At 43.3% G+C, this 72,089-nt stretch overlaps 1 protein-coding gene across 1 annotated transcript; it reads left to right on the top strand.

The window, feature by feature from the left end:
• Positions 1-43,314: 43,314 nt before the first annotated feature.
• On the top strand, positions 43,315-70,725 carry SLC7A1 (solute carrier family 7 member 1). Its single transcript, XM_069969876.1, has 12 exons — positions 43,315-43,626; positions 61,562-61,937; positions 63,305-63,463; positions 64,234-64,405; positions 65,968-66,095; positions 66,211-66,433; positions 66,876-67,015; positions 67,816-67,918; positions 68,047-68,255; positions 68,487-68,653; positions 69,158-69,266; positions 69,502-70,725. Exons 2-12 carry the CDS (start codon positions 61,568-61,570, stop codon positions 69,660-69,662), a joined length of 1,941 nt encoding a protein of 646 aa, XP_069825977.1. The 5' UTR covers positions 43,315-43,626; positions 61,562-61,567; the 3' UTR covers positions 69,663-70,725.
• Positions 70,726-72,089: the final 1,364 nt, after the last annotated feature.

Genomic DNA, 72,089 nt, shown 5'->3' with positions numbered 1-72,089 from the left:
AGTGTTGCTTCCTAAGTGAACAGTTTTGATTTCACAAAAGTTTGATTTACTTGGTAATATTCTGTTGTTTATTGGTCCGTTTACACAGAGCGATAATTTGCCCAATCGATCGTTTAACATTTAAAAAATCGTTATTGTGATCGTTTTAAGATCAATTAAGCCCAGAGTCGTATTAACACTTGCTGCTGCCCTAGACACTAAACCTGAAGACGCCCCATCTTCACGCACCGATTGGCCATACCAGGCCTGACCAATACCACCATACCCCCCACCCCCCTGGAAAAGACACCAGATTTACTGGCAAGTCTGAACAGGTGGTGGGTGACTAAAAAAAAAAAAAAAATTTCTTTCCCCCTGCTCCCTGGTGCTGCCCCCCTGCAAGGTGCTGCCCTAGGCACCGAACCACGGGTGCCTAGTGGTAAGTACGGCCCTGATTAAGCCCATCTCACACATAAGGTGAAAGACTGTTTAGACTAAGCGATCTGCAAATTTTCAGCGAACGACCAACGAAAATTTGAGAACATGTTGAAAGATCACGATGAATGATTTCCTGCTTGTCGCTCGATCGTTCGCTGTGTTTAAAGGGGTAGTGCGGCGCTAAACAATTATTCACTAAATAACACACATTATAAAGTTATACAACTTTGTAATGTATGTTATGTTAGTGAATGGCCCCCTTCCCCCCCACCCACGCAAGACCCGGAAGTGTAGTGCTCTATACTCACCTGATCCGCGTCAACCCCCGTCCGCCATCTTGCGACAATGATGTCAACTTCGGGCGGACGGGGGTCGACACGGATCAGGTAAGTATAGAGCACTACGCTTCCGGGTCTAGCGTGGGTGGGTGGGAAGGGGGCCATTCACTAACATAACATACATTACAAAGTTGTATAACTTTGTAATGTGTGTTATTTAGTTAATAATTGTTTAGCGCCGCACAACAACTCTAAACGAGCCAATTATCACACAAATCGTTATTGAGAAAATTTGAACGATAATTCTTGCAAACGCACCATTAGTGTTCCCTTAATTTTTTTGGAGCTGTGTAGTTAGTGCAAATAAAAACTCACTTGTGACACTAGATGGCGCAGTATCCTACAAAACACTTTCCCCTCATAGAGTAGATCACAAGTATAACCCCATCATCTATCTTATGTTTTCAATAGTAAGTTACAATGATCTTTGCCAGGATTCAAATCCTAGACCTTTGAAGTCTGCCAGTAGTGATCCCCACTGTCTGCTAGATCACATATAAGGCACTATACTTCTTTCTTTATATGGATTATAATTACTGGTGGTCTGTTTGGCTAAATTAGACTCTTGGGCTATGTTCACACAACGTTATACGACGGCCATTGGTTTCAGTGTCAAACAATGGTCGCTGTATTATGTGTTCCTCCGGCCAATATTGCATTATTGGCTGTAGGAACGTTATTTTTCACCCATAGAAGTCTGCTGGCTGTATGGGTATGAATGAAAATCATTAAACCTTTGACTTTCATTCACACTACAGCCAACAGGACAGCCACATGTCCATTATTTTATACTACCGCAGTAAACCACTGCCATAGTTGATGTACTTTGTGCACAACAACGGCCTTTGTTCTATTGAAATCAATAGAACTTAATGAATTTGGAAACCTACAGCCTTTGGGTTCAATGTGACCACTACAGCCATAGGTGTCCACATTCATTACACTCTGTGAACATAGCCTTGGGATAATTTTTTTACATTATTGCTGTGGAAAGTGTGATAAAGGGATTATCTTATGCAGAAATAACAATATACCTTCTCCATCTCTGAACATTCTGAGAGATTATGTTGTGGATAACATTTACCCAAAACTACAATTAAAGGCGTAGCCACCCTCTAAAAATATTAAAATAAGAGGCCCCTGTGTCATCAAATAACAAAAACCCTTACCTGTCTAGTCCCATGATAATCCAGCGCAGAAACTCATGCTGGCACCCTGGTTTCTGTTTCCAGGTGGCCAACATGTGATTGTGCAGCCAGTCAGTGGTTATGTCTAGTACGACAATGGGATCCATGATGGCAGTAAGTTTGGCACATGACCCCTGAGGTCTCTGATTGGCTGCAGCCAGCCGTATATTTTCTTCCATCTTCTCTGAAAGAGATGAGTTTACCTAATGAAATAGAGTTAGATTTTTCTGATTTCTCTTTTTTTATTTATAAAACTTTATTTTTTTACTGACTTAGTTTATCCATTAAGCTAAGCTTTGCATTTGAAAGGCTAAAATTTAGTTTTAATACTTTTAGACGTGTAAAAATTTTCACCTAGAAACATCACTAACTAAAGATGAAGAGATGGCCACCGTATTGGTGTAGTCAAACTAGTAGATTTTTATTTATTTATTTTTTTTTCATGTGCAAAGTACACCACTATGTGGCATGGCAAAGTTTTAGGTTAGCTACCCTAAATCAGTACTATAGAGCAGGGATGGGGAACCTTTAGCCCCCCAGCTGTTGTAAAACTACATGCTAAAGCTGCCATAGAGTAAGCCACGGTTACGCTTTTGGTGCATTGGAGGTTGGCAACCTGTGTTTGGAACCCAGAGATACCTTGGACTATAGAGGGCTCTGCCTTAAGGCCCTATTGCACGAAGCAATTATCGGCCGATACTGACCATTGAGGCTGAAAACGTTTTGCGTAATGGAAGACAACAATCTGACGATGACCTGGGCTTGATCACCCCGGCTCTTAACAGCTCCTCCTTGCTCACCCCTTGCTCTCCACATCGCCCCTTGTAATAGGAGCGTTTAGGGTCTTTTTCACAGGTCAATTATTGGTAATCAACGTTCCTTGGAAAGCTCATTTATCTGATAATCAACCTGTGTAAAGGGCTGACAGAATCTTTTGTGTGGCCATATATATTATCGCTATCGGCCACACATCTCTCTGTCTAAATAGGATGTGTGGCCAATAAAAATTCATTTAAATGGCCGCACAAATGATCCAGCTATTGGTCCTGCAGCTTGTGAAGGCTCTGCAAACAACCGCTGATCGGCTTTCATTTGCTACCTTGCATGTAAAGAGATCCCAACACCTTGTTAGGGTATGTTCACATCTCGTTTTTTGTCCCCACGTCGGGCTACTTGTCAGGAATCTGTGCAAAAAGGATGCTGGCGTGCGGGCGACGACCACATTGACTTAAATGAGCAGGATGTAGTCATTATGTGACTGTTCTGCTCATTTGCAGGACGTACACAGCTTTTGTGCAGGACTCAAAAGTGTGATCGACCACGCTTTTGATTTCTGCACAAAAGCCGTGTACGCCCCGCAAATGAGCAGAACAGTCACGTAATGACTACATCTTGCTCATTAAGTCAATGTGGCCGTCACATGGCCGTCGGCCGCACGCGGGGCTGCACGTCAGCATCCTTTTTGCACTGATTCCTGACGTGAAGCCCGTTGGAGGACAAAAAACGAGATGTGGACATACCCTTACATCAGTGAGTGACTATAGCAGTTCCTTGGAGCGGCCATTCTGTAGACTGACAGAAACCAGAGCTAACCAGTCCGGCCCTGCGGCAGACAACATTGTGATGCTGAACTCCTCCCTTATAGGAAATGAAACTCATTCCAATGTCAAGATAAATTTACTCAAAAATACAAAAGAATAAATGCCGGGGTAAGCGGGTCACACCAGGTCAGGAGTGGAGCCTGTGTCTTATGACAATCAGGTTCTTTTACTAAAACCGAAAGAAAAAAAATAGTGTTGCCCATAGCAATCAAACTAAGCCCCTCTTGTTGCCCATAGCAACCAACAAGAGGGGCTCAGCTTATATTACCTAAACAGGTCTGGAAAAATTCAGCTCTATGATCGGTTGCTATAAGCAACAAGGCCTAGATGGATAAATGAGGCCTGATAACTTATAAAGTTATGTCCACTCTAAGGCCCTATTCCCACATTCCATGATTAACGAAAGCTATGGAGCGTGAAGCTGTGCGGTAGAATCAAAGACCTCCGTGTATCGTTGTGATGCCATGAGTGCCGAAAGCTATCACATAGCTTCTGTGAATCACGGAACGTGGGAATAAGGCCTTAATAGAAAAGAAAATGTATTGTGAGTGCAGGTAGATGTAAGTCTGTAGAAGATAAAGTAAACTTTTCTGAGAGTGGCCATATTGGAAACACGCGTCCTTTTTTGCATTGTCTGTACAGCAGCAGTATGGTCGCTCTGTATTACAGCGGTTATGAATTTCACGAACAGAAAAGTGTCCACAGAGTAACACAGGGGGGGGCTTATCAAGCTCGAAACATGACTAGACTAGTAAAAAGTAAAATACTGCACAATCCTTGACCAAATTCTTAAAGGCGTATTCCATCTGCCTGTTTTACCCAAGGTCTGATTGTATCATCTAGTAAATGATGTCATCATGGCGCTAGACCTGACATGTGCGCTTCTGAGAGTGCCCCTATTCTGCAGATCAACTGTACAACTCCAAGGAGTGCCCCTTTAAATTTTAGACTAGTTTGACACAAATATAATATAGATCCTTAATACAGACATTATTATGGATCCTGTTACATCCATTTTAATGATCCTTTCTTCTAGGGAGGGAGAAGGAGAAGAGATGGCTCCTTTAGTCCCTTATAGGCATGGTCCGAAACTGCCGAGGTTCGGGTTCGTATGAACCCGAACGCTTGGCATCAGATTCCCGCTGTCTGCCCGCTCCGTGCAGTGGGTGGATACAGCGGGAGGACCGCCTGGAATAATAGGATACAGCCTATGGCTATGGCTGTATCCCAGTTTTCCAGGCGGTCCTCCCGCTGTATCCACCCTCTCCATGGAGAGGGCAGACAGCCAGAATCACTGCCAAGAGTTCTGGTTCGTACGAACCCGAACCGAAGTCGGTTCGGATCATCCCTAGTCCCTTAGTAACTGCAAACACACATGCTTTACAGCAGACCTCAAGGGACTTTGACCTGCTGCATGCACCTTGTTACTCAGCCAGGATTGTCAGAATAGATTGCCTGTTAGTTTTACACTGACAGACAAAGCACACTGCAATACACAAATATTGCAGTGTATTGTAGAAGCAAGAAAATTATTGACTGTCCCTTAATTTAAAAAGAAAAAAAATACAAAATGATTTATTATATGGAACAATGTGAATCTATAACAATCCGAATTATAATACTAACTTTTTTCTATCCTGCTTGTTAAACTCCAGGATAGCTGCCTGCTTGCATAAAGCAGCATAAAAACTGCTTGATAATTCTGATCAAATAAAAAATAAGCGGCTGAAGTTGGCAGTGCACACAAGCAGCGCCATGCAACATAATTGGCTCCAGGAGAACAGCTGCAGCAGGGGGAGCAAGACAGGTATATGTGTGAACCCAGCTGAGCACATTCTTAGAAAAACATACAAGTTGGAATAGCTTTTAAAGGGGTTATCCAGTGCTACAAAAACATGGCCACTTTTCCCTCTCTCTTGTCTTCAGTTCAGGTGTGGTTTCAATTAAGCTCCATTTACTTCAATGGAACTGAGTTTGAAACCCCACCCAATCTGGAGACAAGAGAGGGGGAAAAGTGGCCATGTTTTTGTAGCGCTGGATAACCCCTTTAAAGCGTAACTGTCATGTTTTTTTTATTGCAGAAATCAGTAGTATAAGCGATCAGCCAAAAAAGCCTCTTTCTGTACTCAAGAAGCAATCTCCCAGCCTCCCCCCCCCCCCCCCCCCCGACTTCTTATCTGTGCATTATCAGGCAAACACGTCTTCATTACAGAGAAGCCAGTGAAGACGGGTTCTGCTCTCTCCATTGTTAGCCTATGAAGGGGGGAGGGGCTGAGGGAGATGAGGGAGCAGGAAGAGGTGACATGAAGGTCAGCTGTTTGTAGACTCTCTGGGCACCTAAAACGCTAAATTCAGGTGTCAGAAAGGTCAGTGCTTATCTATGAACTTACTGAGAGAAGATTGCAGGGTGTTGTGCTGTGCAGGACTGCTCCGTGCTCAGTCACTCATAACAGCCCCTCCCCTCTCCATAGCCACATAATGGAGACAGAAATCCTGCTTCATCTGATGTGAGGGGGGAGGCTGGGAGATTGCTTTTTCAGTACAGAAGGAAACTCTTTTAGTACATAAAACCTATTACAGAGTTTCTTAAAATCGCTTGTACTGTTGATATTTAATGTTTTCAAAATAATTACGCTTTAAATAAGTAGAACCCTAGTAACATAGAAGACCACTTGGTCATCTAGTCTGCCATTTTCTTTCTTATTATCTTATGATAGATATATGTTTATCCCAGGCAGATTTACATTCACTTACTGTAGATTTGCATCGCATCTGCTGAAACTTTGTGCCAAACATCTACTACTCTTTCAGTAAAATAATATTTTCTTATGTTGTTGCTGATCTTTCCCCCAACTAACCTCAGATTGTGTCCCTTGTTTTTGTGTTAATTTCCTTATTAAAAAAATAAAACTAAGACTTTAAAATAAGACCCTCCAATATTTTTGTAGCCCGTTTTGTCACCTGTTCAATTCTATACAAATCTTTTTGTAGGTGAGGTCTCCAGAATTGCACACAGTATTCCACATGTGGTGTCACTAGAGCTCTACACAGCAGGGTGACAACCCCCCTCTTCCTACTGGTTATACCTCCAGCTATACAGCCCAGCATAGGATTTGCTTTCCTTTGCACCTGTCTGCTGTCAGAAATCACTACCCCTAAATCCTTCTCTTCTGAAGTCTTTGCTGAAATTCAGATAGGTGGTATCCCGACCACTACCTTCATCCAGCACCTTTTTTACATATTCAAAGTAATCAATGATATTAGTCTGACATGACTCAGCCCGCAGTAAATTTCATTTTATTTAAATCCAATCAAATTGTTGGTTCTTAGGTGATCCTAGGCCTCTGGAAACACTGGGGCTAAAACCATAAAACTGGAGCAAATTCTGTGTCCAACCATCCTGTGATTGTGAAGGCCTCCTGAAAACACTGAGCAGAAGTGTCAAATGGTCAGCGACCGCATTATGTCCATCAATAAATGTATTGTGTCCCCATTACTTATTTTAGTAATGCTGCAGTTTTTCCTCTTCTTCCTGTTAATTATATATCTAAGGAAGGTTTTATTCACGCTGCTTACCTATTATATGTGAATGGACCCTAAACAATAATTGCAGTGCCAAACACTGTTACAATAATCTAGGGATAAGTATTGTTTTCAAGCCTTGTTTCCAAACCAGTGGGGGTAGGGACAGCACCAGCATTCCTGACTGCACATAAATCGCTGTGATATCACTTGGTTGAGATAAAAATAATAGTCATTACAGAGCACATTATACAATGGAGCCTGCATGTGGTCCTCAAAATGACTTTCTGTTATTCTGTGCACAGTATGGGAGGTACAGATGTTCTCAGTTATGGCAAAGCAACCCAATGCAATGTTATTTCCATCAAGGGGCCAATCCCACACATTTCATATCTGGCCAATAGTATCATAGTACGATTTTTTATGCTGTTGAATGCATAAGTGGGAAGAGGGCTGGAAAGAGCAAAGGCCTCTCCCAAGCTGCGCTGTAAATGAGTGCCGATCAGTAATCACTTACATAACCCATTAAACAGCTGGACGATGTGGGCCAGGGCTAAGCAAACAACCTTGTTTGTGCAGCCCTTTGCTTTAGTCAGCCGTCAGCAGCACATCTTCTATTACAGGGGCAGATGTGCAGCTGACAGCTGATTATTTTTTGACAGGTCAGAAGCTAGGGATTAGCCTACAAGATCCGCCAGCTGGTCATTGACCCTATTATGCGGGGTGATATCTGCTCAATTTGGCAGATGATCTTTCCATGGGCCTCAAGAAGTCACCAAGGGTTCCTCTAAAGAAAGGGCAAATGTGGCATATCACTGGCATATCAAATCTATTCCCAGCTCTTTGGTAACTTTTAAGCTTTAATAAGATATATTGAGCTTGCCCTGATCTAAGAGAACTTGTTGCAGAATGTAACTCAATGACTCCAAAGAGAGTAAGAATTCTGTTCTTACAAACAGAAAAACACTGTATGAGAACGCCAATGTAACACAACAGGAAGTGGTTATGGACCCAGACACCTAGTGCTGCCTTACTACGGAAGTTAGGTTTGTGGTTTGCTCTGTATGGAGCTGTAAGCAAAACAAAGTTTTTAAAGAATTCTTTATGGTCATAAATCAGTTCTTATACCTGACCAGGAATGTATAGGAGAAGGGAATACAGTGGTCCCTCAAGTTACAACGGTCTTTCAACATACTTTCAACATGCTCTTTCCTGGACCATTGTAACTTGTAACCAGACTCTGCATACTACAGACAGTCAGAATATGTGACATGTGGTCAATGGCTAGATGATCTGACCAAAAAAAGTGGCCATTTCACTTGTAAAACCCCAGTATCACTGAAGTGCCTGCACTGACCAGTCGTCTAGAAGTGCCTCTCTCATATTTTGTACTGTTTTGTATCTGTGCCAGGGTGAGCCGCTCCTTTGGGCACCAGGGAACTCCGGTCCTCTACACAGAAAGTGATTTAAAACTTGCATTGGGTCTGTCTCACTGTCAGGGCCGTTTCTAGCAGCGAGCGGGCTGGGTGACCACAGCTAGGGGGCGTTGGTGCCGCCCGCCCGATCATCTGCCCCTCCGCTCGCTCCATCACCTGTCCAGATGACTGCCCGCAGCTCCCTCAAAGCTCTCCCCGGACCGCACTCAGCCACACCCGCACGCATCTTCTCCCCCTACCAGGCACAGTGACATGACGTCATTGCGCCTGCTGGAGGATCCATCCTGCTCCTCGCAGGCTGGAGGAGAAGATTAGAAGAGAGAAGGACCCTGCCGTATGCCAGGATAAGGTGAGTAGATTGTTTTTACCCTTTTTTTGTGTGTGTGTGTTTGGCAATGCGGGAGGGGGGGCAGTATTACTATAGGGGAAAACTACAGGGGGGATTAATACTATAGTGGCAGAGCACAGGGTGGGATTATTACTACAGTGGAAGGGCACAGGGTGGGATTATTACTATGGGGGCAGCACAGGGGGGATAATTACTATGAGGACAGCACAGGGGGGACAATTAGTGTGGGGACAGCACAAAGGGGAATTACTATGGGGACAGAGCTCAGGGGGGATTATTACTATGGGGGGAGCACAGTGGGATTATTACTATGGGGACAGCGCAAGGGGGATTATTACTATGGGGCACAGCCCAGGGGGGATTGTATCTGTGGAGCAGAGCACAGGGGGAGGAGTATTACTATGGGACAGAGCACAGGGGGCAATTATTACTATAGGGACTACACAGGGGGATTATTACTATGGGGACAGCACAGGGGATTAATACTATGAGGGTGCAGCACAGGGGGATTATTACTATGGGGAGAGCATAGGTGACATTATTACTATGGGGGAAGCACAGAAGGATTATCACTATGGGGACAGCACAAGGGGGATTATTACTATGGGGTACAGCACAGGGGGTTTATTACTATGGGGCACAGTACAGGGGGGATTATATCTGTGGGGCAGAGCACAGGGGGAGGAGTATTACTATGGGGCAGAGCACAGGGGGCAATTATTACTATGGGGACTACACAGGGGGATTATTACTATGGAGACAGCAAAGGGGGGACAATTAGTGTGGGGACAGCACAAAGGGGAATTACTATGGGGACAGAGCTCAGGGGGGAGCACAAGGGGGATTATTACTATGGGGCACAGCCCAGGGGGGATTATATCTGTGGAGCAGAGAACAGGGGGAGGAGTATTACTATGGGGCAGAGCACAGGGGGCAATTATTACTATAGGGACTACACAGGGGGATTATTACTATGGGGACAGCACAGGGGGATTATTACTATGGGGAGAGCATAGGTGAGATTATTATTATGGGGGGAGCACAGAGGGATTATCACTATGGGGACAGCACAAGGGGGATTATTACTATGGGGCACAGCACAGGGGGTTTATTACTATGGGGCACAGCACAGGGGGAATTATATCTGTGGGGCAGAGCACAGGGGAAGGAGTATTATTATGGGGCAGAGCACAGGGGGCAATTATTACTATGGGGACTACACAGGGGGGTTATTACTATGAGGCAGCACGGGGGATTAATACTATGAGGGTGCAGCACAGGGGGGTTATTACTATGGGGAGAGAACAGGTGGGATTATTACTGTGGGGATGAGCACTTGGGAGATTATTACTTTGTGGACAGCACAGGGCGAGTATTACTATGGGGTGCAGCACGGGGGAATTGTTACTATGGGGACAGCACAGGGGGATTGTTACCATGGGGACAGAGCACAGGGGGGATTATTAATATGGGGGCAGAGCACTGGGGGGATTATTAATATGGGGGCAGAGCACTGGGGGGATTATTACTATTGGGGCACTGCACAGTGAGCATTAATACTATATGGAGGCAAAGCAGGGGGCATTATTACTATGGGGGAAGAACACAGGGGGACATTATTATTATTATATGGGGGCACAGCAGGGGATCATACATAGAGGGGGCAACCCACATACCTACTGACTTTACTGCACATGACACAAAGAAGTGGAAGTTGTTGTAAAAGTGCGGAGCCTAAGATGTTTGTCTGGCAGGTTCAGAAGAGATAAATTGTTGCTGCAAGAAATCATCATGGTGGTCTGGGCTAGAAGGAGAGGAAAAGTGACGCCTCAGATCAAAGAAGACGTCACCTGTGAGTCATTGAATTACTTTTTTTTTGCCTCAAGTTAAAAAAAAGGTTGAATAACACTGCTCTATGCCATAATACACACACTGCTTCTTCATAAGAACAAAAGACCCCCTGACATCACTTGAGGGGGGGGGGGGGGGGGCGCTTTTAACAAGATTTGACCTGTAGTCTAAATGACGTAGAAACGGCCCTGCTCACTGGTCTTTTTTTGCCATAAATCTTCTATATTTCTGTGTCGACAAATCAATTTGGTCTATTGACTCCTCATTATACTTTCTTTGCTTGTTTTTCCATATTTATGTGATACGGCTTGTTGCTGGTTGATAGATACTGTTTTCTTCTGTAGTCTTTTGTAAGGGATTTATGTGGTACACTTGGAGTAATGCTTTGTAGCAATGTGCCAGAATGCTTAGAATTCTAAGAAGACTTCTATATTCCCCAGAATAGTTTTTTTTTTTCCAATTCCCTCAGCTACGACATACATTTGAGGCACATAATCGCCTGACTCCTATTCAATGAGCCAAGTCCTCTGCTCTATTGGACATGGTCGTTTTTTAAAGGGGTACTCCAGCAGGGGGGCACTTTTTCGCTGGGACCGGGGAGGAGGTAGCTGAGGGAAAAGATGTCCACTCACCTCCCCGGTTCCAGCGGCGGGTCCCGGTCCAGCAGCACTCCGGTGCCCGGTCTCCGGCCGTTTCCTGGTGTCTGATGCGGGCCCGAGACGATACGTCTCAGATCCGCTCAGCCAGTCAGTGACAGAGGCGGGATATGAGCGGACTTGAAGCGAATGCCGCCTCTGTCACTGACTGGCTGAGCGGACCTGAGACGTCACGTCTCGGGCCCGCGTCAGACACCAGGAAGCGGCCGGGCACCGGAGCGCCGCGATGCGGGACCTGCCGCTGGAACCGGGAAGGAAAGTGGACGTCTTTTCCCTCAGCCACCACCTCTCCGGTCCCAGCGAAAAAGTGCCCCCCCCCCGCTGGAGTACCCCTTTAAATGGGTGCTAAATGGGTGATTTCCTTACACTACAGATGCCTTATGGAAGCAATCCTTAAAAATTCATCAACTAATCCTAAATGTAAATGGAAGGTGGAAATTGGTCCCATCACTAAGAAGGCCATGACAGAGACCATCTAGAGGCCATTCTGTTATCGTCATTTAGTAAATTGCATAGACTGTCTCAAATTTACTTACTCCATAGAGTTTACAGAACACCCTTATTATTATGTAAAATGGACCTTAAGGCCCTATTACACTAAACGATTATTGGCTATTCAGGCCAATAATCGTTTAGTATAATAGTGCATGTTGAAAGGCAATGATCAGGTTCACAGTCTTTCAACATGCTAAAAAATCCCCATTATGTCAGCAATGGTCTGCTGCTCATTGGTGCATGTAATGGGAGATCTGAGGATCAATCGGGTAGCCCCTCATGCTCCTCCCCACTTACTGTCTGTGTGCGTAGGCGAGTGCCTACCTGACAGGTCGGTGCTTACTTCCCCTGGAAAATCGTGCCATGTAATATGGCATTTAGAGCAGATGAAGACTGTCTGCTGTAATACCCCTGGGGGCTGACCTTATACACGTCATGTGGAACTGCCTCAGTAGATACTGGAAGCGAATAGTTACGCTGATAAATTCTGTATATCGTTGTAATATTACATCTGACCCAAAGGTGTGTATTTTAGGTTAAGTGACTCAATTATCTGTGACCAAGAGCCAATGGCTAGCTGTCCTCTGACCGCTGTATCAGGGCCACAAATGTATAGCACAGCACTGGCTAGATCTGATCCTCCTACACTATCCGAATTTAATGTCAGAGCAAATGCTATATTATCTTAAACTAATACAATATAAAAATTTGAGTCCATATGGGCTCCCCTAGTTTGACACTCAGAATTTGGTAATGGCCTCCCTACTTAGACGTAGAAATGACCTGGTGAATGCAAACATCCAACAACAAGTGGAAGGTGGCGCTGGTAGACTTGGCTCTCTGAATAGCTCTTACTAGTGCCTAAATGTATTTACTGGTCAAGAATGGAGGAGGGGGAGACACTCTTTTCTGCCTCATTATTGTTGTTTACCTAATGGTCTATATGTATGTCTCTAGCAGTAATGTAGAAAGTGGGGTACAATGACATGTATTTAATAGGAAGGAATAGGTGACAACTGATGTAGTTGTGTGACTCAGAGAGATGGACATTCATTTTACAGAATGGACATTTACTACTGAAACGTATTTACTGTACAGTCTGGCTTGGTTGTGTGAGGAGTGGGTGGGAATACTGGGATTTGTATATGGTATTTCCAATGTTTAAAAAAAAATTATTTGATTAAAAAAAAAAAAAACATAGACAGTATACAGACTTTTTTCTGGTGAGTTTGTAGAATGTTTAGTCTAAGCTAAGAACTACACATCTTCTATATTTATCCAGGCACTGAATTCTCTATATACACCTGCTCTATGGAAATACATATACAAATAGAGACAGCACCTCCAGAAGCTTCAGGTGCACAGCTATGGAAGTAAAATTGGAAAAGTTAATAGAAACAACAAGCAACTACAATGTTTACCCTAGCGGGATGCCTTTAGTAAAGCTACGGGGACTTGAACTCAATTCAAGTTAAAATTAATCTCTGAAGTATGGCCAATGCCACAAGCGTATTTCATGCCATTCCCAATGCCAAAGAATGGTAGCAAACCTTCTCATACCATAGAAATAGACAGATCATGTAAATAAGGATCTGTTGAGCCCTTATGTGAAAAAGTCCTAAAACTGCAATACAAAAAAAAAATCAGTGTAAAGAGAGTGTCAAGTTTTGTGGCTTTTAATGACCCGCAGCCAACCCCCCCCAACCCCCCCAGAATGAGATCTTACTATCATGCAGCAGCTTAGGGTGTCTTGATCAAACACCTTTTTATGGTTTCTTGGTATGCCCTTCAATTCCCAAGATATGTGGGTTTAAAATTTGACAATTTAGTTAATAGTCAGATGGGCGTCAACCTACTTTTATTGATGAGAGAGAATATTAGGTAATAGGCGTGATAAAACAGTAAGGGTGTGTGAATGTTTTACATTGGGGAGTATGTATGCCTAATAGATACCCCCAGACTGTATAACCACATCCACCCATAATATTCATTCCCTTTAGAAAAAATGAAGTTCACACCTATCTGACTATTTACTGAATTGTCAGTGAAACTATAAATCTACATTTCTCAGGAATGGAAGGATGTATCAATGCATTAAGAGAGTGCTAAAAGGTGTGTGGTCAGGGCATCTTAAATAATTTAATAATAGTAATATAGTGGTGCCTTGGATTACCAGCATAATTCGTTCCACAGTCCTGTCCCCTGATGCAAGCCCCAGCCTGAAGTGGGTCTGCCATGATTTGGAAGGTGAGGGAGACCTCCTGGGTCAGAGTACAGTGCTCTTCTTGCAGAGTACAGCTCTTCTTGCAAAACGCTCTCAATCCAAGTTACTCTTAAACCAAGGTACCAGTATATCAGTGTATATATATATATATATATATATATATATATATATATATATATATATTTTTTTTTTTTTTTATTTTTTTTATTTTTTTTTTTGGGGGGGGGGGGGGTGACTACAGGTCCCCTTAATGGGAATATGTTAGCACCTGGGCCTTACCCGAGGTGCAGATAGCGTGCTGTAGCTGGCAGCCCCTTAGTGAGCATGGTACCTTTTGGTAATTTGTCTATGGAGTGGATTATGCACAATCTCAGGTTCCTACTGTAATAAAGAGTAAAAGAGGAGTTGTGCCTCAGCGTTTGTGACGCACTCTGGTGCTCCTCACCACTCCTCCCTCTTCTTCATCAATAATCAATGCTGCCTGGCCTCCTGTCTACTCAGCTGTCAGCCAGTATCTGCCAGCAGAGGACTGATCTGCAATCAGATATAGTTGAATCTCCTAGCCTGTGTTGGAGCTGTGGTCTAGGAATAAATAACATGTCTAGAGACCAGCATTAATTTGTTTTCTTTGATTTGATCACCCTGATGGAAATGAAAAATTGTTTATTTTTATTTTTTTCTCATTATTGTATCGGCTGTGATTACTATGTAGCTTACGTAGTGCTGCCTTCTATGGGATCCCGAACGGAGTGTATACATATGGTATACACTCTAGCCGCGATCCCTAGCGGCGCCGCGAGAAACTGACATGTCAGTTTTCGGTGGCCGCTATTCAGTGAATAGCACCCTCAGAAAACCCTGTCAGTGCTCACAATTGAGCGTGCAGCTCTGGCTGCTCGCTCCATTGTGAGCAGTAGGAAATTCAGATGCGGACGCTTTAGAATTCAGCGGCGGAAAAGATCATCCCGAGATGATATTTTCTGATACCGGCCATTCCGTGACCCGGCTGGCTTCTTACCACGTCTGAACATAGCCTAAAAGTGCAAAGAATTCCCAATCAGGTCCACATTAGTTTTAAAATTCAGTCTTTTTTATACAATGATGAGAAAAATTGGGCATGGGTGCAGGGTATAATGGGTGTGGCCATGGCCACAGATTTACTAACAAAAGTCATAGTGGATATCTACACCTCGGAACTAGCAAGAGTTCCCTGCGTGGTGCAAGACCTGCGCTGCACATTTAGATTTCTTACGGGGTTAATATTTAACTACTTTTAACGTTAGATGTTGTGTACTAGAAGAGTAAATGAGGGCATCTCTTTCTTTGGTATTTTGTTTTTTTTCTGCATTTTAAATCTTGGAATTTCGGCATGTGTTCAGGCAACAACACAGCCCAGAAATCAAAACAATATGCAAATCTTAAACATTATGTAATAAGATTATATAAAAAGACAATAATGTGTAGGAGGTGTACTTTTTGGTACACCCTTGAGTTTTACCATAATCGACTACTATGGTGTTGTTATTCCTGTACTTGAATTTCCTTCCTTCCCACTTGTTACTGTCCGTACATGATTTATGGTCCAGATTTCTAGATGATAGTGCTTCTTCCCAGCACACATGGGTTGCAGCTTAGATAGGTGTGTCTGCTAGTGAGTTACTCAGCTTTGTAGTGTGAGTCACTCTGATCCCAGTATGTGCGTTGGCATGTCAATAAATTCATGTTTAATAACAATTTGACTGTGGATTAGACATATCCTCATATCCTGGGGCTTCTCTGCTTACCTGTTGGCACATTGTTTGCTTGTACTGTACTTTGAATCTTTCAAATTCTTTAAAAAGGCCGTGGTACCTAAAACACAACATGGAATTTCTGAAATTTCCCATAAAATTTCCCATTCCTTCGTTACATAATCCTGGGAAAATACAAGCAGTAGAGACCAGGACATTGTGTTCCTTGTAATTTCCATCTTGTATTAAGTATACACATTTTAAGAAGTGGTAATGTAATCAGTCTTGCGATGAATAAAGTATTTGATTCCCACTGTCTGCCCGCTCCGAGGAGAAGGTGGATACAGCCCAAGACTGCCTGGAAAACATGGATACATCCCATAGGTCATAGGCTGTATCCAGGGCCGGTTTTAGACTAGATGTGGCCCTGGGCAAAGTTGAAGGTGGGGCCCCAAATGCTGAAATATTTTAGCAACAATTTAAGGTCCCCATACATGTTACTCTTTTGTTGGTGGTACCTGTTGCTCCTGGTGGTTTTGGCCATCAGCGTAAGGTGTATGGGGCTCTCTGGACAGTCCTCTGACAGATGATATCAGTGGACATAGGGGGTCGAGCTTGATGGAAAATCAATGCCCAACCTCTTTGTTCTCAGAGAGATAAGCCGCCATCAGATCTGTATGGCTATGGCTTTCCCATAGAGAACACAGGAACACTCAGATGTGCCAAATTTCTGTGTATGGGGAGGACGGGACCGGATGGGACAGATAATTGTCAGCTGAAGGATTGTTCAGCCAGCAGTTATTGGAAGTGTACGGCCACTTTTAAGGCCGTATTACACGGCCTGATATTCTGCAGAAGTGAGCGCCAATCGGGTAGAATGGAGCTCGCTTAGAGAGCCTACTACATGGCTCTTTTATGATGCAGCAAAAGCTATGGAGGAGATTTATCAAACTGGTGTAAAGAAGAATTGGCTCAGTTGCCCCTAGCAACCAATCAGATTCCACCATCTTAGAATGTGAGTAATGAATGGTGGAATCTGATTGGTTGCTAGGGGCAACGGAGCCAGTTTCACTTTACACCATGTTTGATAAATCTCCCCCTATGTGTATATATACAGTATATCATTAGTGATGTGTGTGCAATCCTTGCTGTAAACAATAAAGATATATACTACCTGATCACGTTCCCCGGTGTCCTCAGGCCTTGTCTGTGATATATACTACCTGATCATGTTCCCCAGTGTCCTCACAGAGCGATAGCGTCCTGATTCGGACTATTTTCGCTCCATGTATTAGGCCCCTTACTCAGTTCAGAAGGTTACATGCGGGGACTGCCGCTATATGCCAGGACTGCCTCTACATGTCAGGACTGCCCATACATTCTGGGACTGCCGCTACATGTCAGGACTGCCGCTACATGCCGGGACTGCCGCTACATGTCAGGACTGCCGCTACATGCCGGGACTGCCGCTACATGTCAGGACTGCCGCTACATGCCGGGACTGCCACTACATGTCAGGACTGCCCCTACATTCTGGGACTGTCGCTACATGTCAGGACTGCCCCTACATTCTGGGACTGCCGCTACATGCCAGGACTGCCCCTAAATGCCAGGACTGCCACTACATTCTGGGACTGCCGCTACCTTCTGGGACTGCCGCTACATGCCAGGACTGCCGCTAGTGGTGTAAACACAAGAACTATTTATATGAATTGCTTTAAAAAAAATAAAATAAAAAAATCACTATAATCAGGACCAAATATTACCTCCATACCGTTATTGAAGAAAACTTTACTATATATAGGCCAATATTACCACCATAAAGTGACCGCCCCATAATGACTCTATATATACACTATATACAGACCAATATTACCACCATAAAGTGACCGCCCCATAATGACTCTATATACACTATATACAGACCAATATTACTGCCATAGAGTGACCACCGCATGACTCTATATACACTATATACAGACCAATATTACCGCTATAGACTTTCCACTGTATAATGAATGACTCTTTATACACTGTATACAGACCAATATTATGTGGCGATCACTCTATGGCTGTACTTTTGGTCTGTATATAGTGTATATAGTCATTATGTGGTTGTCACTGTATGGCGGTAATATTGGTCTGTATATAGTGTCATTATGTGGCAGTCAATCTATGGCAGTAATGACTATATATACACTATATACAGACCAATATTACCAGCATACAGTGACCACCACCTAAGGACTGAATACCACCTTATTATTTTTCTCAATAAAATACACCGTATTGCCTTATATACATAGGAGCTGCAGCCAATCAGCGGCCTCAGTGGTCATCGGCAGCAATTACATAGGACTGATGAGGCCAGAGAATGGCTGCAGCTCCTATACACAGTCTATTCACTTCTACAGCAGTGCTAATACACACACACTAATATACATATATATATATATATATATATATATACATACATACACTCACACATCCATGAAAACACATTATCCATTCATCCATTATACACTTACATTCATATACATTACACACTACATGTACAGTATACTTACTCTGTCTAGCATGCTGGGTGTAGTGGTGAATCCCCCTAATGTACCATGCAGCAGGCTGTCATCCTCTCCTCCATCGTCCCGACAGCTCAAAACCAGAGGAGGAAGTCACGTGCAGTGAGAGGAGCTGGAGGGAGGGGGAGGGGGAGCTACACACACACGGAGCAGACACCAAGCAGCGTCCTGCAGCCTCTGCGTGACCCCTGATAGCAGCAGCCAGGGATCACTGCCAGACTCTGCAGGACGCTCTCCTACTGGAACTGCGGTAGGGGGCCCCTGGGGGATGGGGGCCCTGGGCATTTGCCCTGCTTGCCCCCCCCTAACGCCGGCCCTGGCTGTATCTATCCAGACGGTCCTCGGACTGTATCCACTTTCTCCACCGAGTGGGCAGACAGCGGGGTTTAAAAGTCGATCGCTCAGGTTTGTACTAATCACTTGCCATATATCATGTTAGAACGGTAAGTGAGTGCATCTCTTTCTATGGCAATTTGTATATTTATTATCAAAAATTTGGAATTTCAGTGTGTTCATCACCTTTGTAAAATAAACAATACAACACAGAAATAAGAACAATCTACAAAGCCTAAGCATTACATATGATAATTGTATGAGGAGAGAATAATGTATAGGAGGCGTGCTGTCTGGTAAACCCATGAGCTTTACCATAACCAACTACTATGGTGATGTTAGGGAATTTCCTTTCTTCCCACTTGTGACTGTCGATAGATGATTTATAAAGATGATTTGAAAGTGACAAATCCAAAGAATGAGGCAAAACATGAAATACCAGGTCAAACAGACAGGTGAAAGACGTAAATGTCAGCTTGGATGGGTTGGCACCAGGCTCTACCATAGAATAAAAATTTTAAATATATTTTTAACAATCTCCCCTTCTTCCTTCCAGACTTATGAGTAAATCTGGCAAAAAAAGAGAGCCGGACCAGCAATGCTCCTGCCTTTCGTCTGCATTACAGTGTGAACTAAATCCTAAATGTGGCAGCAGTAAGCAAGCACTTTCACTAACCAGCATGGCCAACACTTTTTTTTTTTTTTTTTTTTTTAAATTCTTTATTTTAGGAACAACAAGAGTGGAAGTACGGAGACAACACCTCCGCCCCCCGGAACAACATACAAAAATTGGAGACAAAGTAATGATAATAAGATGGGATTTTTACACCAGTGTGAACAAAATATATAGTCCCGGCCCAGAGCAGGGGGCATCACCCGGTATGTGCCGGAACGGAACGGCTCACCAAAGAAACCCATGAATTGCATTAGCTACATCCGCGCTAATGATAGTTCCAGTGACAGGAGGGGCACCTCCGACCCCCACCCCAGGTCCTCAGAAAGTTTTAACTAATTGGAGCCCCTAGGAGGGGGGGCCCCCTCCGTCTCCGCAGAGACAGAGAAGAAACAGAGAAACCACCCCGACAGGGGGGAGAAAAGTGGAAAGGATCAGTGAAGAGAGACGAACTGGGAGGTAAGGGGCAGGAAACAGACTGGGATAGTGGATAAAGGAAGGTTAAAGGGGGCAGAAGGGGGGAAGGGGAACGGGCTAGGGTGTGGGAAGGGAAGAGGCTTCGGGCCGTCGTCCCCCGCGGTATGGCCACCCCATGATGGTCCCTCGCAGGAGCGCACCCCAGACATGCTATAAGGTCCCCCTAACCCACATCCAGACCACCGTCACTCAGCAGGGACACATATTCCGGGGAGGCCTTGTATTCCATCCATGAAAACCAAGTTGCGGTAAATTTGGCATTGGTCTCCTGGAGGGAAGACGTCAAGTCCTCCATATGCATTATGTCGTTCACCTTGCCCAGCCACAGGGACAGAGGTGGAGCTGAGGTTTTTTTCCATAGTAATGGGATACAGGCTCTAGCCGCAATGACAAGGAACCGGAGCAGGGACTTCTTGTATAGATGAAGTGGAAGTGGACTATGGTGCAAGAGGAATAGCGCAGGGGATAGATCAAAGGATACCCCGGTTACTGTTCTGATGACCTGTCGGACCCTGGTCCAGAAGGGGAGTAAGGTCGGGCAGGACCAGAATATGTGTAGGTGTGTTCCCACATCAGAGCCGCATCGCCAACACAAGGGGTCCACTTCAGGCCAGATGGCATGGAGGCTGGCGGGGACCCGGTACCAGCGTGTGAGTATCTTGTACCCTGTTTCCTGGAAGTTGGATGACACCGAGGACTTGTGTACTAAGGTGAGTATTTTGTCGCGTTGGGGACCCGTCAATGTAATATTCAAATCCGCCTCCCACTTGAGGAGGTAGTCCGGTGGGGGGGAGTCAGGAGGAGAGGCTAACATAGAGTACGTCAGTGACAGAGTGTGCCTCAACGTGCCTTCTTCAAGACACAAGGTCTCGAAGGCGGTGTATGAGGTCGCAAATGTAGATGCCAGTGGAAGGGTGTGCAGAAAGTGGCGCAACTGGGCCGTACGCCAAAATCCCAGCGGTGCGGGATCTGTCAAGTCTCCCAGTGCAGTCACTGAGGTCCACTAAGCACCCGAGCGGAAAGAGGCAATCCGGAATTTACCCGCTCCCAACCATGAGCGGAAGACGGGATCCTCCAGGCTCGCGGGGAAGGCGGGGTTTCCCAGCACTGGGAAACAGACAGATCTATGTGGGAGCATCACAGAGCGGCTCAAGGGGCTCGCGCAGGCCTGTATTGTGGGACCGATAGTGGGGTGGCCACTCAGCGGGCGCACATTGGACGGGTGCAGCCACGGGAGGCAGGGGAGAGGAATGGGCGTGAACGATTGCTCCACTTTGACCCATGGTTTGCTGTCCGCATGTCTGCACCAATCCAACGCCCTAGTTAGCATTGCAGCCCGGTGGTACAGTCTGAAGTCCGGGAGCCCCACCCCTCCCTGTGATTTGGGTCTACACAGCATGGTGCGTTTCAGGCGTGCCGGTTTATCGTTCCAAATGAAGCGAATTTGCAGGGACGCTAGCGCCTTAAAGAAAGAGTTCGGGATCTTAGCAGGGACACACTGAAAAAGGTATAGCAAACGGGGGAGCAGTGACATTTTGAAAATTGCACATCTGCCGAACCACGAGAAGTAACCCCTGGTCCACACGGCACACTGAGATTGCATTTTGGAGAGCATAGGAGGGAAATTTAAAGGAAATAGTTTGCGCAAGTCTGCAGGAAGTAAGATCCCCAAGTACTTAATTGCTTCTCTCGCCCATCTGAAGCTGAATGATTCGCGGAGCGCCAGCACCGTTCTATCCGCCAATCCCACACTCATTGCCTCCGACTATAATGTGTAGTCAGAGGCATCCTCGTGAAGCACGGGGCCCGTCTTAAAAAGGAGAGGTCACTCAAGACAGAGAAGCTTTTGGCACAGCTGAAAGATTTGGAGACAGCCCATAAACAGACCCAGACTGCCGACACTACAGGACAGCTTCTTTCCAAGCGGGAGGAACTCAGGGCGCACCTCATACATAAAGCCAAGGCTACACTATCTAAATGCAAAAGGCACTACTATGAGCATGGTAATAAGCCTGGGAGAGCTCTGGCAAGGGCACTGCGGGCTCAGCAGCTTCGATCCTATATTCCGGTGGTGCAGTCGGAGTCCCGAACCCTGATACACACTCCCTCCGAAATTGCGCAAGAATTTCGGTCGTTCTATGCAAAACTATACTCCGTGGACGCGACTAACCCCGCGACCATGAGCAGCGATTTTTTGACGCGCGTTCAGAGGTACTTAGCTACCTCCGGTATGCCCCACCTAGATGAATCATTCACAGAGGCCCTGGAGAGTCCTCTCTCCGTAGGGGAGCTCTTAGCAGCCATCCAGGACACACAGACGGGGAAGGCCCCGGGCCCTGACGGGTTTTCCCTAACATACTACAAGAGGTTTCAAACTCTACTGGCCCCCCCCTTCATCAAAGCATTCAACGCAGTCTCCGGGGCGGGGGAGTTGCCCCTGGACTCCACACGGGCACACATCACAGTGATTCCGAAAGAGGGGAAGGATAGTACCCTATGTAGCAATTATCGCCCCATCTCGCTCCTCAATGTAGACTTGAAATTATTCTCTAAGATCCTCGCCACCAGATTATCTCAAGCAATGGGGACGATCATTCACCCTGACCAAGTGGGTTTCATGCCCGGTCGTGAGGCCAGGGACAACACCATGCGGGCGATTGCTCTGCTCCACAAAGCCAAATCAATTGATATGCCTTTGATGCTGCTGTCAACGGATGCGGAAAAGGCGTTCGACAGAGTCAATTGGGCCTTCATGGTGGAGTCCCTGAGATACCTGGGCCTAGGCCCAAACTTTATGAACTGGGTATCGGCACTCTACTGCAACCCGACAGCACGGGTCAGGGTGAATGGCCTACTCTCAGAGGAGTTCCCCATAAAAAATGGAACGAGGCAGGGGTGCCCGCTCTCCCCACTCATTTTCATCCTTACCCTTGAACCCCTCCTCTGCCGTATCCGAGCAAATGTGGATGTGGGGGGAATACCGGTGGGAGGCGTGGTTCATAAAACCGCCGCTTACGCAGACGACCTGCTTTTTTTCGTCTCGAACCCATCGGTGTCCCTCCCTTCCATTGTGAGGGAGTTGGCAGAGTATGCCCGCGTATCCAATTTTAAGATAAATTTTTCTAAGCATGGCCAACACTTACAGCCACCCCACCGAGGATGCATCAGAGCTATACAAATCCTGTATACGGTGTCATGTCACTTCTCATGGGGGGAGTAAAGTAATGGCACAGGCTGCCATCTACCCTAGGGCAGGTTCTGAGCTCTCACAGTTAGGAGTTACACGTGTCCTCAGGATGTGGAGGAGCCATGCTGTAGTAGGGAACGGTACCCTTCCTCTTTTGGCCTCTCCAAAATGACCCTTTGCACCTCCTGTTGTAGCTTCAGTTTCTTTCTGTTTGCCATGACCTCTTCTCTGAACCACATACGAGTACAATAATAGAAAGTGCCCTAAAATAAACTTGGAGTTTAGGATCTAATTAATTAGACTGGATGGGGGCTGGAGGAACCAGAAGGGATCAAGGAAGGACCACTTTGTACTGTGTTATTGTCATTTACAATAACTTTTGACATGTCATCAGAACTTTGTGATTCCTTGAGGTGTATTCCCACACAGCAGATTTAATGCATACATTTCTGCAATTGAAAGTCAGTTCAATTTGTCGGAATGGGGTTGTTTTATGGAACATGCATATGGATTTCTGGAATCCCTGTTCAAATAGTCGCAGAAATTTGTGCAATGAGTTTGCCGCATGTACATATATTCTTAGAGGGACCTCTGTGATGCGCAAGTACCATCACCTCCCAAAGTGACTACTTTTCTAATGATCATGGACAGGACATAATAGAAGACAGAATGCTGCACAGTCCTTACCTGACGTATCCACAACAAGCTAAGCAGCTCAGACTTTTACTATGATGCTGCTTTGCAAGAAATATTATAGACGCTTTTTCTGTTTCCGGAATTGCCTCTAGGAGTGATCTTGGTGCTTTACAGGACAAGAAGTAATAACATTCCTCTGGCCTCCCTGCCTTTCAGCAGATGGGAGACTATTTTATAGCAGCTTCATCCCGTCATCCCCCACAACTAACCAGATTCTGCAGAATTCTATAGTTTAAAGGGGAAGCGGATTAGGACAATCTCCTCTGGGGATCCCTAAAAATCTATTGTAGGCGAAAATCAAATCTGTAGGTGAGATTGAAAAGCAGGTGTTGCATTTCCCTGCAGCGCCACCTCAGGGAAAATGATTTATTACATTGTGTAATGAAATGAACAAGCTTTCTGTGTAAGGGTATTATGCACAATGAGCAATTCTCGCAGAATTCCGCATTGAACTTTCGCTAATGGATTTTGCGCAAAATTCTGCACATTTTTAGCGCTCGCGAAATTGTCATGGAATTCCACCCGAAAAATGAACTCTTATACAGTTCTATGGAATTCCACCAGCGCAATCCGCCCAAAGAATTGACATGTCGATTCTTCAAGCGAAATGCGGATCCACCGGAAAAATTCCACACGGAAATTCTGCTGTGTGCACAGACAGAGGGAAATCCCATTTTGCTCTATGGAAAGGAGCAATGTTGCATTTAAACGGACGGATTAAGGTATATATGTAAGGTATATATAGTATATAGGTATATAGGGCTCTTCTGATTGACCATCGTTGGAGATAGGGATCAGACATGATGGACCGCTTTGGTCTGGGAGAGATAAGTCGCAGCTAGAACAGTCTGCTGCATAATACTCTCCTCCCCTTATAGGTAACACTGGAATGCTAGACCTTGCCGAACACTGAAGTGGACACCGACTGGAGAGATACCCTGTTTCCCTGAAAATAAGACATCCTCCAAAAATAAGGCATAGTGGAGGATTTATAGGATAGCTTAAAATAAGGCATCCCCCTGAAAGTAAGGCACCCCCTAAACGTATGACCCCTGCCACCACCAGGGTTATGTCTGGTTATGCTGGTTTTTGATGACAACTACTGTACAGTATATAATAAATGTTCTTTTCTTGGGGGGGGGGGGGGACTTTTTTGTGAATTCTTCATGGAAAAATAAGACATCCCCTTAAAATAAGACATGGCGCATCTTTGGAGTAAAAATTAATATAAGACACTGTCTTTTTTCAGGGGAAACACGGTAACTGATGGCTACATGATTGTTTGGCTGTAGGTTATTGAAGGTGTAAGGCAAGCTTTGCCAGGTTGTTGGAACAAAGTTCCTCTTAGCTAATTGATAGTGCTCCCACCTAACACAAAATGACCAAAAACCTAATGTTCAAGGAGAAATTCCAGCACTACCCATCATAGGGTCGGGCGATTATGACCTGAATCAATATCATGGTTAATTGAACATTTAACCTCAGTTATGATTAATGAAATATTATGTAGACTGCACAGCTATTTGCATACCATGCCCTCTATTTACATGGTCCATATAGTACAATGCCCCCTTATGGCCCCCCCCACACAGTATAATATAGTGGTGCCTTGGATTATGAGCATAATTCGTTCCGGGACCGTGCTTATAATCCAAATCCACTCTTAAACCAAAGCAAATTTTCCCATAAAAAATCACTGAAATACAGACAATTGGTTCCACACCCCAAAAATAATGATTTTTTATTCTGAATAACATGTAAAACAATTAAACAAACATGTATAAACAGCTGAATATGTCATATTATAAGTTACTGTACAGTATAGCAATCAGCATGTGAAGTATAATGTATAGTAACTGCATAAACCTGAAAAACAGCAGCAGTTTGTAGATACAGGATGGAACTGCAGATCCCCATAATGCAGTAGCGTAGTACAACAGGATAGAATTACCTCCACAGTTCTGTCCCCTGATGGAAGCCCCAGCCTGATGTGGATCTGCTATGATTTGGAAGGTGAGGGAGACTTCTTGGGTCAGAGTACAGGGCTGTAGACCCCGCTATGCAGACCATGCTCCTCCCCCACTCCCCCTCCCACCCAGTACAGGGAGCTCTTACACCAAAGCAATGCTCTTAAACCAAGTCACAATTATGAAAAACTGTAAGCTCTTCTTGTAAAATGCTCTTAATCCAAGTTACTCTTAAACCAAGGTAGCACTGTACCTCTATAGTGCCCTCACACAAAGTATTATGACCCTATAGTGCCTCCTCAAATAGCATAATGCCGCTATACTGCCCCCACACACAGAAGTATAATATGCCGTATAATATGCCTGTACTGCTCACACACATAGTAGTATACACCCATGCATGCTCCACACAGTATAATGACCTATGTGTGAAAAAAGCAATACTCACCTTGTCCCATTCCCATGAAGCTCTCAAACAAATATCAAGTTTACATCGGTTATTATAACCAATTTTCTGTTTCTTTTCAGTGTCCACTGTATAGGGGAATCAGGTTTCACGTTCTCTTGGCAAAGATCAATTTAATGCATGTCTCTGTATAGTGGAAACGTCATCTGAATGTCAGCGACTGACATAAGTTGAAAATGGAAGAGGAAAGATTTTTGATTATAATGGTGATAGAAAAGGGAGCCATATGACAGCTAAGGTGGCTGAAAATAGTGCTGGACAGCTTCTTCCTATCAACGTTAATAAAGGCAGAAGGGGGGCCGCACAGGGGGTATATATATAACTGGGGGGCACACAGGGGGTATATATAACTGGGGGGTGCACAGGGGGATTATATAAAAGGGGGGTGCACAGGGGGGTATATATAAGTCAGGGAGCACACAGGGGGCTATATAGGGGCGCACGGGATATATATACTACTGGGGGGTGCACAGGGGGGTTTATATACTACTGGGGGATGCACGGGGGTATATATAACTGGGGGAGCACAGAGGGGGCTATATACTAATGGGGGCAGCACCTAGTGGTCTATAGTACTAGAAGCAGCACACAAGGGGTCTATATACTACTGGGGGCAGCACCTAGTGGTCTATATACTACTGGGGGCAGTGCACAGGGGGTCTATATACTACTGGGGGCAGCACACAGGGGTCTATACTACTGGGGGCAGCACACAGCTTTCTATACTACTGGGGGCAGCACACAGCTTTCTATACTACTGGGGGCAGCACACTGGTCTATACTAACATTGGGGCTGCACAGAGGTGCCTATATTATATAGGGACCTTACTACTATGTTGGGACGCAGAGCATACCTAATTATTAAGTGGGAGCACAGAGGGGTGTAACTACTAAATAGGGGCACAGAGGGGGGTAACTACTATATAGGGGTACATAGGGGCATAGCTACTAAATAGGAGTACAGGGGACCTTACTACTGTATGTGTTGGAGCCTAAAATGTTTCTCTGGCAGATTCTGGAGAGAAGATTCACAGCCTGGGGAAGACTTAAAGGTGGCCTAGGCTGGATGGAGTGAAAGAAAAGGTGAAAGACTCTGATCACAGAAGACGCCCCCTGTGAGTAAATACATGTAACTGTTATAGGGTCTGTAGTGATAGTGGTCATGGTGTGGCGGTATTATGTAATGGTATCATTGGTGATATCTTTACAAGGTTATAAGGTAACTACCATATGTATTGGGGCTCTTAATACAGTGTGGGGGCATTTTCAGGGCATTATACTGTGTGTGGAGCTCCGATTCTGATAACGCTGGATTGGGGGGGGGGGGGGCACTCTTGAGGGCTGTGCACTGGGCCCACCAATGTATTAAAACGGCCCTGCATATACACGCAATGATAAGTATATAAATCACTGTTTAAATACATGCAGTGTGTCCGCATGGCCTCCCAGGTGCCCTAAGCATCAATATGCATAACCTGTTTCTGCTATAAGCCCTGAATCAAACACATGCTTACCCATGGTGGCTATGGTGTCACTAACCCCGAATCACGTTTCACGTTCTTTCGCTTTCTCAAGGGGCGAAAGAACCCGAACGAGAAAGCGAAAGAATGTGAAACGTGCTTCAGGGTTAGTGACACCATAGCCACCATGGGTAAGCATGTGTTTGATTCAGGGCTTATAGCAGAAACAGGTTATGCATATTGATGCTTAGTGCACCTGGGAGGCCATGCAGACACACTGCATGTATATAAACAGTGATTTATATGCTTACCATTACGTGTATATGACAATATGAGATGTTAAATACTGTGGCTTTTAGATGTTATTCTTTACTGGATCCTTTTTGCACTATACTTTATGTTGTAGATTTTATAATCACAGGGAGATGTAGGCTGGAGGGGCTGGTAAGAGATGGTGACATCACTCAGGGGGGCGTGGCTAGAGCTCAGAGACAAGATCCAGCCAAGCCTCCTGTGATGTCAAAGGATGACGCATTGTCTACGGAGAGAGGGAGGAGTCATAAATAGAGATGAGCGAACCGAGTTCGGGTCAGAGTCAATCTGAACCTGAGCGTTCAGCATTTGATTAGCTGGGGCTGCTAAACTTGGATAAAGCTCTAAGGTTGTCTGGAAGACATGGATACAGCCAATGACTATATCCATGTTTTCCACATAGCCTTAGGGCTTTATCTAACTTCAGCAGCCACCGCTTATCAAATGCCGAAAGTTTGGGTTCGGATGGACTCGAGCATGCTCCAGGTTCACTCATCTCTAGTGGTAACCCCTTGTGATAATATGTTTAGCCGCCGATTTTAGCTGCAGATTTATATTGCTAGTAGCTAAAACGGTGTACCGACTCTTCAGGTGGTGATTGGCAGCACAATCCCCATACAGTTCTACTGCCCCAACTTAGCCCCTTTAGTAGAATCTTGTCAGTTTGGGTTTTGCTGCTGTACATTTTTTTCTATTTTTAAGTTTAAACAACTAATAAATAATTGAAACATCAACCATGTCATTCTTTGGCTATTCCAGCCATTACAGAGAGGAAATTTTGCATCATATAGTGAGAATAGAATAGTTGTAAACTTCTTGGGTCAGTAGCTTTGCCAAAAGGGTTTTAGTGCCAGAAGCCAAAGCACAATAAGGACATTCAGCATTTGCCTGCCCTCACATACACTCGACCATTCTTTCCAGTGTCCCCTCCTGACTAAATTGCCCAGAGAACATAAGCAGACCAGAATGCTGACCAATCTGCAGTGTGCTGTAGTGCAAGCCAAAAAGACCAGATTTTGTATAGGAGAACGCATGTATTCACCTATTGAACCTAATAAGTTAAAGTGTCACTGTAGTTATAACTTTAAAAAATCTAAATCAACAGTAGATGTGATATAAAGCAAGTCTGCAATTTACATTCATTATTTTTTTTGTCATTATCATGCTGTAAAATAAAGCTGAACTTACCAGAAATTCTGACTTGTGTTGGTTGAAAAAAGCGGACTAAACATAGGAATTACGGCCAGTACAGAGAGTCACGGCTCAGTGTGTCCATCAATCACATGACTGCCTTCTCTCTGTGAGCGCTCAGATGGCCTGGGATACACAGGACTTCCTGTTTTCTGACTGTTTCCTGTTTTGTTTTGTTTTTTGAGTCAGAAAACAGGAAGTGCAGTGTTTTCCATGATAACTAAAAAATAAATAATGAATGTATATTGCAAACTTGCTTTATATCGCATCTACTGTAGATTTAGATTGTGAAAGTTATAATGACAGGTACACTTTAGGGATAGTTTAAAAAAAACTAACAAAGAAAAAACTGTAATTGTCACTATAGCCCTATACAACATAATTTATAACTCCAAGCAAGTATACCTGAGAAGTAAGCATTCTGAGGAAGTCAAAATAATGTGGAGGAGTTAGTGTGGTGAAGAGGTACAACCAGACAGGTTCTAGTTTATGACAAAGCCAGACTGAATTAATTGAAGACCTTACCTTCAAATGAAACAAGAGGAATAAGTAGTACTAACAGGGCTGGCTTCAGGTTTTTATGGGCTGCGGGTGACAGCCTTAGTGGGCCCCTCATCCACACAATCACTTGAGACACCACTAACATACACAAACACATGTGATTGACACAGACACTGACTGACACTAAAAGACTGACATTGACACACTCAGACAATGACTGACTGACACTGACTGCCACTGACACACTCAGACACTGACACGCAGCACTTACAGCTCAGTGTTCTCCCTCTTCCTCTCAGTTGGGCTGAGACTGTTAGGTTAAGGATCTTTGGGTCATGTGATCAGCTCCTTCACCCTTTTCTCTCTGTGCAGGCCCTGCTCTGTCTCCTGGGCCAATCACCTTGCACTACAGTGATCGGCTGAACATTAGAACACTGGCCCGTCTCCCTCTCTGGGCCCCTAGAGGCGATGTGGGCCTGGCACTTGCTTGGGGAAGCCCTGTGCTGTCGCCTGAGTACTATACACAGTTCTTTTCCGTTTTGTTAGAGTGTAATGTACCCTATTAAAAAAACAATGTTCTGACAAAAAATCTTGCGTAAGTTCCAGGATGTCACTAGACCATTTGAGAATTTTTGTAGAACCGGCTTGTATAAGGGTTTTAGGTAAGAGTGAGGTGCCTGGTAGTTCCTCCATTTAGCCATTTGAAGGGTTAGATCCCCAAATGGAGCCCTAGAGGCAGGTTTATGGTGGGAGATACCAAAATAGTGCCAAATGTGGAGGGGGTACTGTATTTCAGGGCTGTGGAGTCGGAGTCGTGGAGTCGGAGTTGGAGCTAGTTTTGGCTGGAGTCGGAGTTGGAGCTAGCTTTGGCTGCAGTCGGAGTTGGAAAAAAATGTACCGACTCCGACTCCAGCTTTAAAAAATGTAGAATTGAATTTTGATTATAAATTTTACAAGTTTTGCTCATGAATATATATTATGAGCAACATTCTAATAGGACACTGGCCCTATTACATAAGGGGGGTCAGGGAATATATCAGTAATAGGACACTGGCCCTATTACATAAGGAGGGTCATGGAAAAGTTGTCGGTCACTATTTGGCAGTTTGTTTCTGAGCTGGAAGAGTCCATTGTGTGGGGGGAGATCTGTGCTGTTCTCTTCCTGGATGCCGGATGACTATATGAGCAGCAGTGTAATATGAAGATATCCTGTGTAATATAGAGGAGGAGGAGGAGAAGAAGACATAAGTAGTGTAGCAGTAACCTCTGTCCTCAGTGTGGTGTTTTCTCTCTGGGAGAATATTGTGTGTTTTTCTTCAGTGTTCAATGGCTGCAGCTGTGTGTATGTTTGTGCGTGCTATGGCTGCAGTAGGCTGTGTGTGTGCTATGACTGCAGCAGGCTGTGTGTGTGTGTGCTATGGCTGCAGCAAGCTGTGTGTGTGTGCACACTATGGCCGCAGCAGGCTGTGTGTGTGTGTGTGTGGGGGGGGTGCACTATGGGTGCAGCAAGCTGTGTGTGTGGGTGCGCTATGGCTGCAGCAGGCTGTGTGTGGTGTGCACTATGGCTGCAGCAAGCTGTGTGTGTGTGTGTGTGTGTGTGCTATGGCTGCAGCAAGCTGTGTGTGGTGTGCACTATGGCTGCAGCAAGCTGTGTGTGTGTGTGCTATGGCTGCAGCAGGCTGTGTGTGTGTATGCTATGGCTGCAGCAGGCTGTGTGTGTGTGCGTGCTATTGCGTGTCCCCAAAGTGACCTTCTATATCACTGTGGGACCTCTAGATCACTATGTGTGACCCCCTGTATATCACTATGTGTGGCCGCTTGTATATCACTATGGCTGACCACTATATCACAGGTATCTGGCATTGTTAGCAGTGTTTCTGTGTGTATGGTGATTAGTCAGAAACATAGAAGATTGTCAGCAGGAAAAGACCACCTGCTCCATCTAGTCTAGTTCTGAGTTGTTTAGGACATGGAGGCTGGAGACTGGCTGCATCCACTGCACACACAAGAGAAGCTGCTTTATATGTTTCCTTATTCCCTCATAATTTGCCCCAGGATCATGTAGGACATTAGGGAGAAGCTGCTGAGCCAGTATGATAAATAACTCCCCCGGTATATGACTGGCCATTTATGAAGGAGCAGGAGTCGGAGTCGGGAGTTGGAGTCGGTCCTGAGAAAATTCAGGAGTCGGAGCTGCGGCTTACTACCTCCACAGCCATGCTGTATTTGTTACGAATTTGTTAAAAAAAAAACATTATTATGTATAATTATTATTCTCTGTGAGCAAATGTATTAGAAACTTAAATGGGCACTGACAGCTGTAGCGAAATGTCACAAGTTTTGACCAGTTGAGTGTGTCCCGTCTTAACCAATTGCTAGCTGAGAGAAATATGTACTAAGCGCATTCTCTCCTAGCTCGGAGCCAAGTGATCGAGACGGACTTCCAATGTAAGTCGATGGTCGCATGCACAGGAAGCAGGGGAAGAAGTGTGTGTTACTGATCACAATTCTCACTACTGTTTTGAGGGGTAAATACACTGGTAAAGCAGAGCTGTGTGTACACGTCCTATGCCCTCAGTCGCATTCATTACTATCACATAGCTGTACAATGCAGTCGGCTGTATATGCGGCTGGAGACAAAGCTGGACATAAAGCTAACTCGCACTGTGTGTGGCCATCTTATAATAATACTTAGTCTTGAGAACATCTTATTTTCTTATATTGTGCCAGTTGTACATAATGTTTCTCTTGGAAAAGAAATGTTTCCCCTTATACGAGTACATCCCGACTCCCTGCTGGAAATACATTGGTCCAAGATAATATTCATGTAAAATGACCTACAATAGATACACTGATACTCTTTCAGTGAATGCAACTCTCAGACAGCCCCAGCAAAACCTCTAAGACAAACTAGAAGAAACCCACCATAATACACAAGCCATGCTATCTTAGATACCTCGGCCAAATAGTTCGGTGTGTCCTTGTTTCTGCTCAAACATCACATTGAAATATTTTCTGAAGATTCCAATTTTTATCATCAATATTTTCTAAACAGAACATTTGAATTGTAAATATGCACAGACAATAAAGTGTGATGAGCCGAGGTCTACAACCTGCCGCAGGCTGTCAGTACGTGGGGAGACGGGGTTCTGGAACAGCTGGAGAGCGACATGTTGGAAACCACTGACATTGAGGAATATTATTATACATTAAATTACACTGATGGCTATTATTGCTGTACAACATATTGGGAGCTCTGGACCATCGCAGTTCATGCTTGATGCCTATTACAATAGGGACTGAAAGGGGAAATTTATTAAGCCTTGTGCTGAGGAACATTGGGACAGCTTTCATTTTTCAGAGGCCTTTTAACAAATAAAAGCTGGAATCTCAAATTTTAACATAGGAAACCGCCCCACTGAGTGTCTACTTTTCAGGTTAGGTGGGTAGAAGTCCATATCTCCAAATTTCTCCACACTGGGGTGATAGTTTTTTGCTATGGGGATACATGAATATTAGCTACGCCCCTGCCTATAGCAGAGCCAACCAGCAAGACTGAACATATAACACAGCCAACCTGCAAAATAGCACCTTTAAAAAGATCCGGTCAGAAACATTTTACCCATAGGAGACCCTAAAAGACCCACCTTGCAACGAATATCTAAAAAATACAGCGGTCCTGCAACTTTACACCTATAACACCTATGATGGCAATCATGCAGGTGTACCCCCATGTCAATTTTTTTTTTTTAAGTAACACATGTCTTGACACAGGAGGCTGCATCAGGATTTAATGACTATTATGGGGAGGGCAAAAACAAAAGAACCCTATGGCCCACTTAGACCTGGAGCCATGTATCTCTATCTTAAAAAAAAAAAAGATAAGAAAAAAAACATGAATGTATCCTAAAGGCTATGGATAAACACAGCGCTGCACAATAAAAGCACACTATACAGAAGTGGCAGCAGCCCTGACGTGGTATAAACAATTTTGGGCTGGGCTTGAGGAGCAGGGGCATAACTAGACATGGCCCCCTTCCCCCAACTGACCACTTAGCCGTCAAGTGTAGGCATAACTGCAAGCAATGGTCAAGGGCGCTTGCAATTAAAGACACATTTGCAGAACCCTGGAGGCCTGCTCAGCCACTTGGTGCAGTGACAGGCAATGGGGACTCCTGATGCAGCGGGCCCAATAGCAGTTGCTATGGCAGCAACAGTGGTAGTTACGCCCCTGTTGAGGAGTACACATACTAAAGGTTGGGAAATTACAGTACTTTATATGCAATATTCAAGATGAAGCCAGTGATAGAAAAAGGTTTCTGCTACTAATACCCCTTCCTCTATATCTGATACATTTCTAATATTAGAGATTGTGACTTTAAGTTTCCTTTCTTGCCATTCTGCATCAGGATTCTCATCTACATGCTATAGCTTGCATTTCTAATCTACGAGTTTACTCATCATCATGTATATGTCTTGACAAGACAACACATTGGAAAGCATTTACTTTATCCACAGTAAGGATCACAATCCAATGTACATGTCCGTACCCCTACCTTATACTACAATTGTATAACAGGCAAGTTAAAGTTAGCTGGAAATAGCAGCCCTCTGTAATAGATGTGGGCAATGTCAGGATGGGATGTGTTAACTGGCATCCAACCCACTGGGTGGTACACTGTGGGCTCTCCTTGTGCAGCTATACAAATAAACACAATAAAAATAACTAAAATCACCAGAATAACACCACATTTTTACTGTTGCTTTCTCGTATAATACCGGTTAATTACATAGAATATAATCTTGCAACCCAGACAGGTACAAACCTGAGGTGCCTGGTGGAATGGGGGGTGTCATTATAGAGAATGGAATGAAGTGACGTTGGTGCCAATCTCTCTTATGTCATACCAATTTCCACTCTGCAAGTTTGAACACTGGAACCTATAAAGTTTTCAGACTTACTAACATGAAAAATATGTTTAATGGGATTTTTGGGAAGTACCTGATGTAACAGGCAGTGGAAACCAATGTACCCGCAGAGCACGGCGGAGCAGACATTACAGCATTATAATCCTCCTAATAATGGGATACGGGAAGAAACACGGACCAAAGAAAATTATTAGTCTTTGATTTGAGTGAATTAATGGGAGTTTTCATAGATTCCCCCATCTCCAAAATGAAAGGATGTTGATACTTGTCTATGGGATAAAAGGCAGGCTTGAGCCTATTGTTCTCCTGACTCCTTGCTGTGTGGGGGCATCTTGAGCTGGGTATAGTATATAAGTACAACTCGCCAAAGTAATGGAGCCTCTAGCAAAGGGGTAGGGAACCTTGGCTCTTCAGCTGTCGCAAAACTACAACTCCCATGATGCCTGGACAGCCAAAGCTTTGGCTGTCCAGGCATGATGGGAGTTGTAGTTTTGCAACAGCTGGAAAGCCAAGGTTCCCTACCCCTGCTCCAGAACCACAACAGGATTGAGCTGACTATTCAGGGAAAAGAGTACAGAAGGGAAGTATGTGATCCCTACAGGTAAATCGTGTCCGATGATGGTGTCCCCACTTATATATGTCAAAGAGAGAAAAATACTTACAAAAAAAAAAAAAGTGGTGGACAAAACACTAGATTATGCAGTGTAATGCAGAATTTTATTTGGTATATACATACATACATACAGACGCACACCAGCCGCCTGTACCACCACGTGAATCATCCTCCACATCTAAATGGGGGACTTATTCTTCCGCCGGGGCCACACGCCGCATCCTCATCATGGAATAGCGCATAGTCCACCTACATCTCAGGGATGACCATTCTCTGCATGTTTGGCTTTATCTTGCTACCCTAACAACGACATCTACTAACGGTGACCTACGGCATCATCTCTAACAAACCACTAATAACAGCATCTGTCATTATACTCTTGAATTTCTGTGCTATGACGACTACATCATCTTGACGGGGTTGAGAGACTAACTATATGGCTGAATAATCCACATACTAGAACATCCCTGATGAACCCAGCTACTGTTATCAGCTACAAGGGGGAAAGGCGTCGGATGACTCGTGGATATTATTGCCGTTAGAATCTTCGATCTCTACCATAACCCATGCTTGTCTTGAACATTGATAGCACAGCCTTGTATGAACAAATAATATACAGACAGTAGACCGTTATCAAACGACTTGAGGTGACAACCTTATCACTTCAAGACAGACTGCCTATCCAGCACTAGGGACAACACCCGCCAAGGCACTGAGTTGGCTCAGCCCCAGCGGGACCCTAGAGAAAGGCAGGGTTTAATAGCCGTCACGACTGTGGACACACATCTGCGGGGTTCGGGGGGGCCCTTTAGGGTCTGGTCCTGTGACAATGGGGTTTCAGGGCCATTCCGTGGCCCCCCTTCTCTGCTTGCGCACGTTTTGTGGGGATTGTGGTCGCTGACCGGCACAGTGATGTTTTTTGGTTAGGGACTCATGTGTATTACACGCCCCACTAATTGTTTAGCAAATGTCCGATGTCCGTGCAGCCTTTGCCTAAACAGTTTTTACACTACCTATCCATGTTTCCGGTCTCCTCCTGCCCTCTGCATGCTTCCTCCCCGGTCCCGCGCAGTAAAGCTTCAGAGTGGCCTGTCAGATCTGTCACAGCTGACAGGCTGCTCTGAAGCTGCAGCGTGCGGGACCGGGGAGGAAGCATGCTGAGCACAGGAGGAGACCAGGAGCATGGATAGGTAGTGTAAAAACTGTTTAGGCAAAGGCTGCACGGACATCGCTAATGATGTCGGTGCAGCCTTTGCTAAACAATTAGTGGGGCGTGTAATTTTGCTGAATGGGCTGTGCATCGCTATTACACGTAGCAATGTGCGGTCGGTGGTCGATGATTTTAGGTCCGGGCGTAAAGAAATGATCAGCCAATGATCGATTCATTGGCTGATCGTTGTCTCTATTACACGGATTTATGATGGGCCGAATTTGGCCAATTATGATCGGGCTAATTTGGCCAATTATTGCTCCGTGTAGTAGGGACCTAAGGTGTAAAAATCGATCAAGCTCCCTCCCTCTTTCACCCTACATAATCTATCATGAAGAGTCTGTAAACTCCTGTACACATAAGATAGTTGGCTGGTACCACCAAAATTGTCCAGCATTGGGGACTTTGTTCTTCCCAAGCACTTTAGTGAAAGGCTGACTGACCCAGCTGATTTCTGCAGGACCATGCAACTTTTTCTCATGTATACGTGCCTCCCAATTCTCCTATAACAGATGATACCAGGTAAGGAAGAATCTGGAATGCCGGATCTTTGACTGTTATTTTTTCCAGGACATAAGCTGCCACTGGAGCTATCTGGCAGCGGCTTATTTCCTCTCTCTATATTCATGCAGGTGAACGTTCAGCTAATCTAAATAATCATGTGTATGGAGAGAGATACTGGGTGCACCTTTACATGTATGGACAGAAAGTTCAAACAACCGGCACTCCGTTAACTTCTGCGGCGCGGTGCCCGTGGCAATAAAGTCACAGAATAATGGAATGAATCCCGGCACTCGCTAGTGTAAATAGCTTCAATGGATGTTTATTACATCAACGCTGCACGCGTATCGACCATACTGGTCTTTATCAACAGCATGCTGTTGATAAAGACCAGTATGGTCGATACGCGTGCAGCGTTGATGTAATAAACATCCATTGAAGCAATTTACACTAGCGAGTGCCGGGATTCATTCCATTATTCTGTTCCTTTACATGTATGTGCACCTTTAATCTAAGGGACCCTCCTCACATTGCTGCTTACCCGTCCTATGGAGCGATGGATTGTAGTCAAAGATGGATCCGTGTCCAATAGAACAAAGAACAACCATAGATCTGAATGGTAAAGGTTGGCGTGTGATGATCAGGAAGTACGACACTGAAAGCAGACATAAAAATTCACATAAGACTCAGGCATGGTGTAAAAAGATGAGAATATTTTAAATAGGTTACATCATCGGGCCACACCAGCCGCCATAGACACCACTGCCAAGCAAAGAGTTCAAAGAGCCGTCAGCGAGTTTAGGGGAGTGGCGCTGTTCCCTGGAAAGGTGAGGTGAGTAGTGTATGTTATGTCTGCACTACTGCTGGGAGACGACTCAGCACATCATACAGTAATATCATCATCCCGTTCTGCTGTGTTCCCATTCACATTTGAGCTGCTGACACTATAAGTGCTAGGTGGAAACCCATCAGAAGCCAGTAAGAAATAAGCGAGTATTTTGGCATTTTTATTGTCCCTTAATAAAGGTGCCCATAGACCTGCAATAGCTTGTGGCCAAATGTAAAAGGCTTTCTCTCTTTTCTCCCCATACACATGAATGTTAATCACAGTCAAACTTTTATGTGTTGTCAATGGAGAATAAAGGGGTAAGCTGCTACCAGACAATTCTGACGGCAGCTTATCCTTCTGAGAACATTCCTGATCCCTCTCTTCCCTAACATCTGTTGGGTGCCACTCGGGAGGCTCCCATACCCTTTAGACAGATGGCTTGTACAGCAACGTTTGCAGGTTCTGCTGACTTTGGACCTTAAAGGGGAACTCCGGATAGGGAAAATTATTTTGTATAAAAAATACATTTAAAGTTATGTTGATGTCTCTATATAATATATTACCGTGTCTGCGCAGCTCTGCCACATTGGTAGATGATTGACATTCAGGAAATGAAAAAAATTCTCCCCCTTGCAATCCACTGTGTCTCCTGCTCCTTCTGCTCTCCCCCCCCCCGAGACAAACATCATGTGACCCCCGTCTCACAGTCAGTTTGTTTGCACAGACTGAGGATGCAGATGTGGCAGGGGGGCGTGAAAGGGGCAGGGCATTGGGTGGGGGCGGGCGGGGTTATGGGGGTGAGGGAAACAGGACATTCTGAGTGGTAACTGCAAAGACTACTGGGAAATGTAGTCTGATAGCAGAGCAGCAGAAGAGGCACAGCAAGAGAGATGGATCAGGCAGAAAACTGCATCAGAGAAATGGGACTACTGTGAAACCACATAAAGAGTGTCGAGGGGTAACATAGGAAAGTACCTTGCATTGTTTAGAAGATTTTATTTTTATTTTTTCTTTAACAAGGCTGCCTGGAGTTCCCCTTTAAGGAGTTATATAAATAGTATTTAACAGACCCTAGTGACTTGTACTGAGGTTTGTCAAAGTTTTATTGATGTTCCCATAGTTGTGAAGAGAACTGGGCAGCAGGCTGTGCTTCTTTTTAGATCAAACCAATGATATATACTGAGTGCATAACACTAACAAAAAGGTTACAATGTAATTAAAAGAAAACATGCACATGTTCTGCATGAACGGAGTATGAGAACTGAGAGTCATTTACTCCGGTGATTTTAGCTAACCTGTTTGGCATGTGACAGTCTGTGCTATGTGGCTTTAAAAGGGGGTTGTCTGGGGACAGCAACATTTTTTTTATACAGCTGGGTGCACAATAGATGTCATACTCACCTACACCAGTCTCACATACCGTTTTACTGTCTCCCAGTTCCCATTGTCACTACTTCTTCCTACTTCTGAGATCAGCTATCATTGTAGGAACTGCCCAATTAGTCACTGACTAAAGTACTGAATGGAGAGTACCTGCTGAGACCGCTTATTTCAGAACCATGAAGAATTGATGACAGCAGATCAGCAGCTGCAGGGGATCAGGGTAGACAAGTATTTTTTTAAATTATATTTCATGTGTCCTGCGTCATATGTAAAAAGTATAAAGGTCCTTAGAAACCCCCTGTAATAATTCTATAAATCAAAGCGGTACTGTTAAGCTGCTGGGAGCGGATGTCTATTCCTTACCCACGTTCAGTGAGTATCGGAAAAAACTGCTACATCACAAATGCGTTCAATAGAAATTCACTTGAACTGTGGGATATGTGTAACTTCAAACACTTCATCTGATCAGAACCTTATGTGATCTGACTCTTTCAAACAACAATACAACCAACGTGAATGGATAGTTTAGGATTTGCTTAGCTTGAAGGTCTCACCATGAGACCCAAGTCACACAACATTCTTGTGCCAGATATTAAACGGTACCATGAACTGACTGGCTCCAATCACCCATGCATATGTTTGTTCTTTACCATCAAAACATTCCCTTAGGGGTCAGTTGGTACAGAGGGTTGGGGCCTAGCTAGGAAGGCAGACATCTATGAAAGAAAAACAGGAGAGAATATGGATGAAAGGAAGGGGTAGGGTGGATTGGAGAACTTACTGATCCTATAAAAACTCATAAGGCATCAGCTAATCTGCCCTGAACAGGAGTAGAGATCAACAGTCACATAAGCTCATGTTCCCATAGCATATTTTACTGCAAATTACGATACATAATTTACTTTGGAATACACATGAAAACGGCGAGTAATATGCAGATTCTTTGTTTCAGGAGGAATACATGTCATAGTTCGCACAGTTAACTACAGCAGACATGGACTACATTTATTTATTTTAAAGGGGTTATCCGGCGATAGAAAAAATGGCCGCTTTCTTTCAGAGACAGCATGACTCTTGGCTCCAGTTCAGGTGCGGATTGCAAATAAGCTTCATTCACTACAATGGAAATGAGTTGCAAAACCTGCACCCAAACTGGAGACAAGAGTGATGCTGTCCCTGGAAGAAAGTGGCCATGTTTTTCCCCCTTTAATCTTTCCTCATAACTAGAGATGAGCCGAAGCGCTTATCAAGCGATGCAAATCGCTTCATTTGATCGTCGCTCTGCTGATCACGCCACCGGGCTTCCAGCACTGCTCCGCTCCCTGCCACTCCTTCCAGGATGTGGGGAAAAGCTGGATTCAATCCTGGGAAACTTCTCCTAGTTTCCTAGGATTGGATCAAGCTTTTCCCTGGCACTGAGAGTGGTGCGGCAAGGAGCGGAGCAGTGTGGGGATTGATAAGCGGAGCGCTGATCAAATGAAGTTCATCTCAACTTATAACCATTACCCCCCTGCCTACCAAAGTTTTGTTACTCTTAGGACTTATTTACACCTTTATGTGGATCAAATCTAAGCAAACTAGTTAATTTTTTTTTTTTTTTAATAGTTCGGTTTTTGTGGATGCAGATGCAGTACGGATACAATTACAGACCAAACAGTAAAAATATCAGACCTTTACGCGGACCTGAAAAAACACTGAATGTGTGAATAAAGCCTTAGATCATTTATGAGCCAGTGTCTTCATCTAAACTGCATATTCAAGATGATATTGAAGACCGCTAAGCCGTCAAGTGTAGTAGTAATTGCTTAACTGCAATGTTAAAGGGACGCTTGCAATTAAAGGGACATTTACAGGACCCAGGAGGTCAGCTCAGCCACCGGTACTGCAAATGATGACGGCTCAGGGGGCCCAGTGCATTGCAGGTTGGACTGGTCCACCAAAGGAACCTCCAATAGGCCCAGGTTTTGACACAATAATCCATTAACTTGCTACTAGGGTGTATTTCTTAAAGGAGAAGTCTGGCAAATTTTTTTATTAAAGTAATGTATTGCTCCCCAAAAGTTATACAAATCACCAATATACATTAATTACGGGAAATGTTTATAAAGTGCTTTTTTTCCCTGCACTTACTACTGCATCAAGGCTTCACTTCCTGGATAACATGGTGATGTCACTTCCTGGATAACATGGTGATGTCACTTCCTGGATAACATGGTGATGTCACTTCCTGGATAACATGGTGATGTCACGACCTGACTCCCAGAGCTGTGCGGGCTGTGGCACTGGAGGGACACTGAGCATCCCCCTGCCATCATCCTCTCCAGCAGCCACAGCTCGCACAGCTCTGGGAGTCGGGGCGTGACATCACCATGTTATCCAGGAAGTGACATCACCATGTTATCTAGGAAGTGAAGCCTTGATGTAGTAGTAAGTGCAGGGAAAAAAAGCACTTTATGTGCATTTCCCATAATAAGTGTATATTGGTGATTTGTAAAACTTTTGGAGGGCAATACAATACTTTAATAAAAAGGTTCTGTCAGCGAAAAATAAAAAGAAATGATGGGCAGCAGGGGGTGATGTACCACAATGAACAAGTGCTGCCCCCCGGCTGGCCCAGTGCTGGTCTCCTCTAGCTCCTGCTTCCTGCAGTGTCACAGCATTACAGGAACTGACTGCTCAGCCAATCAGTGGCTGCAGCCATCTCAGTAACTGATCGGCTCAACAGGTGGATGCGGAACCCACTAGTGTTGATATGGAACCCAACCAGTGATATTTACTATGAACACACTGTTCCCAGATGAAACTACATTCACAAGACAGGGGAAACCAGTTGGAACTGCGGCCCTGTGTGTGTTCAATTGATTCTTCTGTAAACAAAGGAGACAGGGGAACTCATGTTGCATTTTATCTATGATCCGCACTGGTGAGATGTGTTTTTCTGATTTGTTGTTTCATCCCTTGCAATAAAAACCTTTGATTTATCCCTAGGACATGTCAAAAGTTTTCATTAGTGACAGCGGCCAACTGGGTACAAACTGGATTCTCAGAGAATGATTGACAGCCGGCTCATACACTGGATTTTAGTGTGAGCAGGCTGTCAATCATTGTAAAAGAGGCGGGGAAAGCTTGAAAACAGAGTGGTGGCCGGAGAGCAGGGAGGGCACAAACCCTCCGCTATCACTGCCAGCCTGAAAAAAAGACAGGATCACAAAGAGAAGCCAAAGGAAGCTACAGGATACCTACTCAGTAAGTACCTGGAAACTGTCAGCACTGATATAAGCACGATGTCAGATATGCCCATGCTGTCAGTTTCCCTTTATACTCTGCATAGATGTTGCAGGATGAAGTCACTGCAGTCTGGACCAGATGATGATGAAAAGGAAAGTCTATAGAAAAGATGTCACCCCGAGTCACTGACATCATTGTGTATTCTGCCTGTGGCTCAAATGCTGTAGACGATTGACAGTTCTGCATTGATGATGAACTTCCAGCATAACCTTACCACTGCTTAAAGGGATACTCCAGCAATTTGTTTTACTTCAAATTAACTGGTGACAGAAAGTGCCAGAGATTTTTTTTAATTTACTTCTGTTTTAAAATCAGCTGCTGTATGTCCTGCAGGAAGTGATGTATTCTTTCTAGTCTGGACAGCAGCACTTTCTATGGGAATTTACTACTGGATAGTTCCTGTCACAGACAGAGGTGGCAGTAGAGAGCACTGTATCATACCGGGGAGACTACACCACATTATGCAGGACATACATCAGCTGATAAGTACTGGAAGACTGAAGATTTTTTAAATAGAAGCAAATTACAAATCTCTGGCACTTTCTGACACCAGTTGTTTTTTTTTTTTGTTTTTTTTGCTGGAGTACCGTTTTTAGTGCTTTACCCTTAACTAGCAATTGGTAAAATTGATTATTTTAGTCTATATAATTTTTGTGACATCTAACATGAATCCATCTTGCCAAGTAGAAAACCTGTTGTTAAACACAGACCCATGTTTTTCCTGTTACCTGTATAAAGCTCCATCAGTGACCCCAGACCCCCCAGTATACAGCTTAGATGATAGCACTGCCCTAGCACAGCCCTGCTCCCTCCAGTCCCGGCCAGTAATACTTGTATGAGTCACCTCTCTCTACCCTGAGGACCCGGATGTAAGAGACGTCACACAACCAGCAGGCCTTGACCATGACTGTAATAGTATAGAGAGTGTATACGGCAGTAGTATAGTATTTACCCCCCGCCCCCTTACAGACAGCCCCGTGAGGGAGAGGGGGGCCTGGAGCTGCCTCAGTGTAACGCGGGGCCGGCTGCTCGGGCTGTGAGAGGGAGGGAGGGGAGGAGCGGCTGATGTAATATTGACAAGGAGTGGCGAGAGCCGGCAACATCAAGCAGCGTGCTGCCGCCCCCGACACACCGAGCACTTCACTGCCGACCTTGTGTGAGGGAGACCGCTGCCGACACCGTGCCCGGGAGAGAGAGACCGCTACCGACACCGTGCCCGACTACGGTGAGTGCTGCCTTATATACCCCTATAGGAAGTGCCCCTCAGTATTTATACAATGTATCACTACAGCCTATAGATACTTCTCCCTACAGCCTGGACACGGTGTATCCGTCCACAGACCTCTCAGGTGATACATTATATCCGTCCATAAAACGCACAGGTGACCCGTTGTATCCGTCCATAAAACGCACAGGTGACACGTTGTATCCGTCCATAAAACGCACAGGTGACACGTTGTATCCGTCCATAGAAGGCTCAGGTGATACGTTGTATCCGTCCATAGAAGGCTCAGGTGATACGTTGTATCCGTCCATGGCGTCACGTGTCACCCAGCAGCTTCTTCTATTTCTTTCCCCTATGTTTTATAAATATTGACCCTCGTGTAATGATCCCGGATCCAGCTGTCACTTAGTGCCTGTCCCGCCGGCTCCGGAGCACATGGCTGCAGCTGCAGCTCCCCCCTCCATGATGTTACAATGGGGCACATGGCTGCCATGGAGCTCTGTACTTACTGATACCATATACGTGTATATGTGTATAGTAGGATATTATTGGGCTATGTTCCCCATACATAGGAGCAGTATAGGATCTAGATTCCTGATGGGTGAAATATTGGCGCTTAATCCGGTTTCTTCCCGCACATTACAGCATGATGCAATATTTATAGATGGTGTCTCCTCCTCCTCCTCTTCCTCCTCTTCTCCCCCTTCTTCTGGCTATCCTCAGTGTGACAGGCTGCTCTGCTTGTATTTCCAGCCTCCTGTCATTGTGTATACTGCTATATACTGTTCATATGGTGATACATCTATATACATCTAGTCTCAGGAGTGCTCGGTTGCCGGGAGGAGAGTACCGGCCACTTCCTGTCATCAATGGTAACACCCCCCCCCCCCCCCCATGTCAGAACCTCCTCTCCCCATTCCCGTGTATGGAGTGTGATGGCTGGGAGCACACATACTCCACATTGCTCCATGTGAGAGGAAACTAGAGGGAAGACATTTCCAGTACAGGAGATGGTAGAAACTAAGGGTCCATTTACACAGAAAGATTAGCTGCCAAAGATTTGAAGCCAAAGCCAGGAATGGATTTGAAAAGAGGAAAAATCTCAGGCTTTCTTTTATGACCTGATCTCTGTTGATAGTCTCTTCCTGGCTTTGGCTTCAAATCTTTGGCAGATAATCTTTCTGTGTAAATGCACCCTATGAGGCAAAGCATCTGCTGAGGAGATCTGCTGTTCTGCTGGATTTCCTACTTCCATATAGTGCTGCTTATGTCCTTAAAAGAGTCATGTATTCCTATTAAGGGTAGCTTCACACGTACTGTATCGCTGCTGTTTTTACGCAAGAAAATCGCAGATCCGCCCCTGTGATTTTAGATGCAGAAAAATCGCATGGATTGACCTGCGTATTATGTGCGTAATATACATATACATAATTCGCAGGTCAATTCATGCGATTTTTCGGCATCTAAAATCACAGGGGCGGATGTGCGATTTTCTTGCGTTTTTCTTGCGTAAAATCAGCAGCGATACGGTACGTGTGAAGCTACCCTAAGGGAACAGTTTTGACCTCTGACCTCAGGCTGAAATCAAAGGGACTTCTAAGAGAACCCATCATCACTTTCATGCTGCCTAAAGCAGAAGACATCATGGTGGTCCCAACTTACCAGTCCAGATTCATAGATCTCTCCCTGTTTGCGTATAGGAAGAGATCTATCAATCAAGGCTGGTGGGCAGGCAAGAGGCACTGGGGACCATCCCAATGGCTTGTGGTTCAGGCAGCATTAAAGGGGTTATCCAGCGCTTCAAAAACATGGCCACTTTGCCCCTCTCTTGTCTCCAGTTCAGGTGTGGTTTGCAATTAGGGGTTTAATATTTATTCACTAAATAACACACATTACAAAGTTATACAACTTTGTAAAGTGAATGGCCCCCTTCCCCGTGTCCCCCCCCCCCCCCCCCCCCCCCCCCCCCCGGAGTGTGGTGCATTATACTTACGTATTCACTGTCGACCCCAGCCACCATCTTGGGTGGGCAGTGTCATCTTCGGGAGGCCGGCCAGTGGCCAGAGGTCCGGTCGGCCTCCTGAATCTGGAGACAAGAGAATGGCAAAAGTAACCATGTTTTTGTAGCGCAGGTTAACCCCTTCAAAAAGATTACTGGTACCCTGAACCCGACGTGTACTGAAGTAGTGACCCTATTATAAAAACAAATAAATTAGAGCTTATGACCTTGTTACTATAGTATAAAATGCCGCCACTCCAGAAGTCACAATATCCGCCCCCCCATCCCTATGAAGGAATAATGTTTCCAGAGAAGAATAACTCTGTAATATGAGGCAATACAGGATGAGTCAACAGAATAGTATGGTTACCAAATTGGGAGTCTGTGCGGTGTGCGTCCTGAATATGGCAGTGTGCACAAAGCCCATGTGTTCTCCGCACATAGTCTACACTGCTGCTTCCCCTCATTGAAAACTCCCTCAATCTCCTGATTTCACCTCTGAAAAGGCAGCAGAAATGTAATAGAATCCATGTTGCACAGCTGATAAAGTTGCAAAAAGACAAGAGGGGTTCACAATTATCTCCTATAATGGAGAGAGTTCTATCCGGATGCGAAATATAAGAATATTCCTTGTCTCATTAACCCATGAACCCACAGCATGTGATCAGCGCTTTCTATAAACCCATTCACATATGTCGTAATATGCAAAGAATCTCCCGCACCATAACCTGCTGTAATATCTTGGGTAATAAGGACGAGAAACCTTGACAATGACTTGTACTGAGTAACCTGTAATATAGCAGAATTTATTCCTATGAATCACGTCTGTGTGGAATGATGGAGAAAGTTGTAGGAGTTGTTTCGTACATCTCACCACATGACCCTAAATCCCACAATCCTCTCTTGGCTGGTGATCTATTTTTTTATTTTTAATAATTGACCTTCAAAATATTCCCTTGTAACCCTTTTGGTTCAGGAGGTTGAATATGTTTCTTGTAGAAAGAGTTTCCAGTATTGCAATGCTGGCTTTGTTCATACTATTGTTGGTTTTGTTCAAACCAAAAATCTGATGGAGTCAAGGAAAGGAAATGGGGTCTGTCAGGGTCCGTCATTGCATGGCATTGTATGTTTTCCTACAGAGCAGAACTATGAAAAAATAATGTTGGTGGGATCCTAGTGTAAGCCGCCTTCATCTGATTGCAATACCAGACACAGCCCACTCACAAGAGTGGCGCTGTCTAAGCAGAAGATGAAACCAATAAGAGTAATGGGGGTTTTACACGGAGCAATAATTCGCACGATTAACGATTTTGAATGAACAATGTTTTTTTTTTTTTTTTTTTTTTTTTTTTTTTTATAACGATCAGCATTTAGATGGAACGATACATTGTACGGAAAGATCGTTATGCGATCGCTTAAGCCTATGTTTACATGGAATGATCTGCAAATTTTTTGCGAACGATCAACGACTATTTAAGAACATGTTGAAAGATAAAAATGAACGGTTTCTCGCTCGTCCCTTGATCGTTTGCTGCGTTTACACGTACGATTATCGTTCGAATTCGATCGTTATCGTGCAAATTCAAATGATAAATCGTTCCGTGTAAAACCACAATTAGAGAAGGAAGAGAAGAGGCCTGATCTGTTACAGCTGTGCTGAGTTAGTGCTTATGTCGCTGTGTTCCTCTCTCCATGCCTGTCATTCCCTCCCGGGTCATGTTGACCTGTACTGGCTGCCACACATACCTAATGGCATAGTTTAACTCCTGCTATCCTTGGCTGATATGTGCCCAGCAAGGGGTAACATTTAGTCAGCTGTACAGTGTGTGCTGTAAACCCTGCCATAGAATCCTGCTCCTCCAGTTTTGGGAAGGGACGTGTTCTCATCCCAGACGTCTTATCGCTGGATCAGTATATAGTCGTTGATGTGGCAGATCGTTTAGATTTGACTGAAGGGAATAGTGTCCAAAGTACGTGACATGGCGGCACCTGGTGGTTATATAACTGCAACATTCTGAATCATGGAAGGGCCCTATTACACCAACAGATTATTTGACAGATTTTTTTTTGAGCCAAAGCCAGGAATGGACCACAAACAGAGAACAGGTAACAAAGGAAAGACTGAGATTTCTCCTATTTTCAAATCCATTCCTGGCTTTGGCTTAAAAAAATCAGTCAGATAATCTGTTGGTGTAATACGGCCCTTATTTCCATATTCTAATCTTTATACCAGCGATATTTTCCCTTGTGTTTCTCAGTGGCTGATGTGACCACTTACAGGAGTGTTTCCTCTCTATTTGGTCTCTATTGTAAGCTATGTATTTCTCACCATAGAAGTAGTATGTAGTCACCCTGTGCTGGTCACACCTGTAATTCATAGATACTGTGGCTGTGCTACTATGTTGTGTAAATGTATTGCTATTGTTGGCCTTCACCTTGGAGATGTGTTTACTATAGACAGTGAGCTTGTTGGGACTCAATGGATTCAATTAGCCAGGACTTACAACTTCATTAGCCACAGCCAAGTTCCTCCCAGCTCCCCCATAACTGGGAAGGCTTAGCTGAGCGTGGATGTGTTTCCAGTGGGGAGAGGCGGTAAAGCTCTGGTGGCTGCTTTCATCTGGGAAGAATAAAAAGGATTTAACCTTAAAATTCAGATTTGGCATGTTCTGAGATCATGCATAGCCGGTTAGATTTCTACAAGGAGGTGGTCTGCATGTCTGGCTATTAGAAATATCATTCTCTTAGGTAAGTCTGCACCCTATGGTGCAAGTACAGTATGGGCCCCATGCATTTATATGGGTGTAAAACGGGGTCATTACATGAGGTTAATGAAGACGACTACCAGAGCAAAGGAAAACCATGTCTATTTCCTGGAATGGGGTGTTTCATTCTGGTTCCCTTCTTTCCTGCTGTGTTACATGGAAACATTTTATCACTAATGTATGTGCCAAGAACAACAGCCAGACAATCCTAATGTTCCTATGGGGTGAATTGTGTCAAGGTCAGATGTTCTATGTATGTATTTATTTCTTTTTGTAAGAGGCAATAGTGACGTCCAGCAGTGTATGTATGTATGTGTGTGTGTGTGTGTGTGTGTGTGTGTGTGTGTGTGTGTGTGTTTGTGTGTGTGTATATATATATATATAATATAATATATAGTGTATATACATTTTCACACAAACTCGCACGCATGTGATAGCTGTAGGTCAGACATGCACCAAACATTTGGCTTGGCTGGGCGATCTTGTGTCCTAAATAGAGAGGGGAAGGGTAATTCAGTGCTACACTCCACCGGTAATGGCTTATCTCTTTGAGAATAATAAGATTAGACAGTTGAAATGCAACATGCCTGATCTTTATCCCCCCCCCCCCCCCAAAAACCTATAAAAAGGGCTGTCTTTTGATCTGTAGCTGTCCTAGTGGTCACATGCCTTTGGTGGTGACTTATTAGGAAGGTCTCGGAAATATCCGGGTTAGTTTATTTTTATTTTTCAGACTACAGTACTTTTTTTTTTTTTTTTTTGTTTAAGATAATTTACAGAAATAGTTTAAAAGAAAAAGTCACATTGAAAATTATAGTACATGCACAGTCCAAAGCCTGCCCATGTGATTGCCCAGTTTGGCCATTCTATTGCATACCTGATTTAAACAAGGAGCCTTTTGATCAACACTTAAAATATGTGACGGGATTAAACCAAACTTGATAGACTTTAGAAACAAATGTATCTCCTTGGATTGTGATATTTACATGTGTTCATCAGAGGACTAATAGAATTATTACATTTGTAGACATAGGCGAGTGATTAGCTTCCATGGAAGAATGTTTCACTGTTCTCGCTACTTCTTGGCGGGTACATCTCCTTCTCTGGTATCTCGGTGGCGTCAGAAATGATGCATTTTGTCATTTTGCTTCCTGAATACAAATCGTGCACTTGTCAGAGAAGTATACATAATATATGAAAAGCTATGCACACAGTGCGTCTAGAGATTCCTCAGTCTTCTTCCAGTATGTTCACGTGTCAACACAAACCATATCCCTCAGGCCATGTTCACATGGCGGACATCTCCCGTAAGCGCACGTCCCATTGTTTTTAGTGGGAATCCTAGTTTATAATGATTTTTCAAAATTTACATGTGGAAAAATATAAGTGACCTGTCAATGGAAGTGTTTCTTGGCCGATTTTCTGCAGAAACTTCATCAGGGTGGCCTGTTGCAAATAAGTAACAGATGGATTGTGTATAGGAACGACATATAAACAGAAACCTAATCATTAGGGTTTTATTTTTACTTGTCTGTATCAAAACCTTGTAAAAGGGAAGAAAGTAGCTCTCTCAGCTTCCCCCCTCCCAGTAACAAGTCCCAGCAGCTATATTACAACCAGTCAGCTACACTAAACACTATGGGACAGATTTATCAGACATGGTGTAAAGTGAAACTGGCTCAGTTGCCCCTAGCAACCAATCAGATTCCTCCTTTCATTCCTCACAGACTCTTTGGAAAATGAAAAGTGGAATCTGATTGGTTGCTAGGGGCAACTGAGCCAGTTTCACTTTACACCATGTTTGATAAATCTAAGAACATTGCTCGACACCACATCCTAAATAATCTGGGACATAGAATATGAAGTCACCAAACAATACTTGTGTATATACATTAATTTGGGGAGTTCATTTCTTCTCTTGTTTATACACTTTACCAGTCCATTTTTCCATTGACTTCCATTATTAAAAAAAATAATAATAATAATCAAAATGGATGCTCTTTTTTTTTTTTTTTTTTTTAAAGTACACAAACGTGGCTTACTACTTTTTTGTGTACTTTAAAAGCAGCGATCGGCGCCCATTTACATTATTGATTGGGCCCCCATCGGCCCGTGGAATAGGACCCTTAGGCCATAACCATAAGCTCAGGACCCAGGATTATTTCCCCCGACCTCCTGTACTGTAGGTTTTACTTCTGTGATGCTTTATCTCCCCCATAGTTGTTTGAGTTTAGTGTCCAGCCATTCTGAACCTAGAGATAGCAGCGAATTCTCTAATCTCAGATATTCACAGCTGTGTTCCTAGTGTCCAGGTGTGTTAACGTCCATATCACACGACGATAATACAGATTAAAATACTTCACTGTGCATACGATTACCGCAAGCTTTAATATTTTGTTTACTTCCACCAACCTCAGTGCTGTAGTAAGATATCAGAGCGCCCAATAACCTTGAATAATCCCAAACTTGTGTAAATAGGTGGCACTTTTCAGTTTGGTCAGCTATATCTGACTCAAGTAAATACGACCCACTTTTCTGTAAGCTTTCTGCTCAGTTGATATACAGAAGACTTGGGGGAGTGTAATTTAGTTACTTGCAACGTTCTCGCCCTTTTTTTATGAACTTGCACTTTCTTCACTTTTATGAATTTGCCCTACACCTGAAGACGCTCCGTTTAGGAGTGAAACTAGTTGTGGAGGCGGTGTTCAGTTTTTAATTCTACTACCACAGTCCTATGTAGCTTAGTTAGTCTGCAGCTATCCTGAGTGTTATTTAGTACCACTGGCTAGTGGACTCGTAATAATGTTGTGGGGGTCTGTGGAGTAGTGTTTTTAACATCACAATCCCACAGTCTTTTATACATGATATATTAAAAGTTACGTTTTACTTTCCATTCGGGGATATTCAGGCTCATTTGGGCTTTTGGCCCTCTGTGTTGCCAAGTTATGTGTCTAAAAGGGAACCTGTCACTATGAAAATGCTACCTAAGCTATCGCCATCATGATATAGAGCGGAAGGAGCGGAGCGGATTGATATATAACTTTATGGGAAAAAATGTAGTATAACTGGTAATTTATGGAATGAAATCTCTAAGGCTAAAGAGTCTAGTCTGTTAAGTGACACCGCCCCCTGGACTCCTTACCACAGAATGAGGAGGGATTTCAATCAACATATTACAAGTTATACTGAATCTTTTCCCACAAAGTTATATATCAATCTGCTCAGCTCTTCCTGCTCTATAACATGATGGCAATAGATTAGATAGCATTATCTTGGTGACAGGTTCCCTTAGGCATGTTATCTCTTCAGCTCTGTGCACATGATAGAGACATACTCCTAATATAAAGTAAGGGCCCTATTACACCAGCAGATTATCTGACAGATTTTTCTAAAGCCAAAGCCAGGAATGGATTTGAAAGGAGGAAAAATCTGTCTTTCCTTTATGACCTGTTCTCTGTTTATAGTCCATTCCTGGCTTTGGCTCAAACCGTCTAGTGTTGCCTACTCAGCCGTGCTCTTCTCCCTACTTCTTCTAGTGATTGTGATGGTCTGAATACCCTGATCCCCACTGATAACTTTGGATGTGTCTCTAACATGTCAAGTTTTTTTTTTGTTTGTTTAGGTACACTTAAAACCACGTCTCTTTTCCACGTCATTTTTAGCCAAAAGCTAAAAATGACAGCCAAAAGACACACTTAACAAAAAATCTTTGCTCACCATATGGCCAGTGTCTTTGAGCTGTAACTGTATTAAAAAATGTGATCAATAGAGATGAAATGGTCATTCAAACTGGTGGCTGAAGTAGTAGAACGCAGCCTTAATGGCATGGAAAACGTAGATACAGCTATAGGCTCTATCCATGGTTTGCAGAACTCCCTAGGGCTACATCCCTCTTTTTCAGTCATCGGTAAAATGGCGAGAGCTCGGGTTCGGATGAACTCAAACGTACTGAAAGTTTTCTCATTTTTAGGGTGCGTTCACACGTACAGGATCCGCAGCAGATTTGATGGCGCAGAGTTACTTTGCATTGAATCTGCAACTTCAAATCTGTGCCATCAAATCTGCTGCAGATCCTGTATGTGTGAACGTACCCTAAGTGATCAACACTGTTTGAGAGATGGGAGCCTGCATGAGATTGGGGTTGGCTCCACACTGGCCTATAATATGGTGGCCAAAGTGCTGAATTTTTTGTTTATAAGAACTAATAAGGAATATGAGTATAAGTAAGAATAGCTGGCAGGTGAATGTATGCCTCACTTGTTTGCCCAAGAATGCAGGTTTGTGCCCCAAGACTGAACTCTAATGAAAGAAATAATTCCGTATGTTGCATCATCTCTCTGCAGAACAGGATATTACTTATCAAACTGGTGCTCTAAAATACTCTCTGTAGTACTTTATCACTCTTCAGACGACAAGTTTAGTGTCCGATTGGATATATTTAGCTGTAATGACTGTAGGCCGCCATATGATGACATATGCAGTAATACACCCCTTGTCTATATTGCAACAGACCAAAGCACATTCACCATCTAGCAGTCTTGAGAAGCTAAAGGCGTCTGCAGCATCACCACCATAACAGCTGGCACAGCAGAGTTCAACTTGTGACCGCAAAACTACAATATCCAGCTTTTGTGCTGGGGGTCAGCCAACTCCCCCACAACCGCAAAAAAAAACAAGAAAAAAAACATGTATAGTGTAACCATTCTGGGAATGAGAGGAGTGTTTGGTTTGTATAAGCGCTGTAATCGGTAGCCTTGTGAGATAAGCTATTGATCCCTTCTGGAAAATATACGTGGGATTCGGGAAGTGTGTGAAGTTTACCTAACTCATCAGAGCTGGGGAATGTTTGTTCTGTTCTTAAAACAGTATAGAATATGCAGTAAAGTATAATATACTTAGACCTGTGATACCAGGACAAACTGTATAATTTACAGTACATACAGTATTACTATTTAATTGCCAGTACAAGTGTTATGAGGGTGTAAGGACGTCACTTCATACAAAAAGCCACTAACAAGAAGTGTTTATTTTTTGAAATTTGTTGTCCCCTGATGAAGCAGTCATTGTGTAAGGTGAAACTCATCTGGGCACTTTTTGTGGTAACAAGATGAGGACATTTGGCTGAATGTCGCTATTGTCGTTATTTTTACATGACGAGAATATTTGTCTGATATGTCTGAACACCCCTTTGGTTATTTTTACACAATTGCGGTGCCTAATGTAACACTCATGCTAAATTTGTCATTTGGTTGGATTTGGACCTAATGGGAATATATATATTTTTTAATAAATCTATTAAAGGATTTCTGTTTTGGAATTCCGATACTTATGTAATCGTTTCAGCAACTCTTCTTTGTGTCCATTTTACTGTACAAACTGGCCAGAAAATTCAGTATTTTTCACACAGAGCTCTACTGGACGACCACAGTTGTCGTCGTCGTCGTCCATTTTTTTTAGCAGTATATTATGGCTCAGAAAAAAACATTGTGGCCGTACCATTCATCTGCGACCCGGGACAGCCAAGAAAGTGGCCGCATAAGTGACTCAGGCTATGGAGGACACCAGTGGCAGCATAAGTGACTCAGCCTATGGGGATGGCGGACACCAGTGGCAGCATAAGTGACTCAGCCTATGGGGATGGCGGACACCAGTGTCACGAGTCTTCTGTTATTATATTGCAGACACCTGGCCTTTACCGTTGCATGTGGCAAACATCAAAGTTTACAGCCTCTTTGGAATTCTTCACGTAAAGCGTCTGACATCTTTGATGTGCACCACATAAAGTCTGATTGTTACAAGAAAAGAATTCCCGGTTTAGAAGTCTTTGCCGTATCGGTAAACCTCGTTGCCGAGTCGCAAAGTACCTGTAACCTAGATACACACGCTTCCTTTCGAAGACCTGCAATGCTGGCAGTGAATTTCAATGACCACATTTAAGATTTTAGGCGTACGTATACATTTCCATAATGTACGGAGCCCGGTAATCGGAGTTTATTAGCGGCCTTCGGACTTGTTATCGTTTCATGTGGGGGCGGCGTTAAGGGTTAATAAAGTGACTGTGGCGGTGGCATATGACTTATTAAGCGTCTAATCTCCTAATGTTGTTTCCACGTCGTTGTTTACATAGTATGGATACTGTGCACATGGGTGGCGTCTGTTGTCCCACCGCTATATATAGATGACAGTCAGAGCAGGTTAATCTGTGATTAGTGCCACTCGTACATGTGACGTCCACCCTCATAACACGGCCATAGGGTAAGCTGACGCATGGCAACATACAGGTCGGTAGGATGTGCGACCTGCTCAGGTTGTATTATGTGCGCTGTACATGGAGATTACATCGACAGATGATAGAAAGAATAATGCTGGGAGGAATATTGACCAATGTGAGACTAGGGTTAGAAGTGGATGGTTATGGGGTTGTTTGAGTAAACAATTGCCCTGCGGGGTAAAGAAAAGACTTCAGAGCTGAATTCTTAATAAAGCTTCTTGCTTGGTGTCTGCTCTAAGCTTGTTCTGGCTGTTTACACTACATGTGGGGATGTTGCCTCTGGGAACTGTGAATGCAGCTCTGAGGTATGATACAGGCTGTAACTCAGGATGAGTATTAGAGAAGTAATACAATGGTATGGCTTATTCTCATTCATCTGGTGATCTGGCATAGTTGCCATCTGTCGTGCGGGCACTGGAGGAAAAAATAAATATGTGGATTGTTTTTTTGATCTGGTAGAACCACACCAGAGGGCAATGATAGCAGATGGTCCAGGGATTCAGTGCTGTGCCTATGGCAAAAAAATGGCGCATCAAATCCAAAGGATCCAGGTTATTTCATTTTACCATTCTGACATATGTGGCTCCAGTATGCTGGACATATGTAAACCCAGGCTGATTCAGATATAGATAGATAGATAGATAGATAGATAGATAGATAGATAGATAGATAGATAGATATAGCGCATCAATTGCACTTAAAGGGATAGTTCACCCAAAAATGTTTTCTTTCAAACCAAATGGTGCATGAGATTTTTAATTTACTTCTATAAAAAAAATTCTTCCAGTACTTATCAGCTGCTGTATGTAATGCAGGAAGTGGTGTATTCCTTTCAGTCTGGAGAGCAGGAGAGATTTTCTATGGAGAGATGCTTCTGCTTCGGACAGTTTCTAACATGGACAGAGGAGGCAAAAGAGAGCACTGTATCATACTGGAGAGAATACACCACTTCCAGCAGGACATACAGCAGTTGATGAGTACTGAAAGACTGGAAATTTATTAACTGCTGTAGAAAGTCTGACACTGTGCTCTCTGCTGCCACCTCTGTCCGTGTCAGGAACTGTCCAGAGCAGTAGCAAATCCCCATAGAAAACCTCTCCTGCTCTCCAGACTGGAAAGAATACAACGCTTCCTGCATGACATACAGCAGCTGATAAGTACTGGAAGACTTGAGGTTTTTTTTTTGTATAAAAAAATAAATTACAAATCTCTGACATCAGTTGATTTTAAAGAATATATACCCCATGTATATAATATATATATTTATAAAAGGGTATAAAGTCATGGTGACGGGAACCAAGAAGTTGGGCGATGGGCTTGATGTAATCATAGCTACTGATTCCCATTTCTTGTCCACTCTTCAGAAATGTATCCCTCCAATCTAGAAGAATATCTGCTACTGTTTTCTATGTTTACAGTCGGCTCTGGTGTTCAATGGACACAATGTCTTTTTCTTTAGTAAAAGGAAAAAAAATAAAATTCTGAGTATTGACTGGCAGAGCACCATCCATGGAAGCTTTCCAAGGTCTCCAGGGTTACGTCAAAGTATGAAGGACAAGGAGAGAGGTTTGTCTTTGAGGCACTTGCTAGAAGACCATTGTTCCTTGGACATGTCCAGTATTACGAAGGGATTTTTATGATCGGACTTTTTCTGTGTTTCAGCATACAAAAAGTCCTATGCTATAACTATAATAATGTGCATTTTATTGTTTTAAAACAGGGATGGAGAACCTACGGCTCTCCAGTTGTTGCAAAACTACAACTCCCATCATGCCTGGACAGCCTTCGGCTGTCATTTTCATGCTGCCTAAACCACAAATCTGGGCAATCCTCAGCAGCTTCTTCCCGCCCCATCTTGATAGATCTCCTCCACTTTGGTATAGGGAGAGACCTATAAATCAAGGCAAGCAGAGCGAGGGAGAAACCACCAGGGAGCACTCCCAATGACTTGTGGTTCAGGCAGCATCAAAGTGATGACATGTTCCCATTGTAGATTTCCCATAGCAATTTTGTAATTGGGCTTATTAGGCAAATATGCCATTATCGGCATTCAAAAACACTTTCCCCAGCCCCCCCCCCCCCTCCCTCCTCTCTCTCATTCACTGCTCATTTTCAGGAAATCTTGACTCTTTTACATCAGTCGAGCCCGGTGTAACCTATGGAGAGGAGCCAGCAGAGAGCAGAGAACAAAGGATTACACAGTGGTAGCTGTTTGAAAGGCAGGCAGTATTCAGAGGTCAGAGAGGTCAGTGCTTACTTCAGAGGAGATAGCCCGGTGATGAAGATGTAAATTAACTCTTTGTTGTCGTGTTTTGGTGCCTCATCTCCCTCAACCCCTCCCCTCTCCATAGAGAACAATGAAGACCGGAGGAGAGCTTCAAACTGCTTTTTCATGCTTAAAAATGCATTTTCAGCTAATAAACCAAATTACAAAGTTTCTTAAAATTGCCCGTACTACTGATCTCTGCCAAAAAGAATTTAAACGACAGTGACACTTTAAACAGGACTATATGCAACCATGCACATTCTGGCCATAGGATTGGATTTATTAAGTCCCAATTCCTTTCCATAGCCCCTACGGTGAAGTCACAGATGGAGTTTTACTGTTAGATGTGACCCATATGGGCGACACATGTACAACCAAACTGTATACTAATCCTAAAAACGATGGGGGACATTTACTATGGAGTCAAATGTGTGCGACCATTCTATTGTGGGTTGTTGTTTATTTTGCTTCGGTACATTGTGTGAGATTTATGGAAAAGTTGCACTGTCCTAGTAAAAAGTCTCAATCAAATTCACCTGGTACTGACAGACATAGACCTGCACCGTTTTTTTGCGCAAATGATAAATTGGGCGCAAATCCTGGATTATGCAAATTTTTTTTATAATTTTTTTTATAAATAGGTGCAAAGCCCTTGTGTGTGTTCTGAAGTTTTAGATGATTGTAAGGGGAGGCTAATCCAGCTCCTGTATATTCCAGTTGATGCTGGATTCGAGCAGTTCCTCTGTGTATAGACAACAGTAGAATTTCCGTCTGATGTTTTTTTATACACAAATAATCTACTTGTAAATATAGATATCTGCTTACGTCTCCTGCAGATAGAGCCCAGTTCCCAAAGAAGGCTTATGTGTTGCCTGTATATAAACACGTTCTGGCTTTCCTTGAATTGTCAGTTCTGTTGATATTACTATGAGGATTTGATCATCCGTGGCTTATGTCATCTCTGGTATAAAGTTATAGAATTGTCTAAACAGTTGAATAGCAGATCCAACCGGTCAGTGCGCTGTGCGGCCTTGATGGCTTATTGCTTTGCCAGCAGTAAAATTACACCCTGGGATGCTACGAGTAGAACACATAACATTATCGGGGGAAAAAGTCGGCAAATATTTATATTCGTGGAAATCATCCCCTTGAAACAGCGGGACGTTATAGCTGCTCCTCAAAGAACAACACAAGGATGTATTCGTTCTCTCGGCTTGCTACATGTGCCAATGGTGGGGGGCCTAGGAAAATATTTAATACCCTACTAGCTGCACTCTGGTGGTCTCTCACCATAATATTATCTCACATGTCCAGGGTGGGACAGATATTCGTTTTCAGGTTCAATCATTGGAAGTTTACTCTGTTCAAATGATGACGTTATATCACTGGTGGACAGTAGATCCTCACTGGTAGACTGCAGAACAACCATAGTCATATCATATAGTGTGGTATGCAAACAATATGTAGCACACCATGAACCTGCCTGGAGCTATATGTATAGGAGATGCAGAGGTGGTTTATGTGACTAAATGACGTTTGGAGGGCTCTTTAATAGATTTATGCCCTGGAACCCAGTAGCTTCGACCTTCTGCCCTAATCCCCTGGTGTGTCGTTTTCATAAGTGTCAGGTTTTTCTACATCCCATGCATGTGAATTCTACAACCCTGTATAAAATGCGGTAAAAGATTAATGGGAACCTGTTATCATTTTCATGCTGCCTAAACCACAAGCCATTGGGAGTCTTCATTGGGTGGCTTCTCCCTGTTGACCTTGATTGATCTCTGCCTATCTGGGGAAAGGATGTGATCTGTCAATCAAGACTGATGATGTGGGGAGAAGCTGCTGAGGAACACCCTTTAAGTCAGGCAGCAGTAACATGTTCTTAAAGTGTCACTGTCGTGAAATTTTTTTTTGCAGAAATCAATAGTCCAGGCGATTTTTAAGAAACTTTTGGTTTATTAGCCGAAAAATAAATTTTTCTCATGAAAAAGCAGTTTGAAGCTCTCCCCCCTGTCTTCATTGTTCTCCTATGGAGAGAGCTAAATAAAACACCAAAACAGGACAACAAAGAGTTAATCTACAAATACCTCACCGTTTATCTCCTCTGACAGTCAGCACTGACCTCTCTGACCTCTGATTACAGCATTCACCCAGCTCCATGCCTGTAATATCTGCTTTCTTCTCCCTCCCTTCTTCCCTTCTCCCTCCCTTCTTCCCTTCTCCCTCCTCCCATCTCTATAGAATAGACTGGGTACGTCTGATGCAACAAGTCACAATTTCCTGTTTTTTTTTTTTTTTTTTTGCAGTGGATGGAAAAGGAGGGAGGGGGGGGACCTGGGAAAAGGCTTTATAAATGCAGATAATGGCAGATTTGGCTAATAAACCCAATTACAAAGTTTCTTAAAGTCGCCTGGACTATTGATTTCTGCAAAAAAAAAAAAAAATACGACAGTGACTCTTTAAAGTGAATTGGGTACATCGCATTGGGTTTTTCACTTTAATGGATTGGTGCGGGAATACCAGTGTTGTGGTCAAGTGTGCTGAAACCCCTCCCTTCTTTGATGCAGCTCCAATGATTCTAATGGAGCTGCGTCACAGAGGGGAGATTTTCGCGTGCCGGTGCCGTTCATGGGAACCGGGCCACTGTTCAGAAAAAGGACCACGCCACTGGTATCCCAGCACCAATTCATTAAGGAAAAAAACCCAAAGCTATGTACCTGATGATACATTCACTTTAAGTTCATTGACTACCTGGCTGTTGAGCTTTGAGCACAATCGTAGGAAAACGTGTAGTAAACCAGTGATCCCTCTACGCCTCCATGACCCATGTTAGTGAAGCTGTGCAGTTATTGTAATCTGCTGCCAAATTGGCAGATTAACATTAGCAATATTAGATTAGTGATGAGGCTTAACTTGTCGACCTGAATAGGATTTATACGGTTAGTTTACACTCCCTGACGTCAGGTATGACATGCAGCGGAACTAGTAAGAACTATGTTTGTTTGTTCTGTGTTCTTGCTTGGCAGAGTAATATATACTTTAGGTAGAGTGAATAGCGTAATGGAAAACTGCAGCACGAGGAGGGCAGTGCCTGTAACCCCCTCAGAAACATGGCATGTACCCCCTGAAGTACTAATACCATAGCCTGGCTGTATACAATACATTGTAGAGTGACAATAGTCAAGAGATCTCATCCCTTTCATGAATGACCTGAATATAATCGGCCTGTGATGGCTGCAAAGAAAGAGGAAGTGACAGGAGGAAATAGTAAGCCGACCGTAACATGAGCGAGAGCTATTTGTGTCTTTCCATCCAGCCTTGTGCTCTGCAGACGATGTCCTGACAACAGTATGTAGTAATGCCCTTAAAGGAGCCCGTATGGCGGCATACAGAATCCTTACTATGGAGCCATAGGTATTCTGTGTATCCTCATATGGAACCAGATTGCCCACAACTAGATTCTAGTAAAATATGGATAGAAATCTCCTATTGTATTGGACCATGTCCTCCGGGTAGCTAGTTCCCTGCCTATATCTCAGGTTGGGCTGTTTACTGATCCGCACTAGTTCAATCATTTAATCCTCAGAGCTATATTTTATGTTTGCTTTATGGGCTGGACTTTTTGTTTTTCACATTTATATCATATTCAGGGCTCACAAACACTAGCCTGTATTTCTCTCAAGACTGTAGCTGTAGTTTGTCGCCATTTACTGATTTCCGGCAAGATACTTTCCTCAGTAGCTCCAAGGCCTCAATGATAAATTGTATCCGAACTCAAAGAAACCTATGGTTGTTCAGATAATTGGGGGTTGGCTGTTTCTGTCTGCAAAGATAATTTTTTGGTTTTGCCTCTATGGACGTGTGTGTGTGTATGTATTTATATAATATTATACAGTATATGAATTTTGCACTATGAAATAATTTCCTTGCTAGTGTCTCATGCAATAATCGCTACAAAACCATGAGCCCATTGGCCACAGGACACAGAAAAGATTGTGTTTTTTGTAGTGTGACTCCCTCCTCCTGTAAGAGGCAGCCCACTTAACTACCCCCCCCCCCAGTGCATACATTACCAGGTCCGCGCTCCGGCTTGCTTCTTGGACGTCCCACAGTGGGGCAGAGCACTGATCAGGACGTTCAGATGCCTGGAGCCCCTGAAGCAAGCCGGGCCGCAGGGTGGTAAAATGGGCTGCCTCTTACATACTCGCAGCAGTATTACAATTCGACTGCAAATTGGAAACTTGCAGCATGAAATCTGCTGCGGATACGTTGTGTGAACCCACCCTAAAAGTTCCTTTCAGAAGTCCACTTTTTCCCAAAAACAGTGCCCCTATTTGGTATTGTAATGCCTAACTCTGCCCCATTACTTATGAGATGGTATTGGTCTGTCTATTCACTCTGTAAGGCTATGAGTGTCATGAAGATCATAATGGCACACCTAATGTTTGTCAATGTGCCATAGGTTGGAAACATTGCTGCCCCCTCCCCCACCAGCCTTTGGGGCTGCCCGCTCTCTCTCATGGGAATTGTTGCTCTATTTGTTACCATATAATGTATGTCTCCATGAGAATAGTAATGTGGACTAGTCATATAAAGGACCGGCCATTACATGTTGCTTTTTTTTTTTTTTCCAGATCAAAATGAGCTCCAACATCCTTCTCAGCTTTGGACAGCAGCTGTTTCGTCGTAAGGTTGTGGGATCTGACTCTAAAGAGAGCAGGTTGGCAAGATGTCTCAACACTTTTGACCTTGTTGCTCTGGGTGTGGGCAGTACCCTTGGTGCCGGAGTATATGTCCTAGCCGGAGCTGTGGCACGGGAAAATGCCGGACCCGCTATCGTACTCTGCTTCCTCATCGCTGCTCTTGCTTCTGTTCTTGCTGGATTATGTTACGGAGAATTTGGAGCAAGAGTTCCAAAAACTGGCTCGGCCTATCTGTACAGCTATGTCACAGTCGGTGAATTCCTGGCTTTTATAACTGGCTGGAATTTAATTTTATCTTATGTTATAGGTAAGTTACTTATTGTATGAAGCAGAATAAATGTTAGAGCTATAAAGTGACAATTACAACTAATAGAACACATCAATGTAATGTGACTATATGGGAATAAGAACTAAAGAAATTAAATGCATGGTAGAGAACCACAATCCCTTTATTTCTGCAGTCGGTAGAAGACTATGGTACTTGCATTTCTCTCAGATATCGTGTGTGTTTGTGTGTGTGTGTGTGTATATATATATATGTATGTATATATATATATATATGTATATATATATATGTATATATATATATGTATATATGTATATATATATTTATATATATATATATATATATATATATATATATATATATATATATATATATATATATATATATATATATATATATATATATATATTATAATCTGAAGATGGAGGTGCAGTTAAAAGTGGCTTCCGTAGGAGCAATTAATGGGCCAGAAAGTGGGGCTGCTTGGCCCAGGCCCCATAGCGGGACATGAGGCAAATCTCGGTGGGCACCACCCAACAATATGCAAAAGGAGAAGGCCTAGCGTCACGGGATATTTTTTATATATATATATATGTATATATATATATATATATATATATATATATATATATATATATATATATATATATATATATATATATATATATATATAATTTATAAATTATGAGAGCGATTTATTAAACTGGTGTAAAGTAGAATTGGCTCAGTTGCCCCTAGCAACCAATTAGATTCCACCTTTAATTTTTCAAAGAATCTGTGAGGGATGAAAGGTGGATTCTGGTTGCTATGGGCAACTATGCCAATTCTACTTTACACCTGTTTGATAAATCCCCCCCATAGTGTCTGTATAGTATGTATATAGGGGGAGATTTATCAAACATGGTGTAAAGTAAAACTGGCTCAGTTGCCCCTAGCAACCAATCAGATTCCACCTTTCATTTTCCAAAGAGTCTGTGAGGAAAGAAAGGTGGAATCTGATTGGTTGCTAGGGGCAACTGAGTTTCACTTCACACCATGTTTGATAAATTTCCCCCATAGTGACTATATAAAGTATATGAAAACCTATAAACAAGCTGTAAAGCTTTGGTATCTATTCTCTTAAAACATAACACTGCGTTACTGAAATCCTACTTTATACTGGCACCATCTATATTTGAACCGACCCAAGTCTTCCCAGCTGTATGGAGATACTTCTGGGCTTTTATGAAACTTGCTGACCTTTCTAGGTAAAGCACATTGGCCGTGGGTCACCGAGACTTCCCATTGATGGAAATAACTTGATAGGACATATTACGATTTAATCTTGAGTTATTTATATGCTTTATATGATAGTCAATCCCTTTAACATTTCCTTTTTTGTGTTTAAGGGACCTCGAGCGTGGCCCGGGCCTGGAGCGCCACCTTTGATGAACTTATTGGCAAACAAATTGAGCATTTCTGTGTAGAGCATTTCTCCATGAATATGCCGGGTATACTGGCCAAGTATCCCGACCTGTTCTCTGTCATCCTTATTGTGGTGCTGACAGGTACGTTTTATGGAAGTGTAAACTCAGGAGCACACCATATTCTGCTTTGTAGTTTGTGTGACTAATTTTCAGTATTTTGTGAACACATTACATACGCCCCCTTGTGGATGGATGAATTAATAGCATTAACTGCATTTTTTGCTACTGAAAATCCCTACTATATATCTGTATGGGGTTGTTCTGGCAGCATGTACGTAGATTTATACAAACCCCATTCATACCCATTTTGTCCCCCCTTCTGTTCTATTGGTTGTATGATCCTAAACTAACTGGTTGACCTCCTTTATCTGTTTCATCCTCAATAGTTTTTTGCCCAGGTGTGTTTAACCTCTGCATGCCTTATGCATTATGGGGGTATCTAAAGTGGTGCAGCTTTCCTTAAAGGAGAACTCTGGATAGGGATTTGTATTTATATATAGAGTGTTTTATATTTTATTTTATTTCTTCATTCCAGTTACCTTTTTGTTATCTTCTCCATGTTACACATCATACATTAATATAGCGGAGTACAATAAGCTTCTTTAGTTCTTCTTTTTAGAAGATAGAGAACTCATTTGATGCTGTTGTATTCAGATATAAGACATATATAACTGCCCATCACTTCTAAGTTCTCTATCACAATCACATTTGTAACCATTGAATTCACTTAAACGGAACCTGTCAAGTACTCTGATCTGTCAGCAATATTAGAAACCATTGCTACTTCCAAGTTGACTGGCACTGGCATCCTCCTCCTCATCCTCCTCATCATATTCTTTACTCTTTCTCAGCTCTCTTATGCATTGGAGTGAAGGAATCTGCCCTTGTCAACAAAGTATTCACGTGTATCAATGTGCTGGTCCTGGCTTTTGTCATCGTATCTGGATTTGTGAAAGGATCCATTAAGAACTGGCAGCTCTCGGAGAATGACTTCAATATAACCAACATGACGGCTTCAGACAAGTAAGTTTTAGTTTAGTTTCAGCTGTTCCCCTCGAGATATCCAATGGGCGCCTTGTATGTCGTACGTGTAGCAGCTTTTCACTTAGTGAAAGGAGAAACCATACATTATGATGCGGTCGGTATCATGTGTCACATGAGTGTGAGGTTATAGATGTTTGTGTAAGCTCCTTTCACTAATCCCTTAGTGCTGACATTTCCCCATGTGCCAAAGTCAATCGGTTAAGGTATAGTCATAACTATAGAATGAGGCTTACCGTAACCACCTCTTATAAGATGTGAACAACTGGTGGTAATGGACGGCCAAAGATTACTGGAGAGCTTTCATTTAGGAAATTGGTGGGGTGGTCCTAACTCCCCTTACTGATAGCAGGCTGCCATGGCCATACTGCAATATATATTGCAAGTTGTGTTCTCTAGGGTTGAGCTTCTTTCCCTCTCAGCTTTGCTAATGTTTGCATTTTTTTGCTGGCCGTGTACAGATGCATATATGCAGTCACAAATGTATTCCAGCAGTGTCCCTGGGTGCTGCATTGTTATTGCAATAGGCAAGCAGTAAAACCACCTACTCTGGTGCATTTCTATCCTTTTTGTTGATCATCTTGATTGCTGTATTCTTAAAGGGGTTGATCAGGATTGAAACATTGACTGCTTTTAATTTTTTTTTTCCAGAAACAGCGGCACATTTGTACTCAGATTGTTTGTGGTATTGTGATCAGTTCTTTTAAAGTAAATGAAGCACCACAGGACAGGTGTTGCGCTGTTTTTGGAAGAAAGAAGATATTTTTCCTGAATAAACCCTTTACAACATACCGGTCATTTAAAAAAAAAAAAAGTTATGTGGCCTGGATAGCCGCATAATGTAAGTCTATGGGGCCATCTAGGCCGGACGGACTCTGAGCAGGGAGAGGAACATGCGGCAATGGTGGTAGTCTCCCTGCTGGTTCTCCTGATCGGTCTCGATCTGAACACTCAGACCCCAACTGATCAAAACTTCTGACATGTCTCTGTGACATGTAAAAAGATTTTCAAATGACAGGTATACTTTAAGGCTATGTTCACACAATGTATGTGTTTTATGAAAAGAACGTCCGTTGTTTTCATAGTAAAATGTGTTGCTTTGAAGTCATTGCAAAAAAACTGCCAATGTTCACACAATGCATTGAACAATGGCAGTTGCTACGGCCATAGAAATAACTATTTCCAGCCATTCATTGAATGCAATGCAGTTTTCAATGCAACAATGGCCATTGTTTGAGAACACCAAACAACGGCTGTTGTCCATACCTTGTGTGAACATAGCCTTATACTTGAACTCCACAGTAGAAGAACCTGTCCCAAAACCTTAGTGTGTGTCCAACCTTGAAAACTCCATATTTGACTGACAGTTGTCATGTTAGATTGGGATTTGAAGCAAAAAATGTAAGATTGAGAATATGAACCCAGCCTGTAAGTATAACGTAGGCTTCCATATTATACTTTTAGTCTGTGCATCCATAATGTGTCCTTTTTATGCACATGTGGCCGTAATCCTAAATTGTTCATTGTAACTTTCCTCTTTTCAGTATCACTGAGCAGAAGACCTGGGATTATGGCTCTGGCGGATTTATGCCATATGGTTTTGCCGGAGTCCTTTCTGGAGCTGCTACTTGCTTCTACGCCTTTGTTGGATTTGACTGTATTGCCACTACAGGTAGGTGACTTCACTACTTTATGGATCACAATACATTGCTGTGTGACCTGTTCACCAGTCTATATGCTGGCATGCTGTTCCTGGATTTACCTTATTGTATTTTATTTCCTATTAGGTGAAGAAGTAAAGAACCCACAGAAGGCTATCCCTATTGGCATTGTCGCTTCTCTCCTTATCTGTTTTGTGGCATACTTTGGGGTGTCTGCAGCGCTCACACTTATGATGCCGTATTATCTTCTGGATCCAAACAGTCCTTTGCCTGTGGCTTTCAATTATGTGGGATGGTCTGGTGCAAAATATGCTGTTGCTGTAGGATCTCTGTGTGCCCTCTCTACCAGGTACCTTTTCTTCTTCTTTTTTTTTTTTTTTAACTTAAATGGGCAAGTGTGCTGTCTGGGTCAGGCATGTTCGGTTCAACTGTAATCTCCAGGAAGTATTGGAAGTTGGTCTCCACTAAGCCTGCAAGCAAGGGGGATTGTGGGAAAGTGTGTGTACTGTCTGACAGCCATATCTGTCTGCAGCAGTATGCCTAATAGAGAACTGACAGATTCCCTTTAAACCTGATGATTTTTTTCTGTTTTCCCAAAAGTGGACATGGCCTTTAAATTTTAGAAACCCCCCACCCCCACCCCCAGTTTGTCATTTTAATGCAGCTGTGCTCTTTAATGTTACATGTGCTCTTTCATGCCTTATCTTCTGCAAGAGCATCCTGTATTGCAACAGTCTTTTAACTTATGTTTTTTACCTTTTTTTTTTTTTTTTTTTTCTTTTCTATTCTAGTCTTCTTGGTTCCATGTTCCCCATGCCTCGAGTGATTTATGCCATGGCAGATGATGGGCTGCTATTTAAAGTTTTAGCCAGAGTCAGTGAAAGGAGCAAAACTCCAATAATAGCCACAATCTCCTCTGGAGCAGTCGCAGGTATGGACACATGCGGTCTCTGGTAAAACGCCACATTTTATATGACCATACCCTTTAGGCTTCATGCACATGGCGTTATGTCTAGGTAAGAATTAGGTGGCATATGACGTCTCCAAAAGTTAATATTACAGACCCATTGGTGCACCAAATTTTGGTATTTACTGCAGTTAACATACAACCTGTGTATGAAAATGAAGGTGCACAGAGATGTGGTCTAAGCCTAAATACTTCTATGGGCGCCATGTAACAGATCTGTACGGCATGGATCTGTGATGGATACTGGTCAAGAAAAATGTAAATTCCTCCAATTTTTGGGGATGCAAGTGCAACTCCACTAAATTATTATACAGGTTACTTTTTCTATTTGTACAGACCAGTTTGCCGTATGCCAGATGGGTACTTGGCCTGACCATTCACATGATTTAGTTTAATCACAAAGCAGATGGAGTCAGGTGGTTGTGAATTACAGGAGGCTTTTTAAGGATTGGGGATGTGTCGGGCCCTCCAGGAGATATTTTTAGTATTGCTTAATGTACTACACCTCCTATTTGGGAATTACAGGCCTGTGCGGTACTTGGCTGAGTTCCTTTTTCTATTGGTATTCATAGCTCTTTCTGACCAGTATGTTTAAAGTATTACATAGTCATATTTCTAATCTTTGGTTAGAATGAAGTTTGAATTTAAGTTTTTTCCCCTTAAAATAAAACTAAAATGGAAATAACTCAGGATTTTATATTAGAACTTTAGTAGATTATTCTATTCTATGTGATTTAACCAGATGTTGTCTTCATGTCTTCCAGCTTTGATGGCTTTCTTATTTGATCTAAAAGACTTGGTGGATTTGATGTCCATTGGGACCCTTCTTGCCTACTCGCTGGTGGCCGCCTGTGTGTTGGTTTTAAGGTAGGTGCAGATGTTGATTTGTGAAATAAATATTGGGTTTCTAATTCTATACAACCTTTTAAGATGGCAGGAGTAGAATTTTTTTATATGGTGCCTGGTTACTAAAGAGCTGTGATATTCCTTTACAGGTATCAGCCAGAACAACCAAATCTTGCCTATCAAATGGCCAGCACCAACGAAGAGGCTGATATCAATGAGTCGGTCAGTACTAGTGAGTCTCGCAATGGAATACTGGGCGAAGATGAAAAATTTGCTCTTCGGATGCTTCTGTTTCCTCAAAACGTAGAACCAACTAGATTATCAGGAACCATCGTAAATATCTCAGCAGGGACTGTAGGTAAGTAGCGGCAGAACCATCCTCCATCTGTGGGGTTTACCTTTTACTGTGGTTTAGGCTCTCATAATGGCCTGATATGAGGAGGTTTGGCAGAAACAAAGTTTAGCCATAGCTATAGTTATAGCCAGAATGACAGATGCACAGAAACTTTGTAACTGAACTGCTAGGGGGCACTCATTGGTCCTAGGGGTTTTACTGCAGTCTTAATTTTTTACAATTTTCTCTTTACAGGAGCGCTCATCATCGCCTTTTGCTGCCTCATGGTTTTTGGCCAGGACGCCTTGATAAATCGAGAAGCCGCCATCATTATTCCAGTTGCAATCGTATTTTTGTTATGTTTAGCCTTTACAGTTATCATATGGAGACAACCAGAGAGCAAAACTAAATTGTCCTTTAAGGTAAGAGGGATATTGTGATACTTTCAGAGGTATTGCTATCTGCGGCCCAATGACTAGCGTTAAGTGAACTTGAGAAAACTGTCTTTTTTCTGCAACCTCTCTGACCGCGAATGCACAGCATTTCATTCCTGGCGTCTGGAGAAGTTGGATGCTGCCATATGGCTACCAGGAAAACCTTTGGCTGTATCCATGTTTTCCAGGATTCCATAGGGCGGAAACTCCATTTGCTGAGAATTAAATGCCGAGTTTGAGTTAGGTGAACTTGGCGAACACAGACAGTCCACCCAACACTACCAATGACTCCACTGGTACACCAGTAAGATGTCCTCTTGTGCAGTAACCGTTTTACAGCCATGGGCAGGACCTGACTGGTCCTGATACTGATCAGTATGTCCAATAACATTTTTATAGCACTTTATTGTGATAGTTATATAAGAAGAGTAGAATGACACTTGCACCGGGATACTGTGGACATCCTTGTAATGCTCTGTGTGTTCTTTATAGGTACCGTTTGTTCCTGTTGTTCCTGTCCTGAGCATTTTTGTTAATGTATACCTGATGATGCAGCTAGGAGTAGGCACCTGGGTACGATTTGCAGTTTGGATGGCAATAGGTAAGTGATCATGTAAAAAATCGGCACATTTTAGCAACTGCAATATCAGACACCTTACAGTCCCAGTGAAACGGTCTTGCCTTACCATTCTTTGGTGATCCTTGTGGAAACTTGTAATCCTACATTTCTTTTCATTTGACCCTCACTTTCTGTTCTGTGGTGCTGTGTTTTTTTTTTGTTTGTTTTTTTTTACGCATACGACACACAAGTAACTTCTTTTGCTGTTTCCTTGTAGGTTTCATCATATACTTCAGCTACGGCATTTGGAACAGCACTGAAGCCGCTGGCTCCACTCCAGACAAGAATGCTGCAGATTACAAAAGGACTAATGTGTTGAATAATGAGAAACAGGCTTTTCTGGGTGATCCAGAAGCTGCTAACTCAGTAACTGCTTGAAGTTTGGATCCGGATGGTACCACCTTAATGTAATTGGTAAAAATGGACATCACCCAAAGCTTGCAACCTGCACCAACCATACAACACCAGACAAGTGACTACTCCGCCTCCTGAATGGTCAAACAAGGGCGTTGCTTGTCTACTATTGCTGCTATTCTCTTTACATCACAATTTATGGATCTTGCTTTTAAAAGAACAGGCCTGCTGCGGTTATATCATACTGCGACTCCTATAGAAAATCATGACTCCATGTCCACCACAGCGGCGGGTCTTAGCCTATTGGTTTTAAATTCTGCTGAAAATGTCAAATCCAGTCGTGGGTATTAGAAAGAGAATACGGACTTGTTCTTTAGGCAGGAAGTAAGCTGGGATAAAAAAATTTGAATTGGGGAATATATTCAATTATAGCAAAGGATTCCCTGTCTATGATCCACACAGGGAAATTAGTTTACAGCCAAAATAGCACAAATTGTGTTCATTTTATACCTTGAAGAAAACTTAACTTATTGTTTTTAAACTTTTTTTTTTTTTTTACTCTAGTAGTGCAGGGCACTTATGGGAGATCTTTTAATATTCCAGTCTTCTCAGTTTTTATATCGTATGCTGAACACTAGAAAATGTTTGTTCCCGTTTGGGTTTGTAGACCAGTGTCTGATGGTCCGTTTACACGAAGCGATAATTCGCCCAATCGATTGGTTGAATGATTTTGAAGCAACAATTTGTTTTTTATAAACGATCAGCGCTTAGACGAATAAATCGTAAGAAAAATCATTATTGCGATCGTTTTTAAGATCGCTTAAGCCCATCTTTCACATAAGGTGAATCATTAAAAGACTGTTTACACGTAGCGTTCTGCGAATTTTTAGCGAACGGCGATTTGAGAACATGTTGAAAGATCAAAATGAACGATTTCTCGCTCGTCGCTTGATCGTTTGCTGTGTTTACATGGAATGATTATCGCTCAGATGCCATCGTTATTGCGAAAATTCGAATGATCGTTCCGTGTAAACGCAGTATTAGTCTGGTTAAACATCTATAATGATGAGATGGCTGGTGGAGAAGTTGAGATCTACAGGTTGGGATGGACCATAGTATACTTGCTGGGGTATGGTGCTCTAGTTGGGTGCCCTTCCTAATAGCAGTCTGGACCTGCATACGGCTTTCCCTAGCCTAAGGCGGCATTGCAACATAGTTGAGACCACAGCTTTAAAAGAATGGGGAAGAGGTGAGGAAGCATCAAGTATTCATCTCCTGGAATGAATAGTTAACTAGTGAAGCTTTCTTAAGATCGTATCCACAATTTAGAACCTGCATTTATTTAAGTGAATACTATTAGTGGCTATTTATGTTACATGTAGAAATTACGAGGGGGGGGGGGGGCACATGAGAGAGACACATTATGACATTCTGTATGCTGCAGTTCCGGTCTGGCTGGCTGTATTGACTGAAACTTGAAATATTACAACAGTCAGCTGTCTGGAGGTTGAGGTATCTCTTTTGAGATTATGTACATAAAAGACCGATTGTTTCACTGGCTGAGATGATGTTCAGGCTTACATTGCTAAAAGAGATATATCGCAATGTTTGATTACATTCTCATAGGCAGATATAACATCTCACCTCCAAGGTGCTCTGCATCTCACATACTTAGATCTGCAAAACTTCATATTGATAGTTAGATAATCGCTCAAGGATTCCTTCCATCGTGCCTAGTAGTCCGATACATAACATGTCGGCGATCTAAACTCAACACTTGGACCCTTTATAAGGTAGAAGATGTTCTCCTCTAAAGAAACTGAAATCAAAGTGCTATTTTCCAAGACTGTAGCCATATATATCTTGTCTTTGTAATTTCTTTGGTTCTAACCTAAATGTCCCCATGTCCACTAGTGCCATCTGTCATGGCATGTCATTTGTATGTATGCCCATATCTTAGTGTTCCTGTCCCTATATATAAAACTTCTAACGTGTGAAAGGTTTTAATTGGTTGGGAATCGAGTGTTTAGACCCTCATCCATCTCTACATTTAGCCGGGAGAAGTGTCCAGCTGAACACTCTACTCTCCAGCTCTTTGCAATCCGTATCATTGCACGAGATATAAGTCTATGGAGCTTGTTTTATATCTAGACATTGATGGGAGTCTGAACACCCAGAGCCCAAGCTATCAAAACTTTTGACATGTCTTGAAGACATTTCAAATGTTTTATCAAATAACAAACACCCTTTAAGTGTTCCAACCATCATCAAAACTTTTAAACATCTTTTGAATTCTACTTTAGAATTTGTAGTTGTTACATTGGTTATGTCATCACAATTTCTAGATCATAGAATGTAAATTGTAGAAGATGGAAATCTGAGTGGCGGTGTAGCCTGGACTTTAGTAATTTTTTGCTAGGACGTTCCCTGATCCCTCACTTTACAATATCA

The sequence above is a fragment of the Dendropsophus ebraccatus genome, chromosome 5, assembly GCF_027789765.1.
Source record: "Dendropsophus ebraccatus isolate aDenEbr1 chromosome 5, aDenEbr1.pat, whole genome shotgun sequence".
NCBI classification, from domain to species: Eukaryota; Metazoa; Chordata; class Amphibia; order Anura; family Hylidae; genus Dendropsophus; species Dendropsophus ebraccatus.
This window is presented reverse-complemented; position numbering and strand designations above follow the sequence as displayed.

Bases quoted from the DNA above. Each gene is read 5' to 3' on its own strand.
- SLC7A1 (XM_069969876.1), top strand. From the start codon at position 61,568: ATGAGCTCCAACATCCTTCTCAGCTTTGGACAGCAGCTGTTTCGTCGT. The intron at 67,919-68,046 runs GTAGGTGCAGAT...ATTCCTTTACAG, and splicing joins GCCTGTGTGTTGGTTTTAAG to GTATCAGCCAGAACAACCAA. The intron at 69,267-69,501 runs GTAAGTGATCAT...GTTTCCTTGTAG, and splicing joins TGCAGTTTGGATGGCAATAG to GTTTCATCATATACTTCAGC.